The sequence below is a fragment of the Pocillopora damicornis genome, chromosome 3 (assembly GCF_964200805.1).
Source record: "Pocillopora damicornis chromosome 3, jaPocDami1.2, whole genome shotgun sequence".
NCBI classification, from domain to species: Eukaryota; Metazoa; Cnidaria; class Anthozoa; order Scleractinia; family Pocilloporidae; genus Pocillopora; species Pocillopora damicornis.
Genome location: NC_142672.1, coordinates 21419079 through 21484407, shown reverse-complemented (window position 1 = coordinate 21484407; position 65329 = coordinate 21419079). Strand labels below are relative to the sequence as shown.

The 65329-nt window shown below is 39.8% G+C and overlaps 6 protein-coding genes and 2 long non-coding RNA genes across 10 annotated transcripts; 6 read left to right on the top strand and 2 right to left on the bottom strand.

The window, feature by feature from the left end:
- Nucleotides 1-4801: 4801 nt before the first annotated feature.
- Nucleotides 4802-9621, top strand: LOC149048815 (uncharacterized). Its single transcript, XR_016185295.1, has 3 exons — nt 4802-5770; nt 5868-7462; nt 7739-9621. It is a non-coding gene; the product is annotated as an uncharacterized LOC149048815 (long non-coding RNA).
- A 687-nt stretch (nt 9622-10308) lies between these two features.
- LOC149048814 (uncharacterized) lies at nt 10309-18761 on the top strand. The gene is made up of 3 exons (XM_089201920.1): nt 10309-11445; nt 15204-15464; nt 16421-18761. The coding sequence occupies exons 1-3, from the start codon at nt 10857-10859 to the stop codon at nt 17710-17712; spliced, it is 2142 nt and encodes a 713-aa protein (XP_089058046.1). The 5' UTR covers nt 10309-10856; the 3' UTR covers nt 17713-18761.
- Nucleotides 18762-20653: 1892 nt separating this feature from the next.
- On the top strand, nt 20654-27147 carry LOC149048813 (uncharacterized). The gene is made up of 3 exons (XM_089201921.1): nt 20654-21381; nt 24589-24849; nt 25801-27147. Exons 1-3 carry the CDS (start codon nt 20907-20909, stop codon nt 27090-27092), a joined length of 2028 nt encoding a protein of 675 aa, XP_089058047.1. The 5' UTR covers nt 20654-20906; the 3' UTR covers nt 27093-27147.
- Nucleotides 27148-28847: 1700 nt separating this feature from the next.
- LOC149048812 (uncharacterized) lies at nt 28848-32663 on the bottom strand. The gene is made up of 2 exons (XR_016185296.1): nt 32125-32663; nt 28848-29459 (listed from the first exon to the last, which is right to left on the bottom strand). It is a non-coding gene; the product is annotated as an uncharacterized LOC149048812 (long non-coding RNA).
- LOC149048811 (uncharacterized) lies at nt 29453-41791 on the top strand. Its single transcript, XM_089201919.1, has 3 exons — nt 29453-31659; nt 36294-36554; nt 39870-41791. Exons 1-3 carry the CDS (start codon nt 30780-30782, stop codon nt 41168-41170), a joined length of 2442 nt encoding a protein of 813 aa, XP_089058045.1. The 5' UTR covers nt 29453-30779; the 3' UTR covers nt 41171-41791.
- Nucleotides 41792-41934: 143 nt separating this feature from the next.
- On the top strand, nt 41935-46643 carry LOC149048810 (uncharacterized). 3 transcript variants are annotated; one of them, XR_016185294.1, is made up of 4 exons: nt 41935-43191; nt 43298-43387; nt 43476-43616; nt 44257-46643. XR_016185294.1 is itself a non-coding variant. In XM_089201923.1 (4 exons), exons 2-4 carry the CDS (start codon nt 43315-43317, stop codon nt 44469-44471), a joined length of 390 nt encoding a protein of 129 aa, XP_089058049.1. In that variant the 5' UTR covers nt 41935-43191; nt 43298-43314; the 3' UTR covers nt 44472-46643. The 3 variants fall into 3 exon arrangements, 2 of the variants coding, with proteins under 2 accessions (XP_089058049.1, XP_089058048.1); XM_089201923.1 differs by having other exon boundaries at nt 43476-43577; XM_089201922.1 differs by having other exon boundaries at nt 41935-43387; nt 43476-43577.
- A 2417-nt stretch (nt 46644-49060) lies between these two features.
- On the bottom strand, nt 49061-51199 carry LOC149048809 (uncharacterized). The gene is made up of 2 exons (XM_089201924.1): nt 49351-51199; nt 49061-49197 (listed from the first exon to the last, which is right to left on the bottom strand). The coding sequence occupies exons 1-2, from the start codon at nt 49694-49696 to the stop codon at nt 49193-49195; spliced, it is 351 nt and encodes a 116-aa protein (XP_089058050.1). The 5' UTR covers nt 49697-51199; the 3' UTR covers nt 49061-49192.
- A 974-nt stretch (nt 51200-52173) lies between these two features.
- Nucleotides 52174-65177, top strand: LOC113672677 (uncharacterized). Its single transcript, XM_089201918.1, has 3 exons — nt 52174-52754; nt 61879-62139; nt 63647-65177. The coding sequence occupies exons 1-3, from the start codon at nt 52274-52276 to the stop codon at nt 64918-64920; spliced, it is 2016 nt and encodes a 671-aa protein (XP_089058044.1). The 5' UTR covers nt 52174-52273; the 3' UTR covers nt 64921-65177.
- Nucleotides 65178-65329: the final 152 nt, after the last annotated feature.

The window sequence follows — 65329 nt, the reverse complement described above, 5'->3', positions numbered from 1 at the left end:
ATCGTTCAACGACGGGGCTTTTTCTTGTGCACGTACAGATGCGTCGTACACGACTCTGAATTTTTTCGTCTCAGCATCTTCTTTCACAACGACGCGACGTTGTCATAAAACTCTCTTCCTGTAACCTCAGCAGGTGCTCGTTCTACCACACCTTCTTCTAGCTGTTCTCTGGTCACTGAGTAAAACTCGTCCAGCATATCGGTTCTTCTCAACCTCCTTACAAGGGTATTCAATCTGTGCAAGCTTTCTTCTCGGTTGTTTGGTTGTTTGGTGATGAAGGAAAATTTCCTTCCAAGGAGGTCCAGGCTAGTCTCGTACCATTCCTCCGACGATCGAGCCAATTGTCCTTTAAATTCTTCATAGTTTTACGGGCATTTCAAGCCTCTATACTTTCTCTTTAAAATTCCTAAAAAATTAAGAAATTAAGTCAAGCATATCCCCAGTATCAGTAAGAATCAAAAACAGACATAAACACAATTTGATGTGTAAAATCAAAATGTACAAAATTTAAACCAAAGGCAACTTTCATCGTGTTTTCACCCATATTCTTTCTTCACCCTCCGCATTTCTTCTGTTCCCCTAACCTTTTTAAATTCTTATTTTCCCCTATTGTCATGGATTCTTGCGCAGAAATTTCCTTCCTCAAAATGCATCTTTCAGAAAAACAATATTCAAAGAATGTTATTCAGTAGGAGTTGAAAAAAGTCAAATTTAGTTATAAAATTTGTTTTTATTTAGGACGCCACGAGCAATCATTCCCAATCTTTAAGACTCCTCGCGACCTATTTCCAAAGGAACTGTCTTTGTTCATCATATCTTGGCAATTTGTTGTTTTGCAGCACATCAAGCGGTGAGATGTTAGTCTTTTTCATTCCTAGAACCTATTTTTGTTCACCTTAAGGCAACCAATTGTATTGGTGCTCGTAAGGCAGGGACATGTTGGTCCAAATATCTTGACTCGACCGTCGAGCCTCTAAAGTACTTAGTTGGATGAGGCACTGTGAGGGGCAAAGAGTCTTGTCGAGTTTCAAAACTGTTAACCGATTCGTAATTCAGCGAAAAAAAAGGGAAAGAAATACATAATTAATTGATAAACAGATGAATAAAAGATAATGACAAAAATGATTCAAATAATAGAATAATAGGGGTAACTTGTATCTCTCTAATGAAAGGCTATGTAGATTTTTTCAGTACTATATTCGATACAGATCAACAAGATGTGTTATGGGTATTTTCCATTTTATAGTTAAAGTTGCTTACAGACTGCGTATTGAAAACAGGCAATAGTAATACGTCGATACGGAAAATTCAAAATTCTGATTAAAAGACGTGAATGAAAAAAAGATTTATTATTTCACTTAGTAAGAATACATTGAGGAAAAAAAATATATATTTCCAAACAAAAGGAAAATTCCTTGTCTGGGTATGTATCATCGATCACATGTCCGCTTCAACGTGTCGAACACCGTACTTCATTCTAACAGACGCTTTGTAAAATCCTTCTGCGTTGAAAAATGAGAAATTTCACCATGTGAGGAGTATGGAACTTCTTACTTCATTCTGACAGACGCTTTGTAAAATCTTTCTGCGTTGAGAAATGAGAAATTTCACCATGCTGAGGAGTATGGAACCTTACTTTATTCTGACTGACGCTTTGTAAAATCCTTCTGCGTTGAAAAATGAGGAATTTCACCATGTGAGGAGTGTGGAACACCTTACTTCATTCTGACAGACGCTTTGTAAAATCCTTCTTCGTTGAAAAATGAGAAATTTCACCATGTGAGGAGTATGGAACTCCTTACTTCATTCTGACAGACGTTTTGTAAAATCTTTCTGCGTTGAAAAATGAAAAATATCACCATGTGAGGAGTATGGAACTCCTTACTTCATTCTGACAGACGCTTTGTAAAATCCTTCTGCGTTGAAAAATTAGAAATTTCACCATGCTGAGGAGTATGGAACACCTTACTTCATTCTGACAGACGCTTTGTAAAATCCTTCTGCGTTGAAAAATGAAAAATTTCACCATGTGAGGAGTGTGGAACACCTTACTTCATTCTGACAGACGCTTTGTAAAATCCTTCTGCGTTGAAAAATTAGAAATTTCACCATGTGAGGAGTGTGGAACTCCTTACTTCATTTTAACAGACGCTTTGTAAAATCCTTCTGCGTTGAAAAATGAGAAATTTCACCATGTGAGGAGTGTGGAACTCCTTACTTCATTCTGACAGACGTTTTGTAAAATCTTTCTGCGTTGAAAAATGAAAAATTTCACCATGTGAGGAGTATGGAACTCCTTACTTCATTCTGACAGACGCTTTGTAAAATCTTTCTGCGTTGAGAAATGAGAAATTTCACCATGTGAGGAGTGTGGAACTCCTTACTTCATTCTGACAGAAGCTTTGTAAAATCCTTCTGCGTTGAAAAATGAAAAATTTCACCATGCTGAGGAGTATGGAACACCTTACTTCATTCTGACAGACGCTTTGTAAAATCTTCCTGCGTTGAAAAATGAAAAATTTCACCATGTGAGGAGTGTGGAACTCCTTACTTCATTCTGACAGAAGCTTTGTAAAATCCTTCTGCGTTGAAAAATGAAAAATTTCACCATGTGAGGAGTATGGAACTCCTTACTTCATTCTAACAGACGCTTTGTAAAATCCTTCTGCGTTGAGAAACGAAAACTTTCACCATGTGAGGAGAACACAAACTTTAGCCGATCCTTATTTCCACGGAAGAAACTCAAAATATTCTTTATTATACTCTCCTATTGAGGCTATTCAGAATTAAATTACAATGTAAAAAATGATATCAATAGAAGAAAAAAATTATAGTAATGTCATGGTGCATATGATAATTATATTTAAAAACTGTATCAGTACTCCTTAAAAATATTCTTAAAAACTAGTTTAAAACTTGGAAAAGAGTCAATATATCTAACGCTCTCGGGCAGATTGTTCCACTCTGTAACTGCTCTATACAAGGAACTTCGGGGACCTGTAGATGAACAGTACTACGGAATCTGCAACAGATTCTTATTTCTTGTGTTGCGGCCGTGGATGTCTGATGGTATGATAAACCTGTCGCTCAAGTACGATGGAGCTAGACCTTTGAGGCACCAAAAAGCCATAGCAGCATCTCTTAATCTGACGCACTGGGAGCCAGTCCAACTGTTCCAAAGCTGGCGTCATATGATCGTATTTCTTAATGTTAGTTACCAGGCGTGCGGCAAAGTTTTGCACGTTATGTAATTTTGTGATGTTCTTCTTTGACGTGTTACACCATACAGATGGTCAATAATTCAGCCTACAAAAAGCTAAAGCATTTACAATTTTTATCAGAGACCGCTCATAAAGGATTTGTTTCACTCGATTTATCTTACAAAGGCTGGCAGTGTATTTTGACACAACTTCGGTGACATGCTCATTATAATTTGGAGTAGAGTACAATATTTTCCCGAGATCTCTGGCCGGAGGTACTGGCATAACCTCTTTCCCATGGAGAGTTAAATGGAAGTCTTCTGGTATTTTTATTTAGCAACTGACGTGTTCCTTGAAGTTTTGTCTTATCCTTCTAACCAGGATGGTCTGCTGTTATTTTCAGTAGGAGGGTCTCGGAAAACGAAAATCGAATGCTGCGCTTTGTGGTGTATCTTCTGAAAAACCAGTGGCCTTTTAGGTCTCTGAAAATCCAGCCCCAGCTATCGACAGTTGTCGATGAACTTATTCCTTTTTGTGCTTTCTGTGACGTTCTTTCCAAAAAACATCGTAACAAATTGGGGAGATTGACCAAAAGCGTTTTCCTCCCAAACCTTTCCAACAAGATGGTCTGTTGGAGCAATCTCAATAAATAGTAGTAGATATTTTATTCTGATTAAAATCGCAGCCAAAAGCTGAATTAGATTAATCGTTACAATAGTAAAATCTAATAAAAGTATGAGAAAAGTATAAGAAAAATGTACACAGATTAACTACAATTACTATATATGAATGTATTCATGAGTCTCTTCGTCTTAGCCAGAGGAACATTGAATTTCCTCTTTCGTCTCAAATTGAGTTCACAGTTGTTCTGGGGACGCAGGAGCTTATACAGTTTATGGTCTGAGTTACAGGTGATGGAATCAAGAAGCTTAGTTGTGATAGACTGCCTGCGTTGGGAGAGCGTCTCCAAGTTAGCTTGATTTAATGCGTCGAAGAAAATAATTCGCATGGCACGTTTCTGTAGCTTTTCTAACTCAACAGATAAATATGCAGGAAGCGCCTTGTAAAACACCGGGCATGCGTATTCCATTACTGGGCGGATACAAGTCCTGTAAAAGATTAGCAGATCTTTGGTGGGAATATTCGCTCTCTTCAGTTGTTTAAGAAAATATAATCGACTTGCAACTTTTTTACTTATTTCAGCAACATGACAGTTCCACCATGTGTGATGGTATTATCTCGTAGTGGTGATAATAAAAATGATAAATAAAAATAGCCACATACAGAAAGCAACTTTAAATTTAAGTAAATAATAATAACATTAATAATGATAATAATAATAGTATTAAAATAATTTATTCAGTACATTCGGTCTCTCAGGAATAAAAAAGTAGAGTTCTTTTGGCCCCAGTGTTCGTTTACGGATATCTGGATAATTTGACTTCACAAACCTCACCCACACAAGCCTTAATGCAACAACACTGATGTTCCTCATGCGCCTCGCGTCCAATATCAATGGCACGCTGTTTTATCCCTCCAATATCAATGGCACGCTGTTTTATCCCTCCAATATCAATGGCACGCTGTTTTATCCCTCCAATATCAATGGCACGCTGTTTTATCCCTCCACGCCGGACGCACCAATTGGGGCGACAATTTCAGCGAAATCGAATGCTTCAATATTAGAGTTAAACCGTCTTTCCACGAAACTTCTCACTGCCAACCACAACAAAAACCATTCCACCGCACACAATAGCAACCGGCGGCAGAATTATTGCCATGAGTGGAACCGTAACGGCTCCTGCAGCAGCTCCCCTCAACAACAGGGTGCAGAACATATTTGTGCATACTGCAAACTTCCGGAGTTTACCTAACTCTCCTTCGTTCCGCAGATTTCGTAGACCCTATCTTAGCTAAGGGCCCTGGCTGTTACCTTTTCAAGAAAGACTTGAAACGCCCATACAGGCAAATCCCCGTAGACCTAAAGGACTACATCTTTCTTGGTTATCGCTGGCAGGATTTATTACACTGTAAAATGAAAAGAGCCAAATTGACCCCAAAAGCCAAATTGGCCCCAATTTCTCGAGGGCCAGTTTGGCCCATCAAGGTTCGTTTTAGACTATTTGAGCCAAAACGGGCGAGACAGGTACCATTTCGACCCCTCCAAAATCTGAATTGGCCCCTATGAATTCTACTTTGGAACTTTTTCTCAATTTGGCCCTTCCAAGAGCCAAGTAGGATTGACCAATTTGGCCCCAACGAGGTGCAATTTTTGAAAAAAAAAGAAAATATAAAAATAATTTTCTTTTTTCGACCATATTTCGTTCCCTATACTATTCCTTATAAAGTGTTCAAATTTTCAACGGTTCCTCTCGTAACTGAACACCGAGTCACACAACGAATTTATCGTTGGCTTTTTCTCGAGACGTGAGCGTGAGCTGCCTGTGATGGCATTAGTCGAACCTAGACCACGTGCGTTGGAAACAATAATGAATTATAGCAGCGAATTCGTCACTGAAGAGGCTGTTTCTTGGCTACAGTCGCATGGAATGAGACTTAAGAAAGGAAAGGTAGGCAAAAGAAATTTCTTAACAACGTATTTTACTGCAACTTTACATTCACAAACTTGACTGCTCCATTGATCTTTGTTCGTATCTTATCTTGCAGAAAAAGACGGTTGCGATGGCCAAGATCTCCTTGCCATCGCCCAAGATGCAGACGTACCAAGGCACTACATCCCTATTATAAAAGAGCGTCTAAAGCTCAAGAAATTGATTGCAATGAACGTTGAACCTAGAGATGACACGAGTTCTTCGTCGGTACGATAATTAATTTTCCCACCAGAGAATTTGACGCATGAATGGTTCGCCTCTTCTCCCGAGTCTTGTTGAGTCTCAGCGGTTTCGCAACTAAAGTCACGTGATCAAATTTTGGCGCCGAGAGATAGAGACGGTTACAGTTCGAATACTGCATTTGCACAAGATGGATTTAACTTATTTCAAGATTCTCTGATTTTAGGATCTCTCACTCTGAATTCTTAATCTTTTTCTTGAAAAGATGAACTGATATTTTTATGTCTATGTCTTTGTTTGTATCCACTTAAGCTGATTTTCTGGCTCTCACTCTTTCGGCGTGCAGATTAAGTCCTTCGAGTAATGCACCTATCATCGGCCATCCCCTGGGGGGGGGGGAACCCCGGGCAAGGGTGGGGACTTTGTTAAGGACCCTGTCAAAGTTCTTATTTTCCCCCTCCTAGGTGGGGACACAGAGGAATCAAAGTTCCCCTCCCTGAGGGGAATCACCTTGAGCAGCTAGAAACCTGACAAGAAAACAGTACTTTATACCCTTAACGAAATGTCATGTTTTAATAGTGCTTACATGTTCGTAACAATGCAAATTTCAAATTTTCAAATTTCTGCCATTGTCATATCTGAAGAAGGCAATAGCGGAAATAACACGATGGAAATGGATTTACATTACAATACCTGCGCCATCCGCCGAGGTCGCCATCACAAACACGAGGAGAAAGGTGGACCACGTTCTTCTGCACAGCGGTCTTCATGTTTACTCATTTAAGACAACTTGAAATTGACCTGTTTCGTTTGCAAAGTCCCCTGTATTCCCCGCGGTGCAAGGCTTTTGGAAAACAAACCTCCCTCATTTCCCCCGCCTCGGTAAGTTAATCGTTCAAATCCCCGTATAAGTCCCCGTTCAACGTTGAATTTGCCCAGGGTCCCCCCCAGGGGATGGCCGATGATAGCATAAGACGGTTCAAACGTCGATTGATGATTCAGATAACATCAGCGATTATGAAAATTTAGAGGTGACATTGGCACCGAAAGAAAAGGGTAAATCGCCCAAGGATCTCTGTTTTACGGACGAGGCGACAGAACTGAGCACTGTCTAAGTAAGTTCTTGTATATTAAACTTAGCAGGATGGTGAAGAGTACATTATCGATTACTTTCTTTCGATTATATCCTAAAGGAAAACACACAAGGTGCCAGTTGGTCAGTTAAAGATGACAAATCTCGGGGATTGCACCTACAAAAATGGCGAGATTTGCTTTATTTTTATTGAAATATATTAGATATGTATTTACTTGCACCATGCATAAAACAAAGTAAACCCAATTTTTAAATCTGGTAAATTAAAAAATTAGTGAATTGATAGGATGTTATCAGACAGTTTAATTTTTTTGAAAACAAATATTTACCTACAGGTTCCTCCTGAATGGCTTTCAAAATTCCAACTACCATCGAGGGTAAGAAACTTTTCTTTGTTTTGTTTTTTAAGTCTACAAGCAATCCTTATTTATTCATGAATACTGAACTAAAACTGAAGTGCATAGAGGTATGATTTCTTTTCTTGATAAGTACATATACAGTTTAGTGAAAATACATCATTAACGATCACCATTATTGTGTTTTTACTTCTTATGCACAGTTTGCTTACAAATATTTTGCAACTTTGTAGTTGCAAAAATTTACTGTTCTCCAACAAAAAATTGATTTGCTCATTTGTTTGTTTTTTTGTACAGTTCTCTGCCTCAGTAGAGTTGGATACCCCAAAGGGATATCTCATCAGCAGCCTAAAGTACTCTGAGCAACAGTGGATTGCAAAAAAAAAATTATTGCAGAGTATCCTTGTATGGTTAGCAGGATACTAGACTAAGTTGACTTGGAAACTGAATGGATAGGTATGGTCTAAATATCTATTGCTTCACCTCTTCTGCTTGCAGTGAAAAGAGACAATTTTGTGGTGCTGAATCTCTTGCCTTAAACTAAAAAGTTGCAAAATAATCACTCTCACCTTTTAAGTTCATGACCTTTGTTCTTGTGTGTTTGTCATCGCATGCATTTAATGAAGTTGTGACCATTTTGGAGGTACAAGTCCAAAGAACTGCTACTTTGGTACTAAGATGAACAGCTAAAATTTCTGAGCCCATTTGCCAATGAAGTCCAGATACAAAGGTTCAAGTACTTTGGGGTTGTATTAATTTTGCCTTTTTGTTTAGTTTTTTTGATTTTGCAAATTTTTTAAAATATTCCTGTTGTCAAACCATTAGATAAATATTGGACATAGAATAGCTGATTTTTTTCAGATATTTTGGGTGTCATACATTAGTTTTTCAAGTCTTGAATGGGAGACAAATTACACACATTGAGCTAAACTTCCACTTCCATTTCTGGTGTTTTAGCTTATAGTTTTAGAAAAACAATATATATATATATATATATATATATATATATATATATATATATATATATATATATGTAAATGTGGGGTAGAGTCTACCTTGGCATAAAGTGCTCAATGCTGTGGTAGCAGAGCTAAGTATACATAAGTTAAAGAATTAAAGAGGACACATCAATTCTCTGTGACTCTGAATTTCGCACCTAAGCACTTGTCAAACAGAACTTTTCTGTCTGACAAGCGCTTAGGCACAAAACTCAGTCACAGAGAATTGATGCGTCCTTTAATTCTTTAACTTAAGTGTGTATATATATACATTCTTTTTTTTTCTGGCTACAGGCACTTTTTGCACTTTGGCTTGATTTTAATGTGGTTGTAAAACTCGTTTTTATTGCATAGAGTAGCTGATGTTGATTCAGCAATCAGAGATTATGTCCAGCCAAAATTTTAATTGTTGGAGATCTTCAATACATCAATCACCTGAATATAGTAACAGAGGGAAGTGTAATTTGTCACTTCTCACAAGAAAAGATTCTTGATGCTCTCATTGGGTTACTTGGCTCATTTATATTTTCTTACAATCGGTCAAAGGCAATTTTGACTTTTTTTAGAGCAAGCATTGCTTGAAATTGGGCACAGGCAGACTCTTGTCACTGTTTCCTCTATTTTCAATGACTTGGCAAATGCCTGCAGTAGTACTTGCTGATAGTTTATATTTTGATAATATCTAAAGTAGCAATATGAGTGCATGTATTCTCACATCCACTGGAAGAATACTCTTTGCTGCTCTAAGGCTCTTTGTTTTTCATATGCACAAATCAAACAAGATCTATATTCTTGTGCAGGAACTGGACCATTTGTTCCTCTGTCTTATTTTGATAATTTTCTGTACTTTAAATCAGTCTTAATTATAAGCTGCTTTACATTACTACATTTGCTAAGTCATTGAAAAGGGCAGCTTTACTCACAAGTGTCTCTTGGGTGTAATTTCTTGCAATGCTTGCACTGTTAAGAAGTATACTGATTTAGGGAAGAGATCTATTTTAGAAAATGGTTGAATTAATGTTAAATATGTATGTATGCTATATTCTTTCACAAGATGTTTCAAAGTTTGTCTGTTTTATACCACAATTAAGATTCTTAATAACTGTAAAATCAGGTAGCATAAAAGGTTTTTACATAAACAATATCTAGAACCTAATAAATGAGTGTTGGAAAGATAAAGTATGTGGTGTATTTTCATTATTTGAATGTAAGGGGGAAAATCAGCATAGAGAGGAAAGAGCCCTCTACTTCTGAAGTGGCCCACATTGGAGCTGAATTGGCTTTTTTTAAAGGGGCCATTTGTGAGAGGGCTGAAATTTCGGGGGCTGTTTTGGCCCCTATAAATTTCAAAGTGGCCTCTGTATTTTTCAAATTCACCCTTCACATGGTCCAATTTGGCCCCTACAACGGGATCAATTCAGCCCCAAAATTGGTGCCAAAAACAGCCCCATTTCAATGGGGCTGAATTGACCCTAAGCGAGTGCCAAACTGGACTCACTCGTTTTGGCCCCATTTTTGGGGCCAAATCAACTCTTTTAATTTTACAGTGTACATTTCGAGTTTGTTCTCCGTTTGGCCTCCGCGCGGCGACCCTCGCACTACCAATACTACCGCTCGCTTCTTCCGTACATCGTTTCACTTTGATCGTGTGAATTATAATGACGACTTTCGAGGCGTCGAGGCGTCCTATGATGAAGCGGTAGTGGCTTTCACGCACCTTGGACAACTTTTCACCAACCTGGATCTCGAATCCTCACCGACAAAGGACTGTCTTCCCTCTACTAGAATGATCTTCCTTGGTCTCACCTACGAAACCGTTGTTGTGACACTGGAAAAGTTACACCAAACTTCACAGCTTCTCTGCTATTGGCTCAGCTGGTAACGGGTTTCCAAGTTTGACATAAGTTTTGCGACCAGCAGACATTTAAAACGCGACCCATTCACGTGAGATGGTCCAAATCTTGTATTATTTCTAAAAGAATACACGGTATGCAGAATCGTTGAGGAAAGAATGAAAGGAAAAGTGATGATTCTCGAAAGGAAAAATATTAACTAAATGTAAACACTGGGCCAAATAGGTAGTGAAAAGCGTAACCTACTCGTGACTGATGAGATAAAAAGTAACTCTAACAGTGGTGGAAGCTGATATTACACCTTTTGCTGATCATTTACGCAAAATGTACATTAATTAACGTCAACAGTTGAAACTATACGGCAAATATACATTCATTAGCACTTCCATGAAATTAATGAACGCGAACGAACTTTCAATAACGCTAATTGCATATGTATTAACATTTAATAGCATCAACGGATGAACAATTGCACCTTTGAACAATCAAACAGAACAAATATACTTTCAATCTCGCGTAATGGTTGATCGTTAACACTAATAGAAAAAAAATCAATTGCATAGTATGACAATCAATTGCGTACGCGCGAACAACTTGTCCCGTGAGGGATCTGGCACTAGGTTGAGGTATGCGCATTGTCAATTGCGGAAATGTTTATGCGAACAGCTTGTGCTTGAAATGTCGATGTTAAAACTAGCAAGAAATACTTGTAGGAAACGTCGTCGCATCCAATTTCATTTCGTAATTGGAATTTTCATTTTGTTTTCATTTGGCTTCGTCTACCGAAGATTGACAAATACTCCTTCCTTTGCTAACGGTTTGTCAAACCCCACCCAGACATTGAAAGACAATGAAACCGAGAAGGCTGAAATTAGATTTACCAAAGAAATAGAAGAGGATAGAAGCATTATTGCTTGCAAAGTTCCTAACGTAGATCCATTCCATCCGAGTGCGGTTAAGTTTATTAGGGATGTTGGAAAACTAAATTGCCAAGGACCGAGGTTTTCAAGTTATGACAACAACGTGCTTCGGATTGAAGGCCAAGGGCTCGTTTCTGCGCAGTACAGAAAGATTTTAAGGGCTCCTGGAAACGACTTCAGTGTTGTGTTATCGGATCCTGTAAATATTCAAAACGAAACAAGCGATCAGCAAGGTAAGTTGCAAATGTCTGACCTAACCTCACTCGCATCTATCTTGCTCTTCTCTAGGTACGCATCTGTGTCGCTTGATATTGAATCGATACAAAAATCTTCCAAGTAAATTAAAATAGGGCATATTGGAAACATTAGTAGATTTGGTAACTTGCAAGTACATGCTCATAAAAAACGATTTAAAACTGCTTGTCGATGTGTTGTGAAACCTTGTGAAAAATGAATAATGGTAAACAGCATGCATGGATCACGTAAGCCAAACTGACCTCAAAAGCGGAGCTTTATTTTTAATGTTAATAGCTTTTATTTCCTGAATGTTTTCGGTGTAATCGATTACCGAGGAATATATGTCAATGTAAAAGATATTGTTGGTCTGATTGAACGGTTTTAAAGCTTCGCAAAACATTGATCGGTCATGGAAGTTTAAAAACAAGTGGTAACTAGTTGAAAAAAGCCCCAAGCAATTTTGCTTAACTCAAATTGCCTCTTTCCTCTTGGTTTTGGCGGACAACCACATAGAGAGAAAATTGCTTCTTTGGCAAACTTTTCTTTCTGAAGAAAGTTTCTTTGTGAATGATTCACTGGTAGAAGTGAAAATTCGACGTTATAAATTCACAGAAGCGCATTTCTATTATCAACAATTGTCAATGAGTAGTAGCCAAGACAACCGGATTAGCAACTTCAAAACTTTTACGTGTTTGATTAAATACCCCTGAGGAAAGAGCTTTTCCACTTGGATGGTTGATGTGAAAGCAAACCTTAAATTGTTGAGGAATTAATTCGCGTCGCCGCGACGCAAATTAATTCCTCCCTATTCCGGCAGAATAGGATCTGCTTAATTTCTCCATTGTTAGTAAATATGTTTTTACTCTTTTCCGATGAAGTTGGCAACGATCTCGGCGGCCATGTTAGTTAAGGGCGATGCTATTGGGTTAAGTGCTTTGTTGCTAATTTAAGACCTCTAGGAGAATTTTAATTTTTTGAGGAAAAGTTTGCCAATCAGTGATGAAAACCTTTTGAAAACCTTGTGTGAACTTCAGATAGATTACACTCCAGGTGAGCAACAAGACGTGTACAAAATAACACCTGCTGAAAGAATTTATTATGAATTCCTGATAAAGGAAACTGAAGCCGAGCTACTTTAATTAGTTTTAAGAGGCTCATAATACTGACTTGTCAGAAGGGAGAGGAACGGGCAGTGAAATTTTAACTGCCCGTTCTTTTTTACCTTTATTATCCCCCTCCTCCCTAGTTTTTTCGGCCATTTCTCTCTCTCATCCCTGATTTTTCCTCCCTCTCTCCCTGATTAGTGCTTTACGAGGTTTAAACATTACAGAATCGCGCCCATTGAAAAACGTCGCACGGGAAAATGCAAATAAGCTAGAAAACAGAAAGAGAGCATGCGTAACTTCACGCAGGCCTGTCAATCCGACTGTCAATCATGTAATCCCCCGTGTACGCAGTGTTCGAAAGTATTGTTTCTTGTGCAGACAACCGAAACGTAGCGCTTTTCATCGAAGAAGAATAGACGTAATTAGTGGCGTTATCTTGATTAGGTTATATTGTTTAAAAATCGGTCAGATGTAAAATTAAATTACCTTTCAAATGCCGGGTTTTCAATTTGTGTTAAGACTCAAATGCGGCAGATTTGCGAGGTTCGACCATCAACTTCGCCAAGAAAGCAAAACATCACAGAAATATTCCTTTTAGTAAAATTTCCGTACTGCCCCATACTATCGTAAAACAAATCTGTTTTCCCAATGGTAAAGTATTGTTTTTGTCACTCTATCCAAGAACTGAACGTATAATGTAGTGTGGGGCTGTGCGGAATTTTACCTTCCTTTTTGGCCCGTTATTGCCGTCAGTTTCAGATAACACGTCGGTAGTCTAATTACTTTTCGAAAAGCTTAAGTATACGTTGTAGATTCTCGCTCCACGTAGGTGCACGCTCACGCTCATAAGCTTACGGATGAACACTTCACGCTCTTTTGATATGCAAACGCCCCCTCGCTCTTTACCGACGAAAATAGCATTTCGTCACTTTGAAACAATGCTAATTGCTCCAATCGTATCTCCATTGTCTCTAAACGGACGCAAAGCGAAATTTTACAACTCCCGTTTGGGAATTTGTCAATTCAGATCTAAAGCGACCAAAGTTGGCGGTGAGCGTTTGCAACCTCATTCCTAGGTCATTGCGCCCGCAAAGCATCATGGGTACCCCACTTTTCTCGGGCGACGCTTTTCAATGGGCGCGATTCCGTAATGTCAGGTGACACTACACTGCAGTACCTCGTTTCCATGTCTGAAAAGAAGGAAAACATTTGAAACGCGTTTTTCTTCTTCTTCAGCACGTGCAGTAGTACTTTATTTCTTTCCATACCGTTTGATTTTGTAACGTAAGCTTGAAGCTTTGATCTTACAACATCTATTAAAAATGCTTTACATAGGGCAGAATGGTTACTCATAACTACTTGCCAGATGAAATAGAATAACACAAGTACATTTATTAAACATTGTATTGTATCTACATTGTGTGAAACTAATTAACAACTTACCACCTCCTTTCCGGCTTTAAAGTCAGAGAATGTCGTGATATCTTGCAGGAACTCGAACCTGCTTGCTGCTGTACTTACGTGTGGGCATGTTGCACTGGCCAATTTGTTCTGCCAGTTCATCGCCACTTTCGTCACTATCATTATTGGACCTATCGTGCCTATCATAATGTCCTGTCGTGCGTGTTCAGTCAACAGTTTGCAGCTAACACAGAAATTTTGACTCGAAAACAAGTCCCAGACACTCTTCAAACTTATTTCTCTATGCTCTATGAGTTTGGGATCGCATTCTATCGCGTTGTTTTACAGCTTCAAGTGGTAAAACTCTTCGCAACTGTGTCTAAAGGCTCAGTCTCTCGAATAATCCTTAAAAATGATGTGTTTATTTGTAACATTCAACAACGAGGAACTATAGCTTGTTGGGCTACAGGGTAGGCAGTTAACAACACACACCATATCAAGCATAACACGTAAATGTTGTAAATCATTGTCAGTGTTTCCATTTGCAATGTTTTCAGTGTGGATTTCCATGGCTTTCTTATACTTTGATCCACAATCAGAAGAGTTGAAAATCACAACTAATTTTCTGCACTGCATTTCTATGCTCGTGAATGATATGAAGTTGAAAATGGAAAGAGAAATTCCATATCAAAAAGCAACCATGTATTATTTTGTTTATTAAATAAATACCACGGGCCTTAGATGACAAGAAAAGTCGACTCTATCAATGAATGAGCAAACCATCCTGGATTAAGAATGGTGAACGTTTTGCCATTCATTCCTCAAGCTGACAGAGTGATGCGAATGGCGAGTGACGTGAATGGCGAGTTTTTCTGCAGCTGACTGGTGATATCAAACACATGTAAAAAAGTTATCGTAATTTTACACGTGTGCAGTTACTGCTTTTCTCGGCCGGGATTGGAAAACGTTTTAAAAACACAGTAGTTTATTGGACACATAATATTCTGTTCAGGAAGAGAGATTATATTCTGTGCTATCAGAGAAATAATATTATGTGGTATCATCCTTACAAATTCTTCGATTAAGTAACCTATAATTTCTCCCCACAATTTTACTGCTGAATCAAACAGTTATTTCATGAGAGTGGAAGAAATTGTCACCAACTTTAGAAGCATTTTGGTGCCATAAGGAATGTATGGAAAACAGAAGGGAAAAAAAAGTCTATATGTATTTCATTTATTTTTCAGGTAGTTTTCATGGTGAAGCAGCGGTGGATCACGACTTTATCCGAGTCGAGGTCGTGACGTCTTCGGGAGCCACGAAAAGTGACGTACACATGCACGTGTTTCCTAAACAGGAAGTTCTCAAAAGGGAACAGAAACCTGGCGGTATTCCACTAAATGTTGCGCTAGTTATGTTTGACTCTACTTCAACTGCTAACTTTAAACGAAAATTACCCAAAAGCTGGAAACATTTGACTACGAATTTAAACTCTATTGTTATGCGAGGTAAGTCCCATAAAACTCCATTTCACTTAATTTTACCCGCAAAAGATGTAATCGGTTATTAATACGCCTATCGATGCAAAAAGACAGCCGTGACTAGCCTCTTGCATTAGAGGTTACCCCAGAAGAGCTTTAACCTTTCAAAACACCCTGCTTCTCGACCTTACACCCCCGTTTACTGACTCGACTTTTCTTCCTCACCGGGAAATAAGGCCGCCTCCACAACCCTTTCGGGAAATTTGCGATAACAGCAGCTTGTCGACTACTATTCTCTCTTTATCTATTATCCGAAACATCCCTGCTGTTTCCCATTTATTGTTTTCCCGCTGGTACGACTATGGTTTCTCTCTCTGCCCCAGTTAGCTCTTAGAAGTAGTGTTTTCCAATTTCAGCAAAAAGTCATTGGTTTTTTTCCTAACCTTGAAGGAAAATACTATCGCGGGTCTAAGGTCCCGCCTAATAGTTCACGGTTTACTAGCTCTCTGGCTAAAAACTTGATTGTGATGAATCTGCGTGCGAATCGATCACAGTAGATTTTCTGGGTGACACAATATGAACGCTTCAAATGGTAATGGCCCTGAGGATGGTAGTCCATTTTCCTAAGCTATTCCATCGTAGGGTTGAAAAGATAGAAATCGGCTCCGCTCTAAAAATAAAGAAAAGAAAGCCTTACCAGCTCGTCCATTTCCCCTACTTAACGGAAAAAGTGAGGCAAGTGGTACTTCTAGTAATCTAACACTTTCACTGTATTTTCAACGCCTTGGTGACTATAATTTATAAGAGTCCTATCTTTCTACAATTTGTGATATCCCCTTATTCAGAGTGAAACATTCCTTTTTTGTTTTGTCATTTGGTGACTATAAGCGTACGCGCAGCCATAGCTTTAAATCAGTCACGCCTTCCTTTCTGTGTGAAGCAAAGATCAGTTGAGTCTTCCTTGATTTTTACCCAATTGACAGGTGAGACAATCGTAGGAGATGGCACCGCTTCCCAGCTGGTTGCAATGTTAACTGGTTTACCGGAGAAAAACCAACAGGATGCACGAAAGAGAAAAAGTTCATCGAAAACTGTCGACAGCTGGCGGTGGATTTTTAAAGATCTAAAAGAAAAAGGATACGCTACTTGTTTTTCAGAAGATTCACCAGGAACTGCAGCGTTCAATTATCGCTTAAACGGTTTCCGAGACCCTCCTACTGACCATTACGGCAGACCATTCTGGATGGAGGCAGACAAACTTTTGAGAGCACATTGTGTCAACAGCCGAGCATCTCACAATGTATCTTTTGAATATCTACTGAGTTTTTTCCGTAGATATAGGGATCGGCCGAGGTTTGCGTTCGCCTCGCACTGTGCAATTTCTCATGATGACATAAACACGATTGGCTACGTAGACGATGATCTAAAAATATTTCTCGATGAGTTTGAGAAAGAATCATTCTTAGATAATACAATGCTGATTATTTTCAGTGACCATGGAGCGCGCTTCTCAAATTTGAGGAAAACACTTCAAGGTAAACTCGAAGAAAGGCTTCCATTTATGTCAATCACTTTACCGAAATGGTTTCAAGAAAAGTACCCAGACCTCAACAATAATCTCGTTTACAATTCGCATATTCTTACATCACCGTTTGACGTTTATGCTACTCTACGTCACATTCTTTCATACCCACAGTATCCAAGCGGAATTATCACTGGTCAGAGCCTTTTTAGCCGAATTGAGAGGACAAATCGCACATGTGCAAGTACAGGTGTAGCAGATCATTATTGCCCTTGTCTTGATTTGGAAGCCGTGTCACTCGATGAGCCCGTTGTCAAAGAAATAGCAGCTTTTGTCTTAAAGCATATTAATGATCTGACGTCACAAACCGATGAACTATCAAAACTATGTCAGCGGTTGCAGTTGAAGGAAATAAAGAGCGCGTTTCGTGAGATGCCGAAGGAAGCCATGCAAAGATTTGAAAGGTCAAAGCACGCCGCAGATGACAGATGTGACAGCTGCGAAGCGCTGTTGGGCCAAAAGACTGAAAACACTCTCGTCAGGGACACCTTATATCAGATACAATTTACAACATCTCCGAACGAAGGATTTTACGAAGTATCTGTTAGAATGAAGCAAGGTGTTCCTGAACTTACAGCGGAAATAAGTCGGATTGATGCTTATAAAAACCAGGCAGACTGTATCTCACACAATTTTCCTCTACTTCGGAAATATTGTTACTGTTCGACAATTTCTTCATCTAGGGTGAAATAATCATTTTGTTCTCTATGAAGACCTTGACTCAATAGAGTAAACTCAAAATCTTGGACTATAAGTACGTATAGTAGATATTTTTAAAAAATAGCTGCCTTTCGAATGCGGAGATCACGCGTATGCAAATGACAGACGGTAAAAATCCGGCTGGGTTTTTTTTTTCATTTCATGGTCAAATTGCACAGCTAGCCAATAGGAATGCGTAAAACCGTTATCGATTTTTATCTATGGTACACAAAGATCATTGCGTCACGATGCAAATATATATTGAGCCACTATGAGGCGGAAAGTGATAGAAATGGAAAATAGCGGAATTTGACTCGTGCAGGCGAGGTAAGATTTGGATTCAAGCGGCTAAATTTGACGAATTTTGCAAACGGAAATTCGATAGACCCGTGATATTATTTTGTGCTGTTTTTGTAGGCAATTTATACGTTAATTATTCTGCGGAGTTGGATGTTTACCATAATTGTGGACCTTGGCTTTTGAAATAAGAGAAACCTTGCAATGCTGCAAGACCAGTTATTATAAGTTCACGACCATGTTTAACCTGTAGCTTGCAGAGCAGGCGTAATTTTGACGAGCGAGTGCTCAGTATTTTCTTAACGAAAATTATGGCCGCCATCTTTGATTTTAATGGCAGCGGAAGGCTGGAGAGAGAAATAATTTGGACCAAGGGGCGGTCGACGGTCAAAAATAAGGAGAGGGGTAAGGTGGGGGAGTTAAATTCTTGCCCTTTCCCCGCCCCCTACCCCCACCGTCCACTCTAACTCCAAATTAAACATGGCCAGTCGGGTAAACGACCGCGTGCTTATAACGTTATTTCGCGCTAGCTAATAGGGCGCCTGCTCTTCAGGCTACTGACGGTTCAATTTTAGGTCTGACGGTAATAAGGAAGACGTTTCTTCAATGAGTTTTAGTTAATGTTATGTTTTTCATCGTTTGACATAAATTATTAACTATAGACCTAAATCCTCAGGCTGGATTCATTAAGGCGGTTGTCTGTAGTAGCTACATTTGGCAATAAATGGCTTTCACTTGGGGTAAAAGAGCACAGAACACGTCATCACAATGCAAGTTAAGATAAATGCGAGTAAGGTTAAGACTTATTTGCATATTTTCAGACTTCCACACTTATACAGTTCCAAATTATAAATAAATAAAAATATAAATAAATAAAGAAGATAAATAAAAATAGCCACATACAGATAGCAACTTTAAATTTAAATAAATAATAACAACATTAATAATAATAATAATAGTATTAAAATATTTATTCAGACCATTCGGTCTCTCAGGAATAACCAGGATGGTCTGCTGTCATTTTCAGTAGGAGGGTCTCGGAAAACGAAAATCGAATGCTGTACTTTGTGGTGTATCTTCTGAAAAACCAGTGGCCTTTTAGATCTCTGAAAATCCAGCCCCAGCTATCGACAGTTGTCGATGAACTTATTCCTTTTTGTGCTTTCTGTGACGTTCTTTCCGAAAAACATCGTAACAAATTGGGGAGATTGACCAAAAGCGTTTTCCTCCCAAACCTTTCCAACAAGATGGTCTGTTGGAGCAATCTCAGCCATGTGTGATGGTATTATCTCGTAGTGGTGATAATAAAAATGATAAATAAAAATAGCCACATACAGATAGCAACTTTAAATTTAAATAAACAATAATAACATTAATAATAATGATAATAATAATAATAATAATAATAATAATAACAATAATAATAATAATATTAAAATAATTTATTCATTCCATTCGGTCTCTCAGGAATAAAAAACTAGAGATCTTTCGGTCACAGAGTTTGTTTACGGATATCTGGATATTTTGACTTCACAAACCCCACCCACACAAGCCTTAATGCAACAACACTGATGTCCCTCATGCGCCTCGCCTCCAAATATCAATGGCACGCTGTTTTATCCTTCCACGTCACACGTGCCAATTGGGGCGACAATTTCAGCGAAATCGAACGCTTCAATATTAGAGTTAAACCGTCTTCCCACGAAACTTCTCACTGCCAACCACAACAAAAACCATTCCACCGCACACAATAGCAACCGGCGGCAGAATTATTGCCATGAGTGGAACCGTAACGGCTCCTGCAGCAGCTCGTCTCAACAACAGGGTGCAGAACATATTTGTTCATACTGCAAACTTCCGGACTTTACCTTACTCTCCTTCGTTCCGCAGATTTCGTAGACCCTATCTTAGCTAAGGGCCCAGTTTGTTACCTTTTCAAGAAAGACTTGAAACGCGCATACAGGCAAATCCACGTAGACCCCAAGGACTACATCTTTCTTGGTTATCGCTGGCAGGATTTATTACATTTCGAGTTTGTTCTCCGTTTGGCCTCCGCGCGGCGACCCTCGCACTACCAACACTACCGCTCACTTCTTCCGTACATCGTTTCACTTTGATTGTGTAAATTATAATGACGACTTTCGAGGCGTCGAGGCTGGCGTCCTATGATGAAGCGGTACTGGCTTTCACGCACCTTGGACAACTTTACACCAACCTGGGTCTCGAATCCTCACCGACAAAGGACTGTCTTCCCTCTACTAGAATGATCTTCCTTGGTCTCACCTACGAAACCGTTGTTGTGACACTGGACAAGTTACACCAAACTTCACAGCTTCTCTGCTATTGGCTCAGCTCGTTACGGGTTTCCAAGTCTGACATAAGTTTTTCGACCAACAGACATTTAAAACGCGACCCATTCACGCGAGATGGTCCAAATCTTGTATTATTTCTGAAAGAATACACGGTACGCAGAATCGTTGAGGAAAGAATGAAAGGAAAAGTGATGATTCTGGAAAGGAAAATATTAACTAAATATAAACACTGGGCCAAATAGGTAGTGAAAAGCGTAACCTACTGGTGGAAGCTGATATTATCATAACTACACGTTTTGCCACGAAATGTAGATAAAAGGTGTTCTTCAAAATTTTCGCTCTTTTTGGGATATCTGCGGTTATGGTCGCATCCCCACACAGAGTAACGATCTCCTCAGCCCATCGTAGAACGAAGAAAGCTTTGCAAACGTTTGAGGCTTTTCTTGACTCTGTTTCCCGCCGAAGTTCAACAAACATTGATGACGCGCGAACAACTTGTCCCGTGAGGGATCTGGCACTAGGTTGAGGTATGCGCATTGGCGATTGCGGAAATGTTTATGCGAACAGCTTGTGCTTGAAATGTCGATGTTAAAACTAGCAAGAAATACTTGTAGGAAACGTCGTCGCATCCAATGGCATTTTATAACTGGAATTTTCATTTTGTTTTCATTTGGCCTCGTCTACCGAAGATTGACAAATACTCCTTCCTTTACTAACGGTTTGTCAAACCCCACCCAGACATTGAAAGACAATGAAACCAAGAAGGCTGAAATTAGATTTACCAAAGAAATAGAAGAGGATAGAAGCATTATTGCTTGCAAAGTTCCTAACGTAGATCCATTCCATCCGAGTGTGGTTAAGTTTATGAGGGATGTTGGAAAACTAAATTGCCAAGGACCGAGGTTTTCAAGCTATGACAACAACGTGCTTCGGATTGAAGGCCAAGGGCTTGTTTCTGCGCAGTACAGAAAGATTTTAAGGGCTCCTGGAAACGACTTCAGTGTTGTGTTATCGGATCCTGTAAATATTCAAAACGAAACAAGCGATCAGAAAGGTAAGTTGCAAATGTCTGACCTAAGCTCACTCGCATCTATCTTGCTCTTCTCTAGGTACGCATCTGTGTCGCTTGATATTGAATCGATACAAAAATCTTGCAAGTAAATTAAAACAGAGCATATTGGATTTGGTAACTTGCAAGTACATGCTCATAAAAAACGACTTAAAACTGCTTGTCGATGTGTTGCGAAACCTTGTGAAAATGAATAACGGTAAACAGCATGCATGGATTCTGTAGGCCAAACTGACCTCAAAAGCGGAGCTTTATTTTTAATGTTAATAGCTTTTATTTCCTGAATGTTTTCGGTGTAATCGATTACCGAGGAATATATGTCAATGTAAAAGATATTGTTGGTCTGATTCAACGGTTTTAAACCTTCGCAAAACATTGATTGGTCATGGAAGTTTAAAAACAAGTGGTAACTAGTTGAAAAAAGCCCCAAGCAATTTTGCTTAACTCAAATTACTTCTTTCCTCTTGGTTTTGGCGGACAACCATATAGAGAGAAAATTGCTTCTTTGGCAAGCTTTTCTTTCTGAAGAATCGACTAAGGACTGAGAATTTTTTCCGTGACTCACTGAGTCTTCAGCGAGGAACGCAAGAAATTTGCATTTTTGTCATGCAAAGAAACTTTCATAAATATAATTTGCGAAGAAGAACAATAACAGCCGGTGGAGTAATAAACCTTCTACAGTTGAATAGCCTACTTAACTAGAAAATTGTATCCATGAAAAAGTTTCTTTGTGAATGATTCACTGTTAGAAGTGAAAATTCGACTCAGTTATTAATTCACAAAGTTGCGCAACGTGGGAAATTTGCATTTTCTTTCACGCACAGGCGCATTTCTATTATCAACAATCGTCAAGGAGTAGTAACCAAAACAACCGGATTAGCAACTTCAAACTTTTACGTGTTTGATTTAATAACCCTGAGGAAAGAGTTTTTGAAGCACAAACAACGAATCAGAAGGTTATAGTTCTTTTCTTTACTTTTTCAGAATGCTAGAACAAGGGCTTTCCACTTGGATGGTTGATGTGAAAGCAAACCTTAAATTGTTGAGGAATTAATTCGCGTCGCCGCGACGCGAATTAATTTCTCCCTATTCCGGCAGAATAGGATCTGCTTAAGTTCTCCATCGTTAGTAAATATGTTTTTACTCTTTTCCGATAAAGTTGGCAACGATCTCGGCGGCCATGTTAGTTAATGGCGATGCTATTAGGTTAAGTGCTTTGTTGCTAATTTAAGACCTCTAAGAGAATTTTAATTTTTTGAGGAAAAGTTTGCCAATCAGTGATGAAAACCTTTTGAAAACCTTGTGTGAACTTCAGATAGATTACGCTCCAGGTGAGCAACAAAACGTGTACAAAATTCACCTGCTGAAAGAATTTATTACGAATTCCTGATAAAGGAAACTGAAGCCGAGCTACTTTAATTAGTTTTAAGAGGCTCATAATACTGACTTGTCAGAAGGGAGAGGAACGGGCAGTTAAGTTTTAACTGCCCGTTTTTTTTTTACCTTTATTATCTCCCTCCTCCCTAATTTTTTCGGCCATTTCTCTCTCCTCCCTGATTTTTCCTCTCTCTCTCCCTGATTAGTGCTTTACGAGGTTTAAATCAGGCGACACTACACTGCAGTATCTCGTTTCCATGTCTGAAAAGGAAAACATTTGAGCATTTTTCTTCTTACTCAGCACGTGCAGTAGTACTTTATTTCTTTCCATACCGTTTTATTTTGTAACGTAAGCTTGAAGCTTTGATCTTACAACATTTATTAAAAATGCTTTACATAGGGCAGAATGGTTACTCATAACTACTTGCCAGATGAAATAGAATAACACAAGTACATTTATTAAACATTGTATTGTATCTACATTGTGTGAAAGTAATTTACAACTTACCACCTCACTTCCGGCTTTAAAGTCAGAGAATGTCGTGATAGCTTGCAGGAACTCGAACCTGCTTGCTGCTGCACTTACGTGTGGGCATGTTGCACTGGCTAATTTGTTCTGCCAGTTCATCGCCACTTTCGTCACTATCATTATTGGACCTATCGTGCCTATCATAATGTCCTGTCGTGCGTGTTCAGTCAACAGTTTGCAGCTAACACAGAAATTTTGACTCGAAAACAAGTCCCAGACACTCTTCAAACTTATTTCTCTATGCTCTATGAGTTTGGGATCGCATTCTATCGCGTTGTTTTACAGCTTCAAGTGGTAAAACTCATTGCAACTGTGCCTAAAGGCTCTGTCTCTCGAATAATCCTCAATAATGATGTGTTTATTTTGTAACCTTCAACAACGAGGAACAACATACACCATATCAAGCATAACACGTAAATGTTGTAGATCATTGTCAGTGTTTCCATTTGCAAGGTTGTCATGTTTTAATGAAAGCACCAAAGCATGACTCACCACAGGCGGCCCAAGCTCCAGCTGTGAGATGATCATCTTGCACAATAACAGTCATGGCGGAATTATAAGAGTTTGTATGGGCATATTTACGACCGCCCTCAGGAATAAAAAAAATACGTCAAATTCTCAAAAAAAATACCTCACTTTACTTCCACAGTGTATCATTTGTTATCTGACCGCTTACTTTGATGAAAAGAGCCCATTTTAGCGAGTTGTTCATTTCGACGTTTTCAACGTACATAAGAAAAGCCCAAGGCTGAACACTCCATTTCCGAACGCCTGAGCCGAGAAGTGCAAAATCCAAGCTCAAAATGAAGGGCGACCACAAATCCAACGCAGAATCCAAGCAAATATACTGTAGTTTCATTTCAATACACTAAAAACTCAATCTTCCCCGCGCAACCGACACCACAGGCGGCCCAAGCTCACGTCTCGAGAAAGCCAACGATGAATTCATGAACGCGTCATGAAATCATCGTTGGCTTTTTCTCGAGACGTGAGCTTGGGCCGCCTGTGGGTTACCAAGCTGGTTTTCAACGGTCGTGTGTCAAGGTTGATGTGGCCGCGGGCTGTTAGAAACCTCTAAACTGGAAATTTTTGAAAAGACTCGATACAGGGAAGGACATAAGATTGTTGATACCACAAGCGGAGAATGAGAATGGAAGAAATTGTCACCAACTTTAGAAGCATTTTGGTGCCATAAGGAATGTATGGAAAACAGAAGGGAAAATATGCATACAGATGTTTGAGTACAAGGTGTTAATCAAAAGTCTATATTTTCGTTTATTTTTCAGGTAGTTTTCATGGTGAAGCAGCGGTGGATCACGACTTTATCCGAGTCGAGGTCGTGACGTCTTCGGGAGCCACGAAAAGTGACGTACACATGCACGTGTTTCCTAAACAGGAAGTTCTCAAAAGGGAACAGAAACCTGGCGGTATTCCACTAAATGTTGCGCTAGTTATGTTTGATTCTACGTCAACTGCTAACTTTAAACGAAAATTACCCAAAAGCTGGAAACATTTGACTACGAATTTAAACTCTATTGTTATGCGAGGTAAGTCCCATAAAACTCCATTTTACTTAATTTTACCCGCAAATGATGTAATCGGTTATTAATACGCCTATCGATGCAAAAAAAACAGCCGTGACTAGCCTCTTGCATTAGAGGTTACCCCAGAAGAGCTTTAACCTTTCAAAACACCCTGCTTCTCGACCTTACACCCCCGTTAACTGACTCGCCTTTTCTTCCTCGCCGGGAAAATAAGGCCGCTTCCATAACCCTCTCCGGAAATTTGCGATAACAGCAGCTTGTCGACGACTATTCTCCTTTTATCCAAAACATCCCTGCTGTTTCCCATTTATTGTTTTCCCGCTGGTACGACTGTGGTTTCTCTCTCTGCCCCAGTTAGCTCTTAGATGTAGTGTTTTCCAATTTCAGCAAAAAGTCATTGCTTTTTTCCCAACATAGAAGGAAAATACTATCGCGGGTCTAAGGTCCCGCCTAATAGTTCACGATTTACTAGCTCTCTGGCTAAAAACTTGATAGTGATGAATCTGCGTGCGAATCGATTGCTGTAGATTTTCTGGGTGACACAATATTTAACGCTTCAAATGGTAATGGCCCTGAGGATGGTAGTCCATTTTCCTAGGCTATTCCATCGCAAGGTTGAAAAGATAGAAATCGGCTCCGCTCTAAAAATAAAGAAAAGAAAGCCTTACCAGCTCGTCCATTTCCCCTACCTAACGGAAAAAGTGAGGCAAGTGGTACTTCTAGTAATCTAACACTATCACTGTGTTTTCAACGCCTTGGTGACTATAATTTATAAGAGTCCTTTCTTTCTACAATTTGTGATATCCCCTTATTCAGAGTGAAACATTCCTTTTTTGTTTTGTCATTTGGTGACTATAAGCGTACGCGCAGCCATAGCTTTAAATCAGTCACGCCTTCCTTTCTGTGTGAAGCAAAGATCAGTTGAGTCTTCCTTGATTTTTACCCAATTGACAGGTGAGACAATCGTTGGAGATGGCACTACTGCCCAGCTGGCTGCAATGTTAACTGGTTTACCGGAGAAAAACCAACAGGATGCACGAAAGAGAAAAAGTTCATCGAAAACTGTCGACAGCTGGCGGTGGATTTTTAAAGATCTAAAAGAAAAAGGATACGCTACTTGTTTTTCAGAAGATTCACCAGGAACTGCAGCGTTCAATTATCGCTTAAACGGTTTCCGAGACCCTCCTACTGACCATTACGGCAGACCATTCTGGATGGAGGCAGACAAACTTTTGAGAGCACATTGTGTCAACAGCCGAGCATCTCACAATGTATCTTTTGAATATCTACTGAGTTTCTTCCGTAGATATAGGGATCGGCCGAGGTTTGCTTTCGCCTCACACGGTGCAATTTCTCATGATGACATAAACACGATTGGCTACGTAGACGATGATCTAAAAATATTTCTCGATGAGTTTGAGAAAGAATCATTCTTAGATAATACAATGCTGATTATTTTCAGTGACCATGGAGCGCGCTTCTCAAATTTGAGGAAAACACTTCAAGGTAAACTCGAAGAAAGGCTTCCATTTATGTCAATCACTTTACCGAAATGGTTTCAAGAAAAGTACCCAGACCTCAACAATAATCTCGTTAACAATTCGCATATTCTTACATCACCGTTTGACGTTTACGCTACTCTACGTCACATTCTTTCATACCCACAGTATCCAAGCGGAATTATCACTGGTCAGAGCCTTTTTAGCCGAATTGAGAGGAAAAATCGCACATGTGCAAGTACAGGTGTAGCAGATCATTATTGCCCTTGTCTTGATTTGGAAGCCGTGTCACTCGATGAGCCCGTTGTCAAAGAAATAGCAGCTTTTGTCTTAAAGCATATTAATGATCTGACGTCACATACCGATGAATTATCAAAACTATGTCAGCGGCTGCAGTTGAAGGAAATAAAGAGCGCGTTTCGTGAGATGCCGAAGGAAGCCCTGCAAAGATTTGAAAGGGCAAAGCACGCCGCAGATGACAGATGTGACGGCTGCGAAGCGCTGTTGGGCCAAAAGACTGAAAACACTCTCGTCAGGGACACTTTATATCAGATACAATTTACAACATCTCCGAACGAAGGATTTTACGAAGTTTCGGTTCGAATGAAGCAAGGTGTTCCTGAACTTACAGCGGAAATAAGTCGGATTGATGCTTATAAAAACCAGGCAGACTGTATCTCACACAATTTTCCTCTACTTCGGAAATACTGTTACTGTTCGACAATTTCTTCATCTAGGGTGAAATAATCAGTTTGCTCTCTGTGAAGACCTTGACTCAATAAAGTAAACTCAAAATCTTGGACTAGGGACGTATAGTAAATATTTTTAAAAAAATAGCTGCCTTTCGAATGCGGGGATCACACGTACGCATATGACAGACGGTAAAAATCCGGCTGGGTTTCTCTTTCCTTTCATGGACAAATTGCACAGCTAGCCAATAGGAATGCATAAAATCGTTATCGATTTTTATCTATGGTAAACAAAGATCATTGCCTTACAATGGAAATATATATTGAGCCACCACGAGGCGAAGAGTGACAGAACTGGAAAATAGCGGAATTTGACTCGTGCAGGCGAAGTAAGATTTGGATTAAAGCGGTTAAATTTGACGAATTTTGCAAACGGAAATTCGATAGACCCGTGATACTATTTTGTGCTGTTTTTGTAGGCAATTTATACGTTAATTATTCTGCGGAGTTGGATGTTTACCATAATTGTGGACATTGGCTTTTGAAATAAGATAAAACCTTGCAATGCTGCAAGACCAATTATTACAAGTTCACGACCATGTTTAACTGATAGCCTGCAGAGCAGGCGTAATTTTGACGAGCGAGTGCTCAGTATTTTCTTGACGAAAATTATGGCCGCCATCTTTGATTTTAATGGCAGCGGAAGGCTGGGGAGAGAAATAATTTGGACCAAGGGGGTGGTCGACGGTCAAAAATAAGGAGAGGGGTAGGATGGGGGAGTGAAAATTCTTGCCCTCCCCCCCTACCCCCACCGTCCACTCTAACTCCAAAATAAACATGGCCGGTCGAGTAAACGACCGCGTGCTTATAGCGTTACCTCGCGCTAGCTAATAAGACACCTGCACTACAGGCTACTGACGGTTCAATTTTAGGTCTGTCGGTAATCAGGATGACGTTTCTTCGATGAGTTTGAGTTAATGTTATGTTTTTCATCATTTGATATAAATTATTAACTATAGACCTGAATCCTCGGTCGGATTCATTGAGGCGGTTGTCTGTAGTAGCTACATTTGGCAGTAAATGGCTTTTACTTGGGGTAACAGAGCACAGAACACGTCATCACAATGCAAGTTAAGATAAATGTGAGTAAGGTTAAGACTCATTTGCATATTTTCAGACTTCCACACTCACACTGTTCCACACTTCAACACTACCAAGTTAGGTGAATGTGAGTAAGGTGAAGATCATTTGCATATTTCCAGATCTTCACACTTTCACACTTCCACATTTCCACACTATCAAGTTAAGATACATGCAAGTAGGCTAATCACACATCTACTTTTATTGAATTAGTAAAATCTGTACAGACATCACTATATGAAGACTTGAAATTATATTAACAACGATTTTGATCAAGAAATGGGTCAGCAATATTCCACAATAGTGCAAATAATCGTGAAAGCTGATCGCGGAAAAGCGATTTCGTGACGCTCGTTAAGTTGTAAGATGACATGTTATCACCTATCAGACGAAAAACAGTATAAATTCTCAGTCTGCATTTTGTACCCACTCTGTAGTCTGCAGCCCACATTTTGTACCTAGTCTGCATGTTGTATCCGGTCTGCACTCTGCATTTTGTACTAACAAGTATCCGTGGCACCAATACAGTTTACAATCGACCACAAAATACCTATGTGTGAGTTAATTCGTCATTTTCGTTCTTTTCCGCGTTAATACTCTTTCCTTTTCTAAAAAAGTAGACATCACTTACAATGTTTCAATTAATCCACCCACCCAAAAAATAACTCTTGCATGCATAGCGTGCCTACGTTTGTTTGTTTGTTTATTTGTTTGTTTTTTGGGGGGGGGGGCATCTCTTGCTTTTGTTTATTACAGTGGTTTCACTACCGATCAATCATCTCTAAATATGCTTACGATCTGCTGCCTCCAACACAAACATTAGCAAAAGGAATTGATGAAACTTAAGTTGAGGAAGAATATGCCGCTTTTAGACTTCCCGTACTTGATCCATTTCATCCCAGCGTGGTTAACTTTGTGAAAGATCCGGGAAAACTTTACGAGGGTATAAGTTATTCCAGTTTTGAAAACAACGTTCTTCGAATTAATTGAAGGCGAAGGTTTCGTTTCTGCACAATACAGAAAAAATGCAAGGCCTTGAGGGACGATTGTTACGTTCTTCTTTCTGATCCTGACAGAAAACTGCGTTTGGTTCCACAGTAACTTTATTTAGTTCATGTCGACAACCAACACGACCTCTAGTGTGCTCAACTTTGTAATCGCCGCGTAGTCATCGATGTAATCGCCACGCAGTCGTTTATGTAATCCCACGCAGTCGTCTATGCAATCCAAAAAGCTTTACAAGGAACTTCCTAAAGTACTTTCGAGCACGTGGTTCTATTGTTCTCTAAATTTAAAATATTTTGAATACCATCACAAAAGAAGAGGAAAATGTCAGCACGAAAGATACTAGCAATGTAAACAATGCACCAAATATTTGCACAAGCGCTTCTTTTGAGAAAGATTATGCGGTCATGTCAGTTTCAAGTGCTTTTTGTAACCTAATCCGCCTTGTGTCGGGAAACTGCAAAACAAAATCGTTTGTGACAAACTAGCACATTTATCAACGGTGTGACAACAGTGTCACGCCACCGAGCATTATTATGCAGTCATGTCAGAACGTGACAGCCATATCAGTTTCAAGTGCTATACTGTTGAAAGAAAAAAATTGGCATCAAGCAAGAATTTTCTACATGTGTGTTTTTAACTCATTTAGGTGTTGAAAAATGAATAAAATAGTATACTAGCCATTCAGTTAAAGAAAATTTTATAAGCTAATTGATCATTTCCTATTTCTTTAGCGGTTTTACTTTGCAAGTAGAGGGATGGATATCTTTTCTGTTTAGGAGAAAATAGTTCATTTAACTCCACAAATGTTTGTATAAGGCTGTTATCGATTTTAGCCAAGTTACATAATCTCCTATCGTGGAATTTGACTTGAGAGCCGATGTGCAATTTCTAATGTAATTCTAAGGAGTACTTTATAATTCTTATACCAGTCTTGTTTTTGTTTTGCCCGATCTTAACCGCAAAAGTGTGAAATTTTTAGGAAGAAAGTCGTTTTGGAAAGAGTCAACAAAGTGAAGGTACATACTTAATATGCGGGAACTGTTTCAGGTAACTTAACATGATTCGCTAGTTTAATAATGACGCTAGTCAAAGATTGACAGCTTGATAACTGTCACCTTTATAGGCTGGTGGCCAAAATTATCCTTGTGAGAGTAGTGCTAGAACCTGAGCTAGTGAGTTGTATCAAGTTTTAAGAAAAAGAATAATGGAGAGTGTCAACTACACTGGGAATGTTAGAAATTACTTGTAACAATATACGAACCAAATCCGCTTTGTGCCCCGTTAATGGACCATTGTATTCCCCCCCCCCTTTTTTTCAACAATATTTCTTTTTCTATTAAACTGTAATTTTCATGGTAATTTAGTATCATCAACTGAGTTGATAACCTAAATTAGCCACTTAAAGGAATCCAAAAGCTGACGTTTCGAGCGTTAGCCCTTCGTCGGAGCGAATTCCCTTTTTATACCTGCTCCTAACGACGCAGCAGCACCGTTTCCTTAGAAACTTACCCCCTATGTAATTTTCATGTTCTCGTTGTAAAAATATATCAACTGACTTAAGTTAAAGACTTATTTCGAAAGTAATGGTTGTGCCTTAATGCCCGGAGCCCGCGAATTTAGACCCAACAATTATTATAACTTGAATAGAAACACTAGTCAATTGTTTCACTTGCGAGTTTTCAGTCTGTACCGAATAGAGCGCAGGACTTGTAGTAAGTCTTGGCTCCCTCTTTGTCACATGTATCGACGAACAATCTACAACACAATCGGGACGCGCTGCAATTTGGTCCACGGAAAGGTTCGAAAACGCTCACAAGAATTCGACTGCAAAAGTTTACTATTCATTAATTTAACCCGCGTGTGGCAACCTTTGGTTAAGAGGACTGGACGCAAGTCACGTGCGGGGCGTTTTTTTTTAAACCAAAATTTGTTTTCCTCCACCATTGCTCGAGTTGCCGTTTTTCTCCTTGTAGCGATATATTTCGCAAAAAGTATGCCCAGGAGACTCTTTCAAAAGACCTCTACCTTCTCCTCACTGGTTAGACGTTTGAACTATCGATGCTTCGCTTTATCGCTTGGCATTGTCAGTCTTACATCGTTTGCGCTTGTGTATTACAAAGGTCTCGATTTAAGAACACCAAACACGAAACTTCACCATCAAACACCAGTAAATGATGTTCAGAAGATGTTAATTCAAACAGCAGCCAATGATTCTGCCGCTTGTAAGCTGCCCATTCTAGATCCATTTCATCCCAGCGTGGTTAACTTTATGAAAGATCTTGGCAAACTCAGTTGCGAGGGTGTCAGTTATTCTAGTTTCGAAGACAACGTGCTTCGAATTGAAGGCGAAGCTGTCGTCTCAGCACAGTTCAGAAAAATTGAAAGGGCTGAAGGGGACGATTTTCGTGTGGTTCTTTCGGATCCGGTTAAAGTTTTGAACACGAGTGGAGGTCGAGCGTCAGCGACTGGCCAGAAAGGTGAGATAAAACATAAGTGTAACTTGAGATAAATATGTTTGTATTGAGTTATGTTTTGTAACTAGATTTCGATCAGTCCCTTCTCTACGGCGAAGTCCATTGCACGAGGTCGGAAAAATCAGCGAAAAAAATCGATGTCGATGTATTGCGGAAGTCCTGAGTGAAGCTCATGAATAGTACGTACTACAGTTTAAGTGCTCAGACGCACGAGGCAAACTTTTGTTTATTGTGAGAAAATTTAGGCGTGAAATCAATTTACAAGTCATGGTTTGAGAGAACACGTCAATCAAGAAAATTTGATGGCCGCCCACATGTTTAATTTTTACGTAGCAATCAAACGGTGAATATGGAAGATTTGTACCTCGGGATGCTGCATGACAATCAGGATATTCAGAATAAAGCTATTGTCACAGGCAGACAACCCTGTAGGACGTTAATTATTTGATACGCTAGCTGAACTCTTACCTTCTTAGCTCATTCATGCTTAAAGTAATGAATGAGGTATTGTGGTGAAGCAGATGTCGACGGTTAGTTGTCGACCGTGGACGGAAGTTGTATTGTGGACCGTGAACTGAAGTAGTCTCGCATGCTACCCCTCCTACTTAGTGAGAGTCAATATTACAAAATGCATACTGCAGACTTGGTACAAAATGCAGACTGACAATTTATATGTTTTTTCGTCTGATACGTGATAACATGTCATCTTACAACTTACCAAGCGTCACGCATATCGCTTTTCCGCGATCATCTTTCACGATTATTTGCACTATTGTGGAATATTCCTTGCCCGTTTCTTGATCACAATCGTTCGTAAAATAATTCCAAGCCTTCATATAGTCTTCGGCTAAACTTCAGAATACCCCGCAACTCATAAACTTCAGAATACCCCGCAACTCATTTACATGTGTCGGGAGGCTTTGAAGATCGAGGCATAACACAATAGACGCTATTCTTATTCAATGACATGTAAATGAGTTGCGGGGTATTCTGAAGTTGCTCCTAGTCTTCTCACTGTGCGCGCGAGGTTAATAAAAGTAGATGTAGATGTAAATGAAATGTCACTATTAAATATTTTAACACACGCAATATTCGAGAAAAAATTGACAGCTTTGCACGTGGTCCATACGTTTCATCTTCTTAACCGATATGTGTTCATTTTGTTGAAAAAAATAGTGGAGACTTGATATATTTTCAATGTTCAGGGATGTACACACACTGATTTTCACATATGTGCCTTAAATTGTTATTGGCTTACATGAAGAACCGGCGAATTTTAATAGGGAAAAGCGAAGCATTGCTTTCGTCACTGGCCATTTATTTACTTTTCTTGTGGTTTTATCTCTCAGTTGTTTGGTGACTACGCAAATATTAATATGTGAAAATCAGACCATACTAAGGCTTGAAATTCTATTAAGAACGATTGTGGTCGCTTTGTTAAAAACAAAGATATCAAGAAACGGGCAAGGAATATTTCACAATAGTGCAAATGATCGTGAAAGATGGGGGTTACTGATACTTTGTTGCTAGAGCAACATTTGATGCTGGGTTATGCCCACCCAGCCCACCCTCCGCCTCACAAACACACACGCACACCAACAAAAAGGACAATATCTGCTTAATGACCTCTACCCATCCCAAGCCATAACATGAATGAGCTGACTTCAATCGATCTCGACAAGACGCAATTGATCCCGAGAAATGTTTCATAAATTTCGCAAATCGTAACATTTCATCCCCAAAATCCGCTACTTTCCAAATTGAGACGTCTCTGCCAGTGATAAGAGCCTCTAGCGCCTCAGTCTGCTCTGGTATCAGCGAACGAATTGTCGGAAACTGCAATAAACATTCCCGCTGGTCATCAGCCATGATAAATCGTTGACAAGGGTTGACACGCATGACCGCTTGTTTGAGAGATTTCCAGCGGAAATCCAATCATATTTCTGTGTTGTGAGCGAAACGCTGAAGTCAAACTCTATAATCTAAGGCGCATCGGTCACAGGTAGCCCAGGCTCGCACAATGAGCCTCGGTAAATATGTTTACATTGAATGTACCTGAGAAAGTTTCTAAGGAATTTACAGTTGCACTCTTAACTTAGAAAATTGGAACTGGGTTTGAACAAAACCAAAGTTACCTTTCTACAGTGCTTGTTCCTTTGTACTGTGTGAGTTTCCTGGACTGACTAAGCGCAGCGTAAGCATATTGACGTATTTACATACTTGTCATGACTAGTGAGTTATTTATTACCTTTCATATGCGTTCAAATAACATCGAGCATTTTCAAATGTTTATCTACAGTTCAGTTTAGGTAATCACATGATTTCGAGTGCAATTTGGAATAAATAAGCACGAGTTATTTTTTTTCAAAGACTAACAAAATTGCACGAGCCCTACGGGCTCTTGCAATCTGTGCTCTTTGAAAAAATTTACAAGCGCTTATTTATTCCAAATTGCACGAGAAAAATCATGTGATTACGTATTTATAATATACATGAAAAAATACAAGATAGCTTATCATAATTATGCAGAAGTAAAGCGCGCGCATCAAGTGCAGAAATAACTTATTCAAACCCTTCAAGTGAAATTGTGCGTTCGGTCAAAACATCAAATAACGATCAAAACAATAATATATAGTGATATTTTCACGTCTTTAAGGAGCATAAAAGTTCAAAGTCTGGCGAAACAGTTCAAGGAATTGTTCAGTCTGGTTTGTTACTTCTTTGCACTGAATTAACCCTCTTCTGCATTGAATTACCTGAAAACTGCGTTTGTCTTAACCAATCAGAACTGAGTAATTTTTTTCATTTATGTTATTATGATAGCTATGACATGCAAAAAAATTTTAAAAACCACCGAATGTTTTGAAAATCCAAAACGCCGAGCTGGCGACATTCTTGTGTCTTATGTAAATAATCTTGTTCAGCATAATTTTCTTTTCCTTGTGAGTACTTGAAGTGGCTGTGAAGAACGGGTTCCTCCCGAATTAGGTTACCCGGAGAAAAGTTACTTTCAAAATCTCTTTCCTATATGTAATGTGTCATTTGAAACTGTCAGACTGTTGTGTGTATTGTCAAGGGGCGAATGTACTCACAACAGTTTCTTTACATACATTATATCCTGGAACTGAAATTAAGTTTACATAGTAATTTTATCCCTAGCATCGCCCCATAATTAAGGCCTTCATTTAGTGTTGCGTTCGAATTTAAAGTAGAGTCTGTTAACAAAAAATAGTCCCAAGTATATCTCTTATTGGTGGTTGTTGTCTTTCAAGCTTTATATCAGTTGGGCTGTTGTTTGTACAACTTGTTCCAGGAAAAAAAAAATGGGCCCATGTAATCATCATAATCAAACTGGACAATGGCAACAATTGATAGCAATGAAAGTTTCTGTGATCTTCTGCATAAATTATGTGTTGAACAGTTCCCTTTGCTCCATTGTAAGGCTCTACTGCAGTCCAAAGGTCTCTGGTTAAACCTTTAATTCCCAGAAGAAATCAAAATGAAAACTTTTCCCTATCATATCCTTACATTATCCAGCAAACAGGTAATGAGAATATTCAAACTTATCAGGTAGAAGTTGTTATCTTGATCTTACACCAAATTCTCATAATTAGTTTACAAGGATATATGTGGCAGCTAGAAGTGAGTGTTAAGAATCAGATCTTGGGAATTAAAGGGTTAACTTTACCCTAGCTTTTTGGCCAAACAAATAGTTGATTTTAAAGTTGCATGTCTTCCTCAGTAACATGCGTTGCCTTAGGGTTGCTGCGGTGTTTACTGACCGCAGCTTTGCCAATTTGTTTTAGTTTCAAAAAGTTGTCTTTGGCAACTTTCTCAATTCCTTATGACAATCTCATAGTAGATGCTTGTTATTAAGTTAAGTTATTCACATTTTGAGGTGTTCTTGACGTGAGCAAATTCCAGTTTTCTTGGCTTGTTGTGGTCCATCACCAACTCACTTACAGAAGGTAGCTATGTCACTAACTAAAATTACACACAAATGGAACAGTAGAACAGCCAGTTGCTTGTTTACAATGCCTGTTAGTCCATCCTAAAATTTCTTGGCCAACAATTAAAACTTCTTAAGATCAAATATTGTACTCCTTTCTCTTCATTTCCTTGGAATTTATGACAACTGGGAAAGAGGCTTTGAGAATGTTGCAGAAATACATGAGGCAAATGACACTCTGTCGTTTTCGTACCTTAAGTTTGATTTATAACAGCCTTTTGATAAGAAAGTTTAGTTTGAGAAGTTAGATTTAAGGTAGAGGGTTTTCATAAATGGTATGACGTTTGTATCAATCGCGATTAAATATCGGGACGAGTCAATCGGCTGTGTTCTGACTCTTTGAAGTCTTCGATCAACCGACGTTTGAGAGTTCGAGTTATCAGAGAAGTCAAAGGAAAAGTAAAACTAGTTCAGAGTTAATGGGGAATTCCAGTTCAAATAAGCTGATAAAACGGGGTCAAATCCAGGGAAATCACATTTGTTTCGAGTTAGCGGGAAGTTCGAATTCACCGAGTTCGAGTTAGCGGGGTCTATTGAGTTTCCATGACTGGAGTTAGCAACAGTTCTTGGCACTATCATGAAAAAAAATGTTAAAATTCTTTTTCATTCTTTTAATTTGCACTTGCAGGAATCTTCAGTGGAAACGTATTAGTTGATTACGACTTCATCCGAGTAGACGTCGAGACATCTTCAGGTGAGACCAAAAGTGACGTTCACATGCACGTGTTTCCTAAAAAGGAAGTTCTCGAACGGGAGCAGAAACCTGGTGGTATTCCACTAAATGTAGCACTGATCATGTTCGACTCCACATCACACGCTAATTTTAAAAGAAAGATGCCCAAAAGCTTGGAATATCTGACGAAGAACTTAAACACCGTCTTCCTGCAAGGTAAGTAATGTTTTGTTGAGTTATGTAAAAAGGTTTTACTTTTGTGATTAGCGGCTGTTAAATCGTCTTTGAGTTGAAATTCTACTGCTTTGGAATGACGTATCAGTCTGACACGTCAATCACGCGTGCTTGTACGCAGGGGTGGTAGCTAGGTAAGCACTTCATTTCGTTGATTCTGTGGTCGCAACTTTCATCGTTAAGATAGGTCTAAGAATCTTCCTGTACATTAGGAAATCAACTGCACTTTAACCACCACCAGTAGTTTACTTTTCATGATTATCACTGGTTCAGCAACTGTTCAATTTTTCAGGATGAAGTATTTCTTTTAAATGACGGATATTTGGCCATATTATTCACGCCTGTCCCTTGTAATGACGGAGTGAATACATGTGTATATATGTCAAGGGAATTCCGGCAAAGAAGTCATTATAGAAAAAAATATTTAAGTCAACGAAAGGTGCAAAGTAATAGTATACTTTCATTGTCCCACCTTTTTGAAGTAATTTTTGAAAATTAATACAACTGTCCGTTAGAAAATATATATATATGTTATTTGCCGGCTGGGAGGTCTGTATGGTGAAAAACTGTGACTGAGGTCTTGAAAATGCTGCCCGAGGCCGAGGCCATACGGACCGACCCTTAACCGGTCAATAACATTTTTTTTTTTTTAAACTTAACAAAATACATTCTGAAAGAACCCGAATGATTTAGGGCTATAAATACGGCAAGATCTTCCATAAACTGAACAATTTTTGAGCGAGTAAATGGTAGGTAAAGTAAAGGTGATACAAATTAAAGAGAGATGCTTCACTGAAACATTTTCACTTGCGTAATGATAAAGGTGATTTAAAAGGCTTCCAAACTAAGTTTGAAACATCATTTTTACAAGTATCTGTCACAATCTGACACCTGTCAATTAGAGAGCGCGTAAGAAAAAAAAAGCGTAAGAAGATTTGAAAAACAACGGAACTAGTTCGGCAAGGACTGTCACGACAATGTTTTCTTCAAAAACAATCAATGATATAACGGAAAGTATTATTCACTCTCATCGACGATTCAATCATGTATGAAGATTTACCTCTGTTCATTAAGTAAACGGCCAGGAAAGTAATTGTGAGTAAATTCAAATTTTTATTTTGAAGTTGTGAGAGTTTGCTCGTTTATTTGCTGCAACGGCGTGTGTAAATCTGGTCTTTCCTCCACAAAAACTAAATTCGAACGGCACACTCCAACGAGACACAAGGGGATTTAATGCGGCCTTTTCTCAATAAATTCCTTCAGTTTCTGTTGTGTAATTTATGGTCCAAATGTCCAAATTGAACGGACTTTGAAAGACTCACCGAGAGCGTATATTTATTGACTAACTGAAATTAAAACTTCGCTCGCTCTTTCACTACGAACAAATTGTTTGAGAAAATTCAGACATTAAATGAATGAAAGTTTCATTGTTCAGTTTACCAAATACCTCACGTTTTAACTTTCTAGGTACTTTTTGTGAATGATTAAAATCAATTGCAGACGGCTTTTAGGCCGCTTGTCAACCAACGTAATGACACTATTGCCTATACAAATTCATTCTGAAACCAATATTTTTTTGTCAACTAAAGTGATTTGAGAGAGAGAAAAGAGAGGATTCATAAGTCGGCTTGAGGTAGTGACCGATGTGTTTGCTTAAAAATACTGCCCAGCGGGCAAAACGAGGTATATTTATGAAAAATGGCAACGAAAGTTGAGATGTACACGGCGACTCACGAAAGCGTTACCGTGGCCCGTGGGCAGAGATAGGAAAATACTGACCGGGTAAAGAACCAATCAGATTGTAGGATTCGTTACCGTGCCCTCTGAAAAAAAAATTAAAAAATTATGGTCCTCATTTCGTTCAGATTTGAAATCAGCAAATCAGAATGAGAGAATGAGTTCATACGGCGGGTAATGTTTTGCGAAATAGATGTCGAGAGGTGAGAGAGTTGATCGACTGTATTTTTGCTGTTTTGCGGTTTTGGATGATTTTTTTTTCTACGGTTTTGCGGTTTCTTATAGACCCCAATGCCCCCCTCCTTGAACTCTCGACTTCCTCCTACACGGCAGTCCGGCACTCTACAACCTGAGCTTAGCAAACGGCGACCGAATCTTTGGACAAATGAAAAACTGCGGAAAGCCCTGAAAAGAAGGGGGGGTGTGGGGGATTGGCTTGTGTTTTCTATTAGGGTCAGTCTACAGTCAAGCGCTTTAATCTGATTAGCTACGCTACTCGTTATCCGATTACAGACAGAGTTGGACGACACGAAGTCCTGTTACCAATTAATTAAAACTATGACAAAATTTGGGAAAGAAATTAGATATCGGTTATACGTTTTCACAAAAAACAACGATAACAATAACAACAGTTTACTCGGCGAAATGCGAGACACCAGCGTGCGCACATGATAAGTTCTGTCCACTTACGCAGGCATGACGTGTTGACTGTCCCTTTAACTGTCCTATTACAAGCATGACGCGTACACTGTCCTATTAGTGCTCAAATCGGGCTGGTGATAACCAATCACATTCAAGAATTTTATCATTAGTTTAGTATGATTTAAAACCAAAATTCCTCGACAGGAAGTTCAGTTACCACTTTATTACATCCACTTTGAAAGCACAAAATGCAGCTGCTCAAATACAGGTCTTTTCGGTCTTTACAAATACTTTATTGATAGTGCTGGGCTGGTTTATAAAAAGTTTCAAAAGTTGTATTTTATATTTCTCTAATTTGATTGGTTACTTTAAACAAGCCTTGAAATGTGACTGGTTGATGTGTTTTAATAAAGGTTTCTCATAGGCTGGTAGAAAAGATGCGATTTACAGCAAGAAATGATACAATTCATGAATAAATCGCACCACTGAGAGCCAATAAGATTGCAAGGATAATCAGTGACTTTTGATTCGGGTTTCTTCCTCATCAACCATCGCGCGAAAGGAATCTCCAGCTCATAATGTAACTGTGAAAAGAATTCAGTTGATTATCGAGTGTGATGTTACTAAACAATATAGGAGAGTCTAGAATGGCATCTTCTCTTTTTAAATTCTCATGCTTGAAAATAAAATTACAAAAATTATTTTGATCAGCAGAAATTGCAGTCACATTTTATCCTGTAAAATACAAAACAGCGCCAATCCGCAGCACTGCACGGTGATTCAACATATCAAAGTCGCAAAAAAAGGCTCAAATGGTTACACTGATTTCTATATCATTAGCTTCAAAAGTTCTAATCATTTCTAGATAGGGTTGAAAACGCTAAAAACGATTCAGCCTCAGTTTTACGTTTTTGATAGGAGAAACAATCGTAGGGGACGGCACCACTGCGCAGCTGTGTGGAATGCTCACTGGAATCGACGAGAATAAGCAACCTGAGGCTCGACGGAGAATGAGCGGCTCACAACCTGTAGACAGATGGCGCTGGATATTTAGAAATTACAATGACAAAGGATATGCTACTATGTTCTCAGAAGACGTTCCAGGGCTTGCAGCCTTTAATTACCGTCTACATGGTTTCAGAGACCCTCCAACAGACCATTTTTCCAGACCATTCTGGATAGAGACAGATAAACTTTTAAATGGAAAATGTATCAATAACAGACCTGCTCATAACGTATCTCTCAATTATTTGTTAAGTTTCTTTCGAAGTTACAAGAACCGGCCTAATTTTGCGTTCTTATCTCATGCTGCACTTTCACATGATGACGTAAACATGATCGGTTATATGGACGACGACCTGACGACTTTCTTGCAAACATTTCAGCGAGAATCATTTGAAAAGAATACCATGCTGATTATTTTCGGGGACCATGGGCATCGGTTCGCTAGTCTGCGAAAGACAATTCAGGGTAAACTAGAAGAGAGGTTTCCATTTATGTCGATCAGTCTGCCTAACTGGTTTCTTGACAAGTATCCAGACCTCCACAAAAATCTGGTCCAAAACTCTCGCGTTCTAACATCACCCTTTGACGTTTATGCCACATTACGTCACGTACTGTCATATCCACAGTATCCGAGCGAAATTATAACTGGTCAAAGCTTGTTCAGCCGGATTGACGAGAGAAATCGAACGTGCGCAAGCGCAGGTGTGGAAGATCACTGGTGTCCCTGTCTTGATTTGGAAGCCGTGTCGGTGGATGAGCCCTCAGTCAAGGAATCAGCTGAGTTTGTCGTCAGGCACATGAACAATTTAACGTCACAAAGCGACGAACTGTTAAAGCTATGTCAGCGGATGAAACTAAAAGAAATAAAGAACGCTTTCCGCGAGATGCCGAAAGAAGCCATGCAGAGATTTGTAGACTCCAAAAGAGGCGCTCGCGATGAATGTGATTCCTGTGGTGTGGTGTTGGGTGAAAAATCGGTTAATACTCTCGCTATGGACACTTTGTATCAGTTACAGTTCGTGACATCTCCGAACGAGGGATTTTACGAAGCTTCTGTTAGAATGAAGAAGGGCGTTCCTTCACTAGTAGGAGATATCAGTCGAGTTGATGCTTACAAGGATCAACCATATTGCATCGCGTCTTCATACCCACGTCTAAGCAAATACTGCTATTGTTCTCCGAAAGAGAGAGAAGCCATTGAGAACGTAGGTTAAAAATAAGCAATTTACTCGAAGTGTCGGAAATTGCAAGTGATCAAGTCACTGATCTGCTTTATACATGGACCAGTTTGACTTTTTGACCTAAGATGAGTTTTTTGTCTGGAAACACCGTATTTTCGGGTTCAGTGGCTTGGTTAGATGTCCTTTTGTTGTTGATAAACTAATGTTTTCACATCTGCATTAACACCCTATTTCAGCTATTGTTTCACAGCTTGTAGGTACAACTCTGGTAGTGTGACCAAATAGTTTTCAAAGTTAATTGTGGAATTGGGCGTTAACGTAGATCTAAGCCGCCTCTGAATGGTAATACTGACATTTTATTGAGCAGTGGTTATTTTTGTAAATTACTAAATTAGGGTTCCGCTCTTCGTTTGTCACTCAGCTTATCAACGTGCAATAGTCTGTGATTAGTTAATAATTGTGTATCTATAATTAGTTGTAGCGTCGAAATACATAAGCCCTTTTCCGTAAATTACTGTATAACACCATTTGTACGAGTTATTTATATACAGAACAACACTATATTTGTACGAGTAATTCTACGTAGATAATGTTGCGTAAGATGTACAGTATAAGTGAGAGAATTGTTGCAATAAATCTTTCTTGAAACTGGAAGAGTTACAGTATTCAAGTTTAGTTAAACAAGAAGGCGCGCTATAAAAGGAGAGGTGCCTTAGGTACCTTAGGTACCTCTGGATCATTTGTCAATCAACCGTCGTGGCATACAGAACTCCAAAACAGCTTGAGCTGCAGCCAATGCAAGGCACTGACCAGAGGCGCATTTCTCGGTAAATTTCTACGTTTTCATGACAATGGAAGAATTTGTTGAGGTTTGCATTACCTTCCTCCGATCGAAACCTTCTTCATTTGTGGCGGTAAATTTGAAATTAGAAATGATTCGCTTCGCCATCGCCTAAAATTGCCATGGCGAAATTTCATGTCTGTTTCTAAATACTGGATGTAGATGACCGTAAGAATAAAAAGAAAAGATGAAGAAATGGTCAAGGCACTTTTTCAACAATGCGAAGGGGAAGTGCTGTCAACCCAGCGGAAGAAGAACAAAAGCAGAGCGACCGCTGCAGGCAAAGTTCTGGAGCGCGCGAGTGAACCGCCGCCGAGCACCGATTCACTTGAACACGTCCAGTCGTCGATGTCGCCAAACGATCATCTGTACGGGCTTCCTCCACAATTGGTGCGATTTCTTTTTCTTTCTTTTTTGATATAAGCATGATATTATTACAACAATACTGAATGAGCTTTGACCTTTAGAACAATACATTAGTAAGGTAACTTAGGACTACAGTTCGATCGCAACAATCACTGTGGTAATGTATCACCAAGATTGAAACACTCGCGTAACGCTATAATTTCCCAGTAGCAACTAATAGCAGATATTTTTCGAACTTGGTAATACTAGCGAGGATACACTTGTAAACCACAGATTTTTTCCTATGATGCGACAGTTCAAGTCTTAGACTGCTTCCTTTTGTTGCCTTCATTTTCCGAAATGCAGCCTTGCGTGACACCCACGAAACGTTTTGTCCTGCCTAAGAATGTTTTGAAAGGAGTTATTTCTTTGGAACTACAGGTTATACTTATTGCGACATTTTATGCTACACATTAGGCAAATGCGTCAATAAAACATGAAAAATGTACATAAAAATTGTCCAAAAATAAAATGTAAGCGGAAAATCAGTTGTACGATCATATCAGACTTCATGACCGTTCAGTTGCGCTTTCGCTCTAACAGTTATTGTGCTTTGTCTCTACAATAGCTGATGCAGGAGGGGACGAGCTCGAAATGTGTATTTACTGTCGGCAAACGCCATGTGTAACGACCGACAGTCGACCGTGAGTTGTACGACTGCCAACAGCGCTCAGTTGAGAATTACTTTTCCCAAAGGAAAGGTTCCCAGTGTTCAATTTGAAGTCGGTCGAGTTATGTCCAAAAGGGGGAAGCAACAGGAAATTAATCGTTTTTTCAGTCCACTGCCTAGTCATACGTCTTCAGTAAGGTAAGCATGCATTGACTCTGACTTAGGGTACACCGTTTAGTCATTTTACAAGCGAGGTGACAGATCCTGTCCTAATTTTGAACCGCGTGTAATTTTTGTTCTTTAGATCGGACAACTACGAAAATGATGAGCAATCGTCAGCCAATGAGAATTCGTCGAGAGCAAAGAGGATTCGCTCTGCCAGCGATTCCCGCCGGTAAGTATTCATTCATTGGTTTATTAAAAATAATATTTTTTTTTGGTTTCGAATATAAGTTGATGGTGATATTTTTTTCGTTTTGTAGAGACAGAAGAACTTGTGGAAACACAAAGTGATGCAGGCCGCAGCCAGTATTTAGTTCTGACCGTCACTGAGGACGAGACAACACTTCTTTCCCAAAATACAGGTAAATGAGCTATTGCCAGCCTAACTCATCATAAGTTCAGTGAGTGTCCAATAACAATTCAAAATTGGGGGGAAAAATAGATCCCGAATTTCTCCGAGTAAAAGTACCCTCAGAACATTAATTTACGATATTGCCTTTTCTTTAAATTTGTCTATAGAAATGCCGAAAATGTTGTGACTTTGATTAATGAAAACATTTATCCATGGCTAGAGGATCGACACAATGGCATTACGCACGTGTTTCATTTTTGAATACACTTTCAGTTTATAAAATGTTCAAGGAATTGCGTGCGCTATTATTAGTCAGTTCGCCTTCGGGTTCATTCTTGCGCCACGCGCGTGCTTTATGGAGCTTTAGTTCACACGTTTGAACGCACGCAATTTTGTCGGCATTTTATAAAAGAAATAAACTTGCTACTCTTGCGTTGTTGACTTTATAAGCACTTGGGAATTTTTAAGGTACTTGAGACGTGCCACTGCGGGAACTCGGCCATGCACGAATCAGTTCTCTTGCGTTCTTAAACATACTTGCGTGCTTATATGTAAAATCAACAACACTCTCCGGCAGCGCGCTTTTTCTTCCTTGCGGAAAAAACAAACAAACAAAACAAGTAACATGGACGTAAATAAAAGAGGCTTCCATTTGATTTGGCACTTAAACTTTTGCAATATTTTTATAGGAACAGCATGTGCCATGATGATCCTTCCTCGTGAGGTCCTTTTGGAAATCTCTAAGTGGCTTTCCCTAGAAGAACGCATGACGCGCCTTGCACTAGTGGGCAAATATCTCCACAACGTTATGCACGATCTTAGTCTTTGGCGAACTGTTTATTCGAATGCTGAATCTACCATTTCCTTGTTTAATTGTCCGTTTAGACGTGATAAAGTATTTTGATGAAACAAATTGTTAAAATATGACTTTAGAAAGTCTTGTAAATTCTCTTTACAAGAAGATTCGCGAAGAGTTTTTAAGCTTCCAGTCTACGGAACGAATAACTGGATAGGTGATCTTGCAATTGATCCTTGGAAAACTTGAGCAGTGGGGCCTGGATATTTCCCACTGCTGAGGTCAAGGTAACGACGGTGCCTCATGTTACGGGAAAATTTACTGATTTTCCCGTGTGTGTTATTCGAAACATATTTATTCGTAAACATTTAACCATTTCAAGTCCTTTCATTTTAATAAATCAAAAAATGCATAAAAACCACAGTAGCTTTTGAATAGATTTTTGTTGTTACTCGCTTTCATCATATGCACCTGGTTGTCGGCACTTTTGATATTTATTACATGGTTTTTTTAGGTAAATATAAGTGTTAATGGTCTTTCTGGAAACATTGGTTTTCATGGTAGATAGCAGCTGAGTTTATACTCGTAACTTTAATTTCTTTTCATGCGATGGTTTCCAAACCAATCTTGCATAATTAAGCAGAAACTTTTAATTACTTGTCCGTTTTTATTTCCTGAGCTGCGCTACTGCAATTAAGATAGGTATTGTTTTCTATATCAGAGCTGTAAATTCGCACTTAAGTTTCCTACGTTAATGGCCTAGAGTTTATTGCATCCGTCTTTTTAATTATGAGATTCTTTCCGTCGTGGAAACAGATGGAATATTTAAGTAGTTTTCGTTTAACTTCAAAGATACTTTTTTCCGCTCCTTTGTGTCCTTATTCAAATATTGCGATTTGTGTAACAATAGCACTTCACACCAGTTACTTCTTAAGCAAGTACCTAGTACAGCTTTGATGATTACAAACTAGAGTATGCTAGAGGTCATGTCGTTTGTTGGCCTGACCTAGAATAAAAGTGCTGTGGAACCAAAGATTGTCTTATCCTTGACGTCCGTATAAGCTCGCTTGAAGTAGATCTCCGTGTACCAGGAAATCGTGACGAGTTTCCGTTCTCGCTGGCGAGTCGTCTCTACAGAGTTATTTCTCCCAGTTGTCATTGTGCCGTCCGCGAAGATTCAGTTTTTCCAGTTTGGGCGCGAAAACCTATGACGGGAGATATTTCTCTCTCGACCGGTAATAACAGCAATGACTGGGCTAGAATCGGGACTTCCTGGCCAGGAAAGTAATGCCACCGTGTTGGGAGAGTAATCAGGATCAACATCTAGGCGTTTTGCTCGTGGACGTTTCTTGTAGAAGCGCTCGAGAAGTCGCTTGTCCAAAATATTCTCTGCGTCTTCCCACGTGTTTTGACTAGCCGGGAAACCCAACCACTTGATTTGGTATTCGGGTTTACCATTTTTTAGACGCTGTGAGACAATTTCTTCCGCAGAATAGACGTTGTCCATATCAACTTCTTCTTCTGATTCCTCGTCCTCCTCAGAGGTATTTTCGTTTGCTAATTCAGGGCCGTCGTTCGGCGCTGGGGGCTGGTCAGCGGTGTCGTCCGCGTTGGTCTGGTCACTGGCGAAACTGTCATCGGGGAGATCGCTATCGAGCAAATAAAGCTCATCAATGTCGTCGGGCGGTTGACGGATTGGGCGAGAAGCAGGATCAACATAACGCTTCATTCGGGCCACATGAACCGTTGTAGAAATGCGTCGGTTATCCATGGCTCTTAAGACGCAGTGGACGGGGGAAAGGAACTCGACGATACGATAAGGGCCATGGTAGTTATGAGCTTCTTGGAGAGCCCCTTTCGGTTCTTAGGAGAATAAACCCATACCCTATCTCCGACAGCGAAAGGTGGTGACGAGGCAGTAAGGTCATGGAGTTCCTTCATTTTCTGTTGTGCTCGTTGGGTATTCTCGGCGGCAATTCACCTATTTCTTTCCACATGCTCGACAACACGAACTCTGTGCTCGGCGACGGACACAGACATTTCCCTAGGGGGAATCAAGGCGGTGTCCATAGGCAGTAGGGGTTCTTGGCCATACAACATATAAAAGGGGGATTCCCCAGTGACTTCTGAGGGTGAAACTCTATAGGCGAATAGGACGGAATTCAAATGTTGATCCCAGTCCTTTTGGTCGCTGCTGACGTACATGGAAAGACTCTGAGCTAAGGTGCCATTGAATCGCTCGACTAAACCATTAGTCTGTGGTTTGTATCCACTAGTAAATATCTTCTCAGTGTTCATTAAGAAGCAGACTTCTCGGAACAGACTGGAAAGGAAATTAGACCCGCGATCTGACAAGAGCACGCGTGGCGCACCGTGACGACTAACAATCTCCTTCACGAAGATCTCAGCAACTGTTTTTGCCTCAATATTTGGAATGGCGAAGGCTTCGGGCCACTTGGTGCACATGTCAATGAAGACCAGAATGTAGCGGTTGTTGTCGTGAGTTACTGGCCATGGTCCACTAATATCACAGCTTACTTTCTCGAACGGGGATCGGGAGTAATGGCGAAGTTTGTCGCTGTCTTGGGGTCTTCTTCATTGCACAGTGCTCACAACTCAAACACCAGTGTTGAACATCCATGTACATCTTGGGCCAAAAATAACGCTCGCGAAGCTTGGCATAAGTTTTGTTTACTCCCAGATGACCACCAGTTGGGAGATCGTGTACGTTTACAAGTATCTCATGGCGTAGCGAGGCGGGAACTACTAGCTGTGATTTGGGTGTGGACGACCGTTTACCCTCTGGAACCCAAATGTGGCACAGAATTCCCTCAGGATCTAGGTAGTACTGTTCAATCGTATACAAGAACTGCTTGGCTGCTTTACTGTCATTGGGAAGCTCCTCGAACTCCAGGTACTCAATTATATCGGCAAGGGCGGGGTCCCTGCGCTGTAGGTCGCGAATCTTCTCCGTTTGGACTCCACCCTTATCAAGAGGGGCGATAAGGTTATCATAATCTCGTATAGAGAGGGCATCTGCGTTTCTATTGCTTTTACCTGAACGATGAACAATGTTAAAGTCGTATTGCTGGAGGAGTACAGCCCAACGAGCAAGTCGCCCAGTGGGTTCCTTAATATTCATCAGCCAAGGTACTGCGTTATGGTCAGTATGAACGGTGAATCGACGGCCATAGACGTAGGGCTGGAAATACTTGATGCCTGCGACAACAATCAGGGCTTCTCTTTCTGTCACACTATAATTCTTTTCTGCGGGCAGTAATTTACGGCTACTGTACGAGATTACAACTTCACGACCGTTCTGTACTTGTCCTAAAACCATTCCAAGAGCTTCATCACTCGCATCAACGTAGAGGTCAAAGGGAAGCGTGAAGTCGGGGTAAGCCAAAATGGGGGCCTGGATCTTCGCGGACGGCACAATGACAACTGGGGGAAATAACTCTGTAGAGACGACTCGGCAGCGAGAACGGAAACTCGTCACGATTTCCTGGTACACGGAGATCTACTTCGAGCGAGCTTATACGGACGTCAAGGATAAGACAATCTTTGGTTCCACAGCACTTTTATTCTAGGTCAGGCCAACAAGCGACATGACCTCTAGCGTACTCTAGTTTGTAATCATCAAAGCTGTACAAGGTACTTGCTTAAGAAGTAACTGGTGTGAAGTGCTATTGTTACACAAATCGCAATATTTGAATAAGGACACAAAGGAGCGGAAAAAAGTATCTTTGAAGTTAAACGAAAACTACTTAAATATTCCATCTGTTTCCACGACGGAAAGAATCTCATAATTAAAAAGACGGATGCAATAAACTCTAGGCCATTAACGTAAGAAACTTAGGTGCGAATTTACAGCTCTGATATAGAAAACAATACCTATCTTAATTACAGTAGCGCAGCTCAGGAAATAAAAACGGAAAAGCAATTAAAAGTTTCTGCATATCTATGCAAGATTGGTTTGGAAACCATCGCATGAAAAGAAATTAAAGTTACGAGTATAAACTCAGCTGCTATCTACCATGAAAACCAATGTTTCCAGAAAGACCATTAACACTTATATTTACCTAAAAAACCATGTAATAAATAACAAAAGTGCCGACAACCAGGTGCATATGATGAAAGCGAGTAACAACAAAAATCTATTCAAAAGCTACGTACGCCTTGTACGTACACCTTGTACTCTTCAACTCTGGTATCTTAACTCTGGTATTACCCGAAAAATGGGAAATGTATTCACTTGTATTTTGTTGTTTATCTCAATAACCTTCACGCTATCACGTGTCACTTCGCCAAAAAAAAAAACATCAAGTGTCATTATTTTGCATACTTCAGAGTGACGTCACGGAACACGATTAGTGTCAGGTTTGCGTAGACGTTGCCTCGCCTCCGTTCCACCTTTGCCGGGGAAGGGTACGGCTACACGTAGGCTAAAATGTAGTCGGGCATTTATATTCTAGATACTTCATAGGAGATTTATTATAGTGTGTACGAAAATACGCTGGTCATAAAATCAGCAGTCCACTGTTTATAACGCTGGAAAATATACTATGCGGAACTCAGCGGAAGGATGTGTAAGCGTACGTGCGTGGGTCGCGTCGGTAGTTGTGACATTTTCCGCTTGGCAATTAAAATTTTAATCTTGAAACATTACTATAGTACCTGCAACGCATTTTGTGTGTGTCTGATTTATTGAGCGATCGTGAGAGGCAAAAAACTGCGGTCTATCTTCGAATTAGCAGTCCAGCAAAAATTTATCGCAGCCGGGAAGATGTTGACGAATCGACCAGTCTTTCCATTTTACCAGATACTCATCATCCTGTGTAGAGTTTAAATAAAATAAAGTCATTTTAGCCCTTGAATAGTTTTGTGCGCAGCTCTGTATGATAATACTCTTAGTTCGACGATTTCCGCTTGCTGACAAGTATCCCCACTAGATATAATTTTGCTCCGGGTTTACATTTCCTCTTACCTTTAGAGGCTGTTTCAAAATTCGCTGAAGAAAGATTATTTTGTACAAACCACTGGACAGTCGGCAAAGACACTTGGCCGTTGATCCGCACTGATATCTTTTTACAGTAGTGCTGCTTGCTGACCAACACGTCGCTTAGTTTTAGGTCACGATGCATGATGGGTATTATTTGAATGAAGAAAACAGTGTCCCTCCGCGACGCAGCTTTCGGAAAAACAGGTAAGAAATGCTCAAAGGCTTCAATTTGGCCCTCAATCCCATCAAGAGTGTTTAAAAACTCCAGAAGATTGGATATTTGATGGTTGAGGCAGAAGGTACTAAAATCGAAGCACTCGTACTCTATCATTATTGTCGCTGGCTTTTAACAAACGCCCATAAATTGCGTAATGTTCGAATGGCACAAGCTTTTAAGCAGTTTTTCCTCCTTTGCAATATTCTTTAAGTGAGAATCCCCCTCTCCAAAGAATCGCTTAACAATAACAACTTTACCCTTAGGAGCGCAATTGCCTTTCATCACCGATCCAAAGTTTCCCTTACCAATCTCACTCCACGCAAAACTGGGTAGGCCCTCGAAGTAACCTTTTGAAAGCGATTTAGGCTGAAGAAGTGGGACTTTAAAGCCATTATGTCCCTCTGTGAGAGTGACCACGTGGAGATCAATGCGGGCTTGAACTCACATGTGAAAATGATTGTCCAAATCAACTACAGTGGCTTATCGTTTGAACCGGAAATAACTAATTGTTAAATTGTTAGAATTGTTCCGGCTTAATGTTTGAGCTGGAAATAAAAACAACTCTCAACTTGAATTAATCTGAATATTAATTGTTCAGTTTATGGAAGATCTTGCCATATTTACAGCCCTAAATCATTCGGGTTCTTTCGGAAAGAATTTCGTTAAGTTTAAAAAATACATTACAGAATCGCGCCCATTGAAAAACGTCGCACGGGAAAATGCAAATAAGCTAGAAAAGAGAAAGAGAGCATGCGTAACTTCACGCAGGCCTGTCAATCCGACTGTCAATCATGTAATCCCCCGTGTACGCAGTGTTCGAAAGTATTGTTTTTTTGTGCAGACAACCGAAACGTAGCGCTTTTCATCGAAGAAGAATAGACGTAATTAGTGGCGTTATCTTGATTAGGTTATATTGTTTAAAAATCGGTCAGATGTAAAATTAAATTACCTTTCAAATGCCGGGTTTTCAATTTGTGTTAAGACTCAAATGCGGCAGATTTGCGAGGTTCGACCATCAACTTCGCCAAGAAAGCAAAACATCACAGAAATATTCCTTTTAGTAAAATTTCCGTACTGCCCCATACTATCGTAAAACAAATCTGTTTTCCCAATGGTAAAGTATTGTTTTTGTCACTCTATCCAAGAACTGAACGTATAATGTAGTGTGGGGCTGTGCGGAATTTTACCTTCCTTTTTGGCCCGTTATTGCCGTCAGTTTCAGATAACACGTCGGTAGTCTAATTACTTTTCGAAAAGCTTAAGTATACGTTGTAGATTCCCGCTCCACGTTGGTGCACGCTCACGCTCATAAGCTTACGGATGAACACTTCACGCTCTTTTGATATGCAAACGCGGCCCTCGCTCTTTACCGACGAAAAGAGCATTTCGTCACTTTGAAACAATGCTAATTGCTCCAATTGTATCTCCATTGTCTCTAAACGGACGCAAAGCGAAATTTTACAACTCCCGTTTGGGAATTTGTCAATTCAGATCTAAAGCGACCGAAGTTGGCGGTGAGCGTTTGCAACCTCATTCCTAGGTCATTGCGCCCGCAAAGCATCATGGGTACCCCACTTTTCTCGGGCGACGCTTTTTAATGGGCGCGATTCCGTAATGAATATGTGATTTACCAGCTATAGGTCGGTCCGTATGGCGAAAAACTGTAACCTCCCAGCCGGCAAATAACATATATATATCTTATTCTTTTATATATTGTTTCTGTTATATTTTTACACTCCGCATTCTCCACAATCCACATTTTCTACACTCCGCACTCTGAATTCCACGTTTTCAAACGAAATCTCAAATACGGCTCCTCTGCTTTCTAAGGGTCTGTTTACATGGAGGTGGGGGACCCCAGGTAGGTGAGGTAACCCGCCTAGGTGGGGTGACCCGTCTGTCCATGTAATTTCTTATTTTATCTCGATCACGTTTACATGATAGGTGGGGTGACCCACCTGGGCGGGTTGTCCGGTCTGTCGGGTAGGGTATCCCTGTCAGCCGGGGTGACAATTTGCCATGTAAGAGTCTCAAGGAGGGGTAACCCGCCTAGCTGGGGTCGCGTTCATGGCAAAAAGCTCAAAAGCGATACATTTGTGTTTTAAAACTTTGTTCATTTCCTAGCCGTTTGATGGCAGAAATCGCCAGAAACCGCAACGGAAACACAAAGAGTGTAAAATGTTCACATTTCGGAATACTTAGCGTTGTAAATCGACCATATTTCGTTTCCCAAACTATTCCGTATAACGTATTAGTCAACGGTTCATCGTGTAACCTAACACCGCGTAACACAACGCGTGACGCTTTCAAGAATAAATACATGTGTCCGAGAATTAATCTTTCGTCTTTCTCGAGATGTGAGCTTAGGACGCCTCTGCTTAAACTCCTTAACTGCAAGCGCAACAACAACCTCAAGAAATCTCACCCCAGCACCCCGGGGTTGTAAGATTGTATGTAAACGCGTTTTATTTTCCGACCACGGCTAGGCGGGTTACTTCACTTACCTGGGGTCTCACACAGGACCTGGGGTCTCACACAGGACCTGAGTAAACCATTAAAAGTATTACCTTTCATAGTAATTCAACCCGCTGAGACTGGGTGCTAATCACGTACACGTCGTATGATATTTAAAATTGCGAAATCGTTTGTGCTCTCTTCCCATTTTTTTCAGCGGAATATTTTGCGGAAAGTATGCCTAAAAGGCTTTTTCAGAAGACCTTTACCTTCTGCTCTATTGTTAGATGGCTCAACTTTCGTTGCTTCGCTTTATCACTGGGCATTGTTAGTCTTACATCGTTAGCACTTGTGTTTTACGGAGGTTTCAATTTGAGAACATCAAACACGAAAGTCACGAAACTTCGTAATCAAATGTTAGTGAATGTTCCCAAGAACAGAGCAGCCTATGATCCTGCCGCTTGTAAGCTGCCCGTTTTAGATCCATTTCACCCCAGCGTGGTTAACTTTATAAAAGATCTTGGCAAACTCAGTTGCGTAGGTGTCAGTTATTCTAGTTTCGAAGACAACGTGCTTCGAGTTGAAGGCGAAGGCATCGTCTCCGCACAATACAGAAAGATCGAAAGGCCTGAGGGGAACGATTTTCGTGTGGTTCTTTCGGATCCAGTTAAAGTTCCAAACAAGAGCGGGAGTCGAGCGTCAACGACAGACCAGAAAGGTGAGATATTTGAGCTGTTACTTGAGATAAATATGTTTGTGACGAGTAAAGTTCCACGTTGCGCTGAATTAAACAGCTCCACAAAAATAACACGGAACGACATATTCAAATTTATGCTTCGTGAAAAATGTTTACTCGAAATTCGGTGGATATTTCCGATTCCCGGGCGTTTAGTCTATTTGAGATCGTGCCCGGCAGTCTCTTCAAGTGCCGACAACTACCTCCAATTTTCAGGATTTATCCTCAGTCGTTTTAAAAGTTGAGAATCTTCGAGTTTTGCCTCAAAAGACAATTTTTTTGCCTTTCTAGTAAACTGATTTTAGTTCAATTACACTCGGTTTTGTTTATGCAGTCGGTTTTGCTCAGTTTCCAACGGAAAAGTTTTGTCAGCGGTGCGTATGAAGGTTTGTCCTCTTCTACAAGAGGACAAGTCGCAGCAAGTGGACAAGTCGCGACAAACCATTCGCACTGGTAAAATGTTCGTGATGACATAAAACTTGTCTAAATAAACAATTTTTCCGCATGGGGCCCTAAAAGAAAAAGTAATTTTAGAATCACTTGGAATAACTAAACAGACATGGAATTTTCTTAGTAATATTCCATATTAAGCAAACATAAAACTGTTCTGACGTAGATGACCCTTACTGTCACGCCACAGTGAGACAATGCAACACTCTACGAAACCAACGTGAGCAAGAGATATTCTCTTGTCTCCAGTCAATGTTGGATACGAAAAATAGTTCTCTAGCATCGAATTCTTTGGAAACCCAAAACGCTACGCTGACTACATCCTTGTGTCGACGTGTCGTATGTAAATTTTCTTGTCCAGCATAATTTTCTGTACTCAGCGATACTTGTACTGGCTCTCCAGAACCGGTTCCTCCCGAAATTAGAGCGTCTCAATTATGTAAACAGTAAAAAAGTTAACATTATAATTTTTTTCTTATATGCAATGCGTCATTTGAAACTTCCAAAATTTTAGAAATGTTATATGGATTGTCTTGAGGCGAATGCGCCTACGACGGTTTATTTCAGTTCACATTGTGTTCTGAAAACAGAAATATAGGTTGCATAGTAACTTCTATTCTGATAACGCACCATAGTGACCTAAAACCAACGTAGAGTCTGTTACTAAAATACTGGATTTTACACAAAGCAAGAATGGGAAATTGAGAATGAGGAATGGGAAATTGAAATGGGAAATAGAAAATGGCAAATTCATTTTTTTATATATTTTAAGTTTATAATGCGGATTAAATATTTTCAGCGTTGATTATCGATATTTACACTTTCTTTCAAAAATTAAGGAACAGAATAAATTGATGATAATGAAAGAGGTGTACACTTGAAGAATAATAAAAAACCAAGGTTAAATCGTTTCATTAACAAGTGATAGGTGAAATTAAATTTGTTGTGAAAGAGCTGTTTTAGTGTTTGTTTGAAAATTAGTAAATTATAAGTTTCAAAAATGTTAGCCGTTAAGAGCGAATTTTTTTTATCACCGCGTGGGAGGTGGCTCGGTTACCAATACGCTCTTATTTTCTTTCCTTCTTATCCCCTATTTTTTATTTCCGGGAAAAAGTTTTAAATCCAGAATTTAAAATTACCGTTGTTTGCATTTTTTAAGCGCGATACCACTCATGCGTCACCCTAGACTGCTAAATGAATTAGGTATACGTTACTACAGCATAGAGGAAATTTCACTGCATTAATTTTTAACGACGTAAAAAAATGTGTTATCCTATTTTGTAAATTGTGACGGCTTGCAGGGTAGACAGGTGCAGGAGTGGAAAAATTAAATTGGGAGTAGCTTTCTAAAATACTCAGCGCTAAAAAAATAAATTAGATTAGGCACAGTTTCTAACCATATAATGAGCGTCGCGCCGTAAATTTTCCAAAGCAAACTAAAATGGTGTTTTCGTTTGGCCGCCGATTTTTTTTAAGAGGTGAGCGTACCAAATGGAAATCAATTGCTCCTTTCAAAGATTAGTTGGGGGATGCTGCTCCCAAGATAAGCGAAGTCGAGTTGCAGGAAAAGCTTTTCTTATAGTCCCTCTGCGCTTATGTGAGAAAGACATCTCAGCACACAAACAGGCTGTGGGCGTGAATGATGTTGAATCGGAAGTCGATCTCATTTTAGCACGGGCATCGATATTCACGTTGCCTTCCAATATTTCGGTATCTCGATATCTCCGTTCATCGTAAGCGGCCTTACGTGAGCAAGATCGAAGCCCTTTGTTTTAGCTGTACCTGTCAGTAGTGACGAACTACATGTAGCTTGAATATTGGTTTCATTGACCAGGAAAATACCTAAAGTATATGACACTGTATTCCTTTCCTTTCTTTCTTTCTTTCTTTCTTTTTTTGCTTTATAAAACCCATTCAGTTAGCTGGTATGGAGGAACTTCCTGATTTCTTGAATCTCCGAGGGTACGCCGCCTCTGTCTTGTCGAGAATTCGGGATCTCAAAGAATGGCCGATTAATTGTTTGATTAAGGGACGGGAAACAACTTTTTCCGAGTTCGAGTTGAGAAAACTGTCAAGTTTCTAGCGATGGCCATTATCATCGTAGCAATCAAGGTACAAAATCGAAAGGTTTAAATTGATGAGCACGCTATCGTAAGGAAAATTTAAAAAAACTACAACAACAACAAAAACAAAAAACAGAGATTGTGTAAGTCCAAAGCTTTAAAAAATGTAATTGTAATGACCTACAGTCAGGCGATATCAAATAACAGGTAATATCTCGCGGCCTATTACAATCGGCCGACTTTGTGACTCGAAGATTTACGTTTTTAGTGAAGTTTAACGTTCAAAGTGCTTAGATAAAGCACGAAATTGTTAGTCTGTTGTTCTGTTTACATAGTCGGTAGAATTTTTCCAGTGTCATTAGAAAAGAACGCCTCACCGTGGAACCTGTCCGCCTGCCACTGAAGGTCATGGTAGACCTTATCGATCCACTAGGGACACGTAGGTGATGTATATAATCACGGAGCACTAGACAATTAACTTCCAGTTGTTTTAGTTTACTGGGAAGTTCGTCATTTGAGAGGTTGCGCATGACGTTTGTTTTTCCCGCGAACGTCAAAAATTCAATTTCTGTCGTCTGTCTCTAGGCGTGTGTAAACGGAATTAAGTAGGTTTGATTTATTTTATTTTATTTTTTGTGCAGGATTTTTTTTAAGAATTCCATAAATAGGTAACAAAATGAAAGGCAAGCTTGCGTTTGCCGTTTGCCGTTAAACGTCATGCTTAAAGTGCCTATTGATAAATAGAATCTTTGCAAGCGCGAAGTCGTGGAAATAGAGTCGATAACAACGCATGTATAGTCAGTACCAGGGGGTGACTAAATTTACGAAAACGTCAAAAAGTAGTTTTTCAGAATGGCACTAATTCAAAACACTCAAAAGAGATCTACAGCGTTTTTTAAGTGAATTCGCGCAGGTTTTTGTTTTAAACATAACACTGACTAAGAAATAAATATTAGTTGGCCCTGCACTCGGTACAGCGATGTCTGCAGACGAATGCCTGTCTGGGTGTCCTGTGCACGTTTAGCGTGATTGCGTGACAAACATGAGTGATGACACACGACTTGGTGAACATCGTTGTGCCATTTGGGGAGCCAAACGTTTCTTAACTGAAACTGTAAGCGATCAAAGCATCTTGGTTTATCGTGCTAAAAAGACTTTTGTATATACTGGAGTTGTATGGAAGTAGAAATAAGTCAAGAGTTGCGATGGTTTGCGATGATTTATGAACAGCTCCGAGTATTGTAAATGGTCAAGCCGGACGTTGTAAATACTTTTCAAGTGAACATGGCGATTTGAAACAAAAATAATGGAAACATCACTCCTTAATCACTGGTTTCAGAAGGTAAGGGTAACATATTGAGTTTCTGATAAAGCACAGCTCAAAGCGGTAAGATTTTGAAGAAATTATGGCTTCGATAATAAAAGAATAATTGGATTATCTGCGGTTGTTGACATGGCGGCGTTGTGATTTGCACGAAATAGATCGGGCTATTTCTTCGCAGTAATTAAGAGCCCCAAATTAATTTTTATATCCTCGAAAAGAACATCGTTTCCAATTTTCAGAAATGCTCATCTCAAGTGATTCCGAGTTATACCGAGTAGGAAACATTTTTATTGAAAAACTGCTCCAAAATGAAATTTTTAATCAATCAAATTTTGGCGACTTTCAAATATTCGCCAATAATTCATAGTTATGTCAATAATCCCGTTATTAGATTCAAATCATTTGTTAATACCTCGTATACAAATAGATAATATTCGGAAAGACTTGCTTTCTTTTGCGCTTTTGAAGAATAATGTTTTTGTTGCCCTACTCGTCGGCTTCATTTCGGCCACTGTTATGGCGGTTGGGGCTCGATATAGTGTTTGGTGATTTTCTAGAAAATAAAAACAGTTCTGAACAAAAAAATTATACCACGTTTATAGACTTACCCTAAGGTATCTTTGAGCGAAGTATGAAGGTAGGGCTTTTTCTAGGCATGTGCCACATTTTTTGGATTTCACGCGGTCTCCAGAAAAATTCTCTCTTAAGTGCTTGAATTTTTCAGAGTTCAAGTCACTACCCAACTACGAATTACAAACGAACGAACACTTGAATATCCATTTTAAAAAAGTTGTCATTTTATTTTTAGAAAGTAATAGAGAGGGATCGGAACTGTGTCAATAATGGCGTATAGTCGACGTATAGACACGGATTTTTAGTCTCCGTGTTATGTCTTATTTTCCTTTTAAATATCCATTTTACGGCGCTGAAGTTTGTTCCCGTGTTTTATAAGTCGATGCACTTGCCAATAGTACAATTTTCTTGGCATGGTCTTGGTTCAAGTGGTTATACGAAGGAAGAAGTTTCTCAGCTCGAACTTGGATATTCGAACATTGGTCTTTCGATATTTGTATATGGCTAAACTGCGGTGTCCCAAGGGATAGTCGTTCTTGGTCTGGATCAAATTGTCTCGCCCTCGCTACAATGGATTCTATATGGTCCAGCTCTCATCGATGTAAACAAAGGCACAAGCGTCCGCGATATTACAAAACACTGGTTGCTTATTACAGCAACTCCATTGCAACACAAAGGCTATTGATCCGGAGTGGTGATATTTCTGTGAATCCGGGCCCAGTACATCCTCGGAGACCCAGGGGCTGTGAGTCGATTTCAAGTCAGGGCGGAAGAGCCCCTGGGGACATTGTCTTAAGGCCTATTTACACGGTACGACTATGTCGCATGCGACAAGCTTACGACAGGCCTACGACACGAATTGTATCGTGTAAATCAAACCTACCACTCGCTTACGACTGTCGTGCACGTCACGAAAAATGTCGTAGGATTTTAAAACATGTTTTAAAACGCTGCGACAATCGTAGCCGAAATTGATAGAAAATGACGTATTTTGTGACAAATTTCTACTGAGTAGGGGAGGAAGGTGAAATTTTCTTGCGTCAAAATGGCGGAGGAAGTCGCCTCCGGAAAGTCGAAGACTGCTTCCAAAGCGAAAAATACATTCTCAGATGAGGAAACAGAGAATATGATATCACTGTGGAGCGAGGAAGAGGTTCTTTTCCTTCTCTTGCAAATTATTGAAACAATGACCGCGGCCGAAACGAGTGGAATTGCACGCGATTTTGGCATGTCGTAGGTGAAAATGTCGTGCGCGTGTAAATTGTCCTAAGTCATGTCGTAGGCCTGTCGTAAGCTTGTCGCATGCGACAAAGTCGTACCGTGTAAATAGGCCTTTACAAGACTAGTTCCAAACGGTCGCAGTCGTTCTGGCATCTGATTGGTGCCAGAAAATCTTTGTTATTTTCTGCCCAATCAGAGTGAAGTATGCTTTAGAGTCCTTTCGTGTGTTTTAACACTGATATGTACAAGAAGCTCAGTTGCTCGCCTTGTTTGTTTGGGCTGTGCGACGAAGCTTTGCCCGAGGTGAAAGTTTCAGTCTCAGCACACAATGTAAGAGAAATCGATCAGATTGTCCGCGAAAATCTTACCAGAAATTGTACTGAATACTTTCGCAGGCATCACAAGAGAACGTATTTAAAAGTTTGCGAGGTTCGTATAAAATATAATGGTTGCAGGCGTTAATATGTCGCTTTAAACGTTAGACGAGATGTAAGTCTAAATCTTTCTAGATTTCTCGTATAATTTGCTGTGACTGAAACTTTGCCAATTCCGTGAAGTTATTTCGTCGCACAGGCCACGCAGGTATGTCGAGCAACTAGCGCCTATGCTTACGTAGCTTTCTGTGCGCGCCAAAATCTAACCCTTACACAGTGGCAAAGTCTTTCACAATATTCTTTCACCTAGAGGCCTTTTCTCCTCTGGCTGTTATATACTACTCAGATGATCCAGACGAACAACTAGAGACACTGAATACACTAGTTTCCGAGTGTCTTGAGAGAGACGGCCCCTTGCGGAAGGTTCGCGTCACGCGACCACCCGCCCCATGGATGAAGGACCCACTGATAAAGGAATTCCAGAAGAAACGGGATTCTGCTAGATTTACCGCTCACCAGACTAGCACTGATGCCGCTTGGCATGAGTGTCGTTCGGTCAGGAATAAATTAAAGTCGGCAATAAGAACTGCGCGGAAGGCATTTATTGAAAAAGCTCTCTATTCAAATAAGTCGTGCGAGGTTTGGAAAGTCATCCACAGAGTGCTAAAGCCTAGTGCAAGGCCCCTGCGGTTTGATCCGGACGAACTTAACGATTTCTTCGCTACGACTGCTCAGAGAACACAAGAGACTCGGGCGACCCCAATAGAGGATCTCACGTGCCTGATAGATAACCTGCCTGACGTCCCGTCAGGGAGTATGCGTTTTCAGCTATCACCTGTCACCAGTGAGGACGTTCTCCAGGTCATCAAGAATCTACGATCGGATTGTTCTACGGGCGCGGATCAGATACCTACCCGCTTCATCAAGATGGTTGTTGAGTGCTTGGCAGTCCCCCTAGCATCTATCATCAACAATTGCATTGCGAAAGCTTATTTTCCAAAGCAATGGAAGATTGCTCGGGTGTCTACAGTTCCAAAGATTGACAACCCGATCTCTAACGATCAACTTCGGTCCATCTCAGTTCTCCCTGTGCTATCCAAGGTCTTCGAGAAGCTTGTGGCTATTCAAATGACGAATTATGCGGACCACGCCCATCTTCTTCACGATCGCATCTCTGCTTTCCGTAAAGGTCATTCCACCACTACAGCCTTGTTAAGAGTTAGAGACGAAATTATGGTGTTAACCGATTTTGCGAAGGCTTTTGACGCCATATCCTTTTGCGCGACCATCGTGAAGTTCTACAAGCTCAGTTTCTTAAAACCTTTTCTCAAGTGGCTCTTGAGCTATCTATCTGGCCGCTCCCAGTCCGTGCAGATCGACGATAGGAAGTCCTCGTACCAGTCATCTCAGTATGGCGTTCCACAGGGGTCCATCCTGGGACCGATGATTTTAACTTATATGTATCAGATCTACACGAGGTTACTCCATCATCGATGGAATGCGTCCAGTATGCGGATGACACCTCACTGTACAGCCATTTTAATGTCAAGGAGTTAGACTCAAGAGCTGTGGACATGAATGAGACTCTTGTAGTATCACAAACTGGTCCCAGGACTCCAACTTAGCGCTGAACCCTGCAAAGACTAAGTGTATGTTGTTCTCAACTCCTCAGATGTCGTCTTACCATTCTCTGGCTGAACGTCCTTTACATTTATCTGTAGGAGATAAACCCCTCGAGCGTGTTCATTCTACTAAATTACTTGGGGTTCACATGACTGACACCTTGAAATGGGATGATCATGTTAAGCATCTCGCCTCATCTTGTTATGGTGTCCTAGCTGCGCTGAGGAAAATCAAGAACTTTACAAACTACCATCTGAGAAAACATTTAGTTGAATGTCTGGTTCTATCTCTCCTAGACTTTAATGATATACTATTCCATCCAATTACTGATTGCCTTCTAAAAAGGTTGCAGCACATCCAGTTTGCGGCAGTCAGTTTTGTTTTTGGACACTGTGTGAACAATATTGACTCTATTCTTAAGTTACGCTGGTTGCCTATGAAAGAACGTAGAGAATGGCATGTTCTAAAGGCCGCACACAAAGTTATATACTCTCATGATTGGCCCAGAAACCTTCAGCTTGAGCAAGTAAAACATGCTAGAAGTTTACGGTAATCAAATACCATAAATCTAGTTATTCCATATGCCTCGGACACTTTTCAGTATAGCGCGGCAGCCCTCTTCAATTCTCTGCCATCCAATGTTAAATGCTGCGATAATTTTAAATCCTTCAGCAAGCAAACATTGTGTATTTTAAGAGAGCGCTGCCGGAATAGGGCGGAATAATTTCTTGCCTAGTTTTAAATACTGTATATATTGTATAATTACATTTTACTGTTTATTACCTTGCCTTTTATAAATTCATAATTCATATTTATGTATTTTTATTTATTAATTATTTTCTTTTTATTTTACATCGGGCGAAGAGCCATACCATGGATGTACTGATACTAAACCGTTATTGTTATTATTATTATTATTATTATTATTATTATTATTACTATTATAGAGATTTTTCCTAGTAGAGAAGTTTCGATCAGACAAAGCACTTGCCTTACTTTTCAAGTAAGCGTTCCCCGTTCTTCGTTTCCCGTTTTCCGTTTCCCGTTTTCCGTTTCCCGTTTCCCGTTTCCCGTTCCTCGATTTCCATTTTCATTTTCCATTTCCCATTTTCCATTTCCCATTTTCCATTTCCCATTTCCCATTTCCCATTCTTCATTCTCCATTCCTCACTCCCCATTCCCCAATCTTTATTTTCCATTTCCTATTCTCCATTCTCCATTCCCACTTTTAGGAATATCCGCACGAAGTAGAACCCCACATACATGTAAGCGTCTTGGCTTTTTGGCAGCATACTAGGTCATTTTATTGTTCTTTGGTTATTTGTTTTATTTATATATATATATATAGATTATCACTTTTAATTGACCAAAAAGAGGTCGCATTCATCATCTAACCCCGCCTAACTACACCAATTGGTATCTGGACAACACATAGCCCTCAGCCAAGTTATCACATATGTTCTTATTTGCACCTGCAGGAATCTTCAGTGGAAATGTATCGGTTGATTACGACTTCATCCGAGTAGACGTCGTGACATCTTCAGGTGAGACCAAAAGTGACGTTCACATGCACGTGTTTCCTAAAAAGGAAGTTCTCAAACGGGAGCAGAAACCTGGTGGTATTCCACTAAATGTAGCACTGATCATGTTCGACTCCACTTCACACGCTAATTTTAAAAGAAAATTGCCCAAAAGCTTGGAATATCTGACCAAGAACTTAAACACCGTCTTTCTGCAAGGTGAGTTAAGTTTTGTATAGTTCTATTACTTGTTTTATTTTTGAGATAAACGGCTGTTAGATCGTTCCACTGCTTTGGAATGGATCGTCAGTTTGACACGTCAGTCACACGTGAATATACTAAGAGATGGTAGCTAGGTGACCGACTGTCAATTTATTTCGATGATTCTGTGGTCGCAACTTTCACCGTGAGAAAGGTCTAAGGATTTGTCGCGGAATCTATACGGACTCCGCAATCGCTGGTTAATTCGAATTAATTGAATTAATTGAATTAATTGAAGAGGACTGTATTCTATCTTCTTTTCCAAGTTTTATTTTCTACGAACTCCGCCGACGTTCTAAAAATTCATTCTATCAATTCTCTTGTTGTAACAGTTCAAACGTTCTTCCAAATCTAACTTTAACTATATATATTATAGCCTTTCATAGTTCGCCTTGCGTAACTACCAGCTAGCGTTTCCCTACAATCACGAGTGAAGTAAATTCCCAAGCCAACCTATTGTAATATGTCTATATTTAACTCTTATTACCCAAAAGCACGTTTCCCCCTTCCTTACTAGGCGGACTTAACGCGTGCAATTACAACATCTCTCTTACAGTAAATCAACTGCGGACTTTGTTTACAATATTGTGAAATCTGTCACACTCTCGAATGCGATCATTTACAATTCCGTGACATAATTAATAGTTACTAGGACATTTAATCAATGAATTAATTTGTAACTGATATTCCCCGACAGGATTCTCCTGTACATTAGGAAATCAACTGCATTTTAACCACCGGTATTTACTTTACATGATTATCACTGGTTCAGCAAGCGTTAATTCAATTTTTCAGGATTAATTACTTCATTTAATAACGGATATTTGGCCATGTTAGTCACACCTGTCTGGAATTCGGTTTAAACTTCTAAAAATACTCCAGAAATGATTTGGAATAATGAACGAATACATGTAACTGTCAAGGGAATTCCAGCAAAGAAGTCATCACAGACAAAATATTTAAAAACCGACAATGAATTAGCTCTTGCTCTCAATGTAAACAAGGTCCTATTCTCGCAAATTATGCCAACAAATTTTTAATCTTTATTCTTTGAAGAAGTGTTATGAACGTTCTCTGGCTCTTGGTCGGTTGCAAGTTTATCAAGGTACTCGGATCGATTGTGGGGAATGCAATTCTCCCTACATGAGTTACTTTTATGTGATCATTTGAAAAGAGGGAAAAAAAAATGAAAGCCAAAGTCAGCTGCTACGTCACCCTTTCTTTCATCGTCCCACCTTTTTTTAACCAATTTATGAAAATTCATACATCTATTCTTTAGAAAATATAGACAATTATGGATTTTTTTTCAATTTGGTTTGTAAATTGGAATTAACATATTTTGGCTTCAGCGTTAACAGAATAATCTCACAGATTTCTATATCATTAGCTACAAAACTTCTTATAATTTGTAGTTAGGGTTGAAAACGCTAAAAACGATTCAGCCTCAATTTTATGTGTTTGATAGGAGAGACGATCATAGGGGACGGCACCACTGCGCAGCTGTGTGGAATGCTCACTGGAATCGACGAGAATAAACAACCTGAGGCTCGACGGAGAATGAGCGGCTCACAACCTGTTGACAGATGGCGCTGGATTTTCAGAAATTACAATGACAAAGGATATGCTACTATGTTCTCGGAAGACACTCCAGTGTATGCAGCCTTTAATTACCGTCTACATGGTTTCAGAGACCCTCCAACAGACCATTTCGCCAGACCATTCTGGATAGAGACAGATAAACTTTTAAATGGAAAATGTATCAATAACAGACCTGCTCATAACGTATCTCTCAATTATTTGTTAAGTTTCCTTCGAAGTTACAAGAACCGGCCTAATTTTGCGTTCTCATCTCATGCTTCGATTTCACATGATGACGTAAATACGATCGGTTATGTAGACGAAGACCTGACGACTTTCTTGCAAACATTCCAGCGAGAATCATTTGAAAAGAATACCATGCTGATTATTTTCGGGGATCATGGGCATCGGTTCGCTGGTCTGCGAAAGACAATTCAGGGTAAACTAGAAGAGAGGTTTCCATTTATGTCAATCAGTCTGCCTAACTGGTTTCTTGACAAGTATCCAGACCTCCACAAAAATCTGGTCCAAAACTCTCGTGTTCTAACATCACCCTTTGACGTTTATGCCACATTACGTCACGTACTGTCATATCCACAGTATCCAAGCGAAATTATAACTGGTCAAAGCTTGTTCAGCCGGATTGATGAGAGAAATCGGACGTGCGCAAGCACAGGTGTGGAAGATCACTGGTGTCCCTGTCTTGATTTGGAAGCCGTGCCGGTGGATGAGCCCGCAGTCAAGGAATCAGCTGAGTTTGTCCTCAGGCACATGAACAATTTAACGTCACAAAGCGACAAATTGTTAAAGCTATGTCAGCGGATGAAACTAAAAGAAATAAAGAACGCTTTCCGCGAGATGCCGAAAGAAGCCATGCAGAGATTTGTAGACTCCAAAAGAGGCGCTCACGATGAATGTGATTCCTGTGGTGTGGTGTTGGGTGAAAAATCGGTTAATACTCTTGCTATGGACACTTTGTATCAGTTACAGTTCGTGACATCTCCAAACGAGGGATTTTACGAAGCTTCGGTGAGAATGAAGAAGGGTATTCCCTCACTAGTGGGAGATATCAGTCGAATTGATGCTTACAAGGATCAACCATATTGCATCGCGTCTTCATACCCACGTCTAAGGAAATACTGCTATTGTTCTCCGAAATAGAAAGAGGCCATTGAGAACGCAGGTTAAAAACAAGTACTTTGCTCATAGTGTTGGAAATTGTGAGTGATCAAGTCACTGTAGACCTGCTTCATGCATGGCAGTCGTAACTCTTTCACTCCCACGAGTGATCAAAAACGAAGTTCGCGCTGCAATATCTATTTTATTTCAAGCAGCAAGGCGATGAGATGTGAGAAAAAATGAACAAATGAGAACAATAGAACAGGTAATAAAAAGAAAATGAGTAGGAAGAAAGAGAACAAGTGAGAAACATTGGTTTACTGTTATTATATTTATGCAGGTAAATTAGTCTCAATGGGGTTAAACGATAGCCGTGAAATAGCAAGAAAATTTAGCCGTTAGGCGTAAAATTTGACGTATTTTAACTAATAGTCGTAAAAGCCATTACCCC

What these genes read in the sequence shown, in the direction of transcription:
- LOC149048813 (XM_089201921.1), top strand. Translation starts at nt 20,907, where the DNA reads ATGTCGATGTTAAAACTAGCAAGAAATACTTGTAGGAAACGTCGTCGC. An exon ending in CGAAACAAGCGATCAGAAAG is followed by an intron (nt 21,382 to 24,588) that starts GTAAGTTGCAAA and finishes TTTATTTTTCAG; the next exon opens with GTAGTTTTCATGGTGAAGCA. An exon ending in AAACTCTATTGTTATGCGAG is followed by an intron (nt 24,850 to 25,800) that starts GTAAGTCCCATA and finishes CCCAATTGACAG; the next exon opens with GTGAGACAATCGTTGGAGAT.
- LOC149048809 (XM_089201924.1), bottom strand. Translation starts at nt 49,696, where the DNA reads ATGATAGAGTACGAGTGCTTCGATTTTAGTACCTTCTGCCTCAACCAT.
- LOC113672677 (XM_089201918.1), top strand. Translation starts at nt 52,274, where the DNA reads ATGCCTAAAAGGCTTTTTCAGAAGACCTTTACCTTCTGCTCTATTGTT. An exon ending in GTCAACGACAGACCAGAAAG is followed by an intron (nt 52,755 to 61,878) that starts GTGAGATATTTG and finishes TTGCACCTGCAG; the next exon opens with GAATCTTCAGTGGAAATGTA. An exon ending in AAACACCGTCTTTCTGCAAG is followed by an intron (nt 62,140 to 63,646) that starts GTGAGTTAAGTT and finishes TGTGTTTGATAG; the next exon opens with GAGAGACGATCATAGGGGAC.
- LOC149048814 (XM_089201920.1), top strand. Translation starts at nt 10,857, where the DNA reads ATGACAATCAATTGCGTACGCGCGAACAACTTGTCCCGTGAGGGATCT. An exon ending in CGAAACAAGCGATCAGCAAG is followed by an intron (nt 11,446 to 15,203) that starts GTAAGTTGCAAA and finishes TTTATTTTTCAG; the next exon opens with GTAGTTTTCATGGTGAAGCA. An exon ending in AAACTCTATTGTTATGCGAG is followed by an intron (nt 15,465 to 16,420) that starts GTAAGTCCCATA and finishes CCCAATTGACAG; the next exon opens with GTGAGACAATCGTAGGAGAT.
- LOC149048811 (XM_089201919.1), top strand. Translation starts at nt 30,780, where the DNA reads ATGCCCGGAGCCCGCGAATTTAGACCCAACAATTATTATAACTTGAAT. An exon ending in GTCAGCGACTGGCCAGAAAG is followed by an intron (nt 31,660 to 36,293) that starts GTGAGATAAAAC and finishes TTGCACTTGCAG; the next exon opens with GAATCTTCAGTGGAAACGTA. An exon ending in AAACACCGTCTTCCTGCAAG is followed by an intron (nt 36,555 to 39,869) that starts GTAAGTAATGTT and finishes CGTTTTTGATAG; the next exon opens with GAGAAACAATCGTAGGGGAC.
- LOC149048810 (XM_089201923.1), top strand. Translation starts at nt 43,315, where the DNA reads ATGATGAGCAATCGTCAGCCAATGAGAATTCGTCGAGAGCAAAGAGGA. An exon ending in TCTGCCAGCGATTCCCGCCG is followed by an intron (nt 43,388 to 43,475) that starts GTAAGTATTCAT and finishes TTCGTTTTGTAG; the next exon opens with AGACAGAAGAACTTGTGGAA. An exon ending in ACTTCTTTCCCAAAATACAG is followed by an intron (nt 43,578 to 44,256) that starts GTAAATGAGCTA and finishes ATATTTTTATAG; the next exon opens with GAACAGCATGTGCCATGATG.